Source organism: Python bivittatus, unplaced genomic scaffold, assembly GCF_059951505.1.
Source record: "Python bivittatus isolate LINGU-HERP-01145 unplaced genomic scaffold, Pbiv_v1 ctg000810_np1212, whole genome shotgun sequence".
NCBI classification, from domain to species: domain Eukaryota; kingdom Metazoa; phylum Chordata; class Lepidosauria; order Squamata; family Pythonidae; genus Python; species Python bivittatus.
This window is the reverse complement of record NW_028277111.1, coordinates 2,324,860-2,396,948: the sequence shown is the minus strand read 5'-3', so window position 1 is coordinate 2,396,948 and position 72,089 is coordinate 2,324,860. Positions and strand designations below refer to the sequence as shown.

General features: G+C 42.7%; 1 protein-coding gene across 1 annotated transcript; it reads right to left on the bottom strand.

The window, feature by feature from the left end:
* Positions 1 to 51,782: 51,782 nt before the first annotated feature.
* LOC148213927 (vomeronasal type-2 receptor 26-like) lies at positions 51,783 to 71,282 on the bottom strand. The gene is made up of 4 exons (XM_088129314.1): positions 71,208 to 71,282; positions 57,104 to 57,343; positions 56,177 to 56,456; positions 51,783 to 52,582 (listed from the first exon to the last, which is right to left on the bottom strand). The coding sequence occupies exons 1-4, from the start codon at positions 71,280 to 71,282 to the stop codon at positions 51,783 to 51,785; spliced, it is 1,395 nt and encodes a 464-aa protein (XP_087985440.1).
* Positions 71,283 to 72,089: the final 807 nt, after the last annotated feature.

Below are 72,089 nucleotides of genomic sequence, written 5' to 3'. Positions count from 1 at the left end.
CCTTGCAGTGATCAGGCTGCTTTGCAACTGTCCGGTGGAGCTCTTTGCTCTCAGCTGCATGGGCAGAATGAAGGTTCCCTTTCCTCTCGATCTTCTGAGGAGAGACAGAGAGGCATTGGATGGAGTCTTCCCCCTCTCCTCCCCGATAAAGGGAAGGGGAAGGGAAGGCACCCTTGAACTGAGCTTGGCTTCTGGGCCACCAAGATGAAGGAATGGCGCATCCTTTGCCTCCCTTCGTGGCAGGTTCAGCATTGAGCCCAGGAATTAGCTGACCTGCTGGTTCAAAGACTCCAGATCAGAAATTGTTACTGATCATGCTTCCTGCTCATCACATTATGGGGGATACCTAATGGCTCCATACCTACCCAAGGCAGTGACAGCCTTATTTTCACGTATTACATTGTGATATTTTATGCTGGCAGGAGAGAAGCTGAACGATACTGGAAAATGCTGTCCTTCCTTTTTGCCATTCAAGAGATCAACCAAGATCCTCGTCTTCTACCTAATGTCACGCTGGGTTACAATATCTATGAAAATTATTTCAGTCCAAGGATTACTTCAGATTATTTGCTGGACCTGCTCGCAGCCGGGGAAGCCAATGTTCCCAACTACAGCTGTGGACAGCAGAGAAACACAGTGGCCGTTCTTGAGGGGTCCAACACAGACATTTCCATCCAGATTTCAACCATGCTGAGCACCTACAAAATCCCACAGGTATTTCTTTGCTGGGAGCATAGATTTTGAGTCCTGGACATGTCAGTCAGAAATTCCTCCCTTTAAATCCAAGAAGAGCTTTTTATCATAGAAATGGTAGGCACAGAGGATGCGGAGGGGGCTGTTCTGGTACTCTGTGGTTGGAAATCAAGGCAGTCGATCAATAAGTGGGAAGAAAAGCCATGTATGAGCAGAGAACAAACCCCCCTACCCAAAGGTCTTCATTGTAGGGATGGTACTAGCCCTTCTTTGTGGCTAGAATGTAGAGTTTTGTTGATCACAGAATATAACATTGCCTTCTTTCCTTCCTTTTCAGATCACTTATATTTTTCTTTCCCCGATCATGACTGAGAAAATTCAGTTTCCTTTCTTCTACCCGATGCTCCCCACTGAAGGAGTCCAGTACCCGGGAATCATCAAGCTGCTTCTTCATTTCAGGTGGACCTTGGTTGGTCTGCTTGCTCCAGACACTGACCAGGGCCAGAGGTTCTTGAGGACAATGACGTCTGTGCTGATGAGGAATGGCGTTTGTGCGGTGCTATCATCCAGCTTCTCTGTAACTGTCAGCACCTATGGGGAGGTAGATTTGGCTCCCTACTCCAAGTGGAGACAAGTCAACGTCTTTGTTTACGGTGCAGAGCCTAGTTCATTCCTAAAAGGTTTATCGTTAATAGAATTAATCTTTGCAAACTTGCCAAAATTAAGTGTAGGACAAATCTGTATCACCACAGTCCTCTGGGACCTCACTTTGGAACTGAAGCACGCTGCCCTTCCTTTCCAATATTTCTATGGCATTTTTTCTTTTCCTATTCAGACAAATAAAGTAATGAAATACCATGACTTAGAATTTCTTCATTCTTTCACGGAATATGTACAGAAAAGCTTTACATGTTGGTTCAGAAAGGATGCTGTGTCTGTGAAAGGCTGGAGACGATGTGGGGAGAGGGAGAAGCCGGAGGCTCTTCCCCGGGAGGAGGTGGAAAATATCCTGGCTCTGGACAGCTACTTCATTTACCACACCGTCTGGGCTGTGGCCCGGGCCTTGCATGCAGCCTTACATGGATCCAGATCCAAGAGGATGGTGAGAGAAGGTGGTGAGGCCTTGGAGGCTCCGGGGCTGAAGGCTTGGCAGGTACTTCTTTTCTGTTACATGCATCTCTCCTGCAGATGAGAATCAGTGCTATGACTGTATGTCTCAGGCAACTATTTTGAAGAATCATTCCATGCTGAAGGAAAAGATTAAATTTAATTCCAATTTTCAACTCCTCCCCTTTTGCCAGGATCTTCTGCCTTTGCCTAGAGACAAATCTCCATTCCGTGCTACAACCAGTTTTACTCTTCCATGTCTAATGGTAGACTTGAACCTGGGTCTTCCCACTCTGCGGGGTATTAGAGGTGTTCCAGTCACTTCCTTTTGCTCACACAGATAGGAAAGTTCTACTAGAAAGAAGGTCCAATCCCAAATTTCTCATCCAGCATCCATAAGTTTTGGTGTAACCTCTTGGGCCCTTTTCAGATTTACCAGCCACTCTTCTTCTGCATGGAAACCAACATATTAGTTGTCCAACAGCCGCTAAAGCTTTCCCACCTGAAAGAAAAAGACAAAAAAAAAATGGTTGTAAAAGACAAAGAAGAGATGTGGAAATGAAGGCAATGAGGTAGATGATGACAATGGAGGAGGAGGAGGAACTTGTGACTTGCTCTGGAAACCCTCCTTTTCTCTTCCATTCCAGCTTCATCCCTTCCTTCAAGATGCTCAGTTTCACAATCATTCCATGGATGGGGTGTATTTGAATGAGAAGGGAGACCTGGAGGCTGACCTGGACATTGTGAACTGGGTGCTTCTCCCCAATTACTCCTTCACCAGAGTGAAAATCGGGAGTCTAGAAAGACAGGGATCCCTCAGTTTCAAATGTACAATCAGCCAGGATGGGCTTACACAGACAGAAGCACTGAACAAGGTATGTTAAATTACAACATAAAGCTCTTAACCACAGGATTGCTATCTTCCAGGAAGGAGATAGTCAACTCAGTAGTTCTTCAAGTAACTTATTACTCCCTGGAGTACATGAAAATGTAGTGGTGCCTTATGGGGGGGTGGGGAGGAGCTTGCACTTTCAAAAGAGGTGTGGGTTGCACCAAGTTCCTCCATCGGTCAACTTTCTGATTTTGATCCTCCCCCCACCTTCCTGTAGACACCCCTGTGAGAAGTAGACTGATTAAACACTGTTCCAGGTAAACTGCTTACTTAGCCTGTGCAAAGTAAGGTAGCACTTTGACAAGTGACTTGAGCCATGGAAGGAATTTGAACTGTATCACCGAGAGGCCACGCAAGTGACTTGGGACAATGTGTGGGCTACAGAGGGCTAGGCACAACCTTGGAGGACCAGCAGTGAAAGGGCTAAAATGAATAACAGTTGAAAAGAATAAAGCCTCTTTAACATAAGGGCAGAAAAGAGAATTGTGAGAATAAGGAATAAGTGGAGATCATTTAGAATAGTAGTTAAGGCTGGAAACCAGGAATTAAAAAATAAAATGTTTAGAGCAGTTTCTGGAAAGAAGAAGAAGACACAAAACTCTGTGCTGTATAGAAATCTTTCTGTCACAATGACATTAAAAAAAATCCCACTGAAAGGGGATCTTGTATCTCCCTGCTTCTGACCAGTGCTGACTCACAGACCAGATGTGGGACAAGGTTCATCCCTTTTTTGGATCTTCTTCCTCTCTCTGCTCAGCCCCTGCCACCTTCCAGATGTGTGGAAAGCTGTCCTCCTGGATTGGTGAAGGTGCCCAGGGAAGGAGAGCCCATCTGCTGCTACGATTGTCTTCCTTGCGCAGAAGGAACCATCTCCACCCAGGAAGGTGGGTGAGACCAGGGGAAATGGGCAGACCTTGGGAAAGACCGTTCAGCAGACATTTCCCATGGAAGGGCTTTTGAAAGGCAATTCTAAGCTTGACTCTCATTCCTTTTTTAAAAATAATATCCATTATTATTCCACGGGGTGATGATCTAGAAAGATAAGAAAGAGTTAAACTTGAACAGGACATTAAAAGGGAATGAATCAGCTATGGATGGCCTCTTGCCATCAGGAAGAGGAGATCTCTTGGTGTTCATCTTGTCCATCCATCTTCCAGCTTTTAGAATTTATCACTGTGAGAATGTCCAGGGTTATATTGCGGAACAAATGTGAGTGGGTTTGGAAGAGGATTCACTCAGTCTTAATTTACGGGATCCAAGACTGGATGGAAGAACCATTCTAAGAAAAAGCTAACATTTCATAGCACTTGTCTAGAAGCCAACATCTCCTCTCTTTACTTCTTCCATTTATAATCTTCACAGAATCCACTTGATAGAACCCTTATATTTAATTTGGATCGCTGCACTAATCAAGGTTGATGCAATGACCTAAATAGGATTCTGTAGGATTCTCTCTGAGGGTGGGGAAAGGATGAAGCCATGTTGCAGTTACCTCCAGATACCTGCAGAATCTGCCCCTCATTCTTGGAATCAATTTTTACCTGCCCAGCTTCCTTGTCTCCTGAATCTGCAACAGGTGCCTAATCGCCTGACACCTTTTCATGTTGACATTATCTCTGGTCTGCCGTATCAATCTCTGATAAGAGGAAGCAGGCAAGACCATAGCAACATGTTCCTCTGGCTATTTTCAGATGCAGAAAAATGCAGCAGATGTCCAGAAGATCAGCATCCAAACATCAGTCAAGATGGCTGTATCCCCAAGATTAAAACCTTCCTGTCCTATCAAGAAAATCTGGGGAAGATCCTGGCTTCCATCGCCTTCCTCCTCTCTTTCATTACAAGCTCTGTTTTAGGAATCTTCATTAAATTCCAAGAGACACCAATCGTCAAAGCCAACAACAGGGACCTTTCCTACGTTCTCCTGGTCTCCCTCCTGCTTTCCATATGGACCAATTTCCTGTTTATTGGCCAGCCAAGGAGAGCCACCTGCCTTCTCCGACAAACAGCCTTCAGCTTTATCTTCTCAGCTGCCATTTCTTCTGTCTTGGCCAAAACGATCACAGTGGTGTTGGTCTTCCTGGCCACAAAACCAGGGAATCAAGTACAACGATTGCTGGGGAAGAGCTTAGCTAACTCCATCGTCCTTTCTTGCTCTTGTGTCCAAATGGTGATATGTGGCATCTGGTTGGCAACTTCTCCCCCATTTCCTGATGCTGACCTGCATTCCCAGCCTGGAGAGATCATCCTGCAATGCAATGAAGGCTCTGCTGCCATGTTTTACAGTGCCCTTGGCTACATGGGCTTCTTGGCTGCCGTCTGCTTCACGGTGGCTTTCCTGGCCAGGAACCTCCCTGGGGCCTTCAACGAAGCCAAGCTGATCACCTTCAGCATGCTGATCTTCTGCAGCGTCTGGGTCTCCTTTGTGCCCGCCTATCTGAGCACCAAGGGGAAGTACATGGTGGCCGTGCAGGTCTTCTCCATCTTGGCCTCCAGCGCTGGCCTGCTGGGCTTCATCTTCTTCCCCAAATGCTACATTATTTTCCTAAGACCAGATCTGAATACCAAAGAACATTTGAAGTCCAAATAAAATAGGAAAGTGAGGTTGAAGGCGGTTTGGGGGAATTGTGATAGAACTGGACAAGTGCCATTCCTAATCAACATAGAAATCAATTTCAAAGAATTTTATTAAGTTTCAGTAAAACATATAAGCTACAAAGAAATCAAAAAGAAAAAAGAAAAATGTCAGAAAAAATACAGAAAAGAGAAGGCAACTTCCGACTTTGTTTGGTAAAGGTATAGATATAAAATACATTCGCATCTTACTCTACTATTAAAAACATTGCATATTAGATCTACTTTTTACTCTGATATCTAAGAAAAATTACAAATTACAGATGAGTCTGTATCAACAAAAAGTATTAAAACAATGACTACAAAGTGTTTCTATAGTTATAGAATAATTCAGTCATCAAGTCCCAAGAACAAATTTTCATTTTTTTGAGTCCCAAGTAAAAAGCCAAGAGTGGTTTCCAAACAGAAACCAAGCCTGACCCTTGAAAGCTTTCCTTTAATCAAAGTAGTCAGTTTCACCATCACTGCCGGTTCCATTCGTTTCAATATCCATTCTTCAGGTGTTGGTGTTTGTAAATATTTCAAATTTTGAGCATATAAAAGTCTCACTGCAGCTATCAGATAAAGGAACAAATTTCCATGTTTTCTTTCCACCTGTTTATCCACCATGCCTAAAAGAAAAGTGTCTGGTTTTCAATTGTACCTCCATTTTTAAAAAATTTTTGAACCAAAATACATAACATATTCCAATATTTCTCACAAGTCTACCATAAATGGTAGAAGATACCTTCATGCTGGTTACATTTCAACATACATTTGAAACTCCTTTATACATCTTAGACAATTTAGCTGGTGTCCAACACCAACGGTATGTCATTTTATAGAAATTTTCTTTTAAATTGTAATTAAGAGTAAATTTCAAGCTGTTATTCCACATATTCTCCCATTGATCCAACTTTATGTTGTATCCAAAATTTTCTGCCTACTTAAACATGCAATCTTTAACATATTCATCTTCCATGATAACATGTTTGCCATTAGTACACAAAGTGTATTCAAAGTCAGTTTTTTCAGAGGTAAATTCATAACTTTTCTTATCTAGTTTAAATCTTTCCAACAACTCTGCATAAGTAAACCACTGAGAAATATAACCTTCCAGTTCTAATTCTTCCCTCTTCTTCAAGTTGGGTTCTCCTTCAGAAAACAGTAGTAAATTTGCATACATGAACCACACTTTTTAAAGTATCATTTCTCTTCTGTAAAAAGTTTCTTGGGATGACAACCCCAGAGGAACCTTTGGAAACAATCTTGCTTTATATCTGTTCCAAACTCTCCGTATGGCACATCTAATAAACTGATTTTTCGAATCGCTATTAAGTTTCAGTTTGTCATACCATAAATATCCATGCCATCCAAATCTGAAATCATGTCCTCCTAATTCCAAGAACCTCTTATTTTTTAAAATCACCCACTCTTTCATCCATACCAAAGAACAAGCATCAAAGTATTCAGCATGGAAATCAAGATCCTCATGAACGTCTGTCCCTGCTCAGGGTCAGGAGCAATCAGACCAACCAAGGGCCACCTAAATGCAGGACCACCTTGAGCATCCCTGGATACTGGACTCCTTCAGCAGGGAACACTGGGTAGAGGAAGGGAAAATGAGTTTTCTCACACAGAATCTGAGAAACAAGACTAAAAAGAAAACTGAAAACTGAACAGAAAAGAAAGAAGGTGGGATTTATTTGACACCTATAACATCCAACATTTAAGATGAGAATTCTGTTCCTATTGAAGGGATAGTTCCACTCCTTGCAATGAAGGTTTCCCCCACTCAGCCTTTGTTTCATTCATTGCTTCCCTTCCCATTTACTTCTTGAGTGGAGAATTTTCCAATCACCAGGAAGTAGAATGTCCACCAGTCTGGAGTGGCACCATGGTGGAAGGGGATATGCTTGCTCTAATTCTTCCCTCCCAATGGATAGCCTAGACCTTTATCCTTAACAGTGATTATTTCTCTATTAAACTCTGTTCTTCATTTGCAATGATTGGAAATTGCATGGCTAAACACTATCTCCTCAGAAAACATTCACCTGAGGGATTTTGTAGGTGCCCAACATGGCTGAAATCTGGATGAGATGTCAGTGTCAGCCCCACTGAGAACAGCTACTGTGTTTCTCTACTTTCCATGCCTGTAATTAGGAACATTGGCTTCCCCATCAGAAAGCAGGTCCAGCAAAGCATCTGAAGTCTTTTCTGCACTCAAATAATTTTCATAGATATTGTAATCCAGGGTGATGTTGGGTAAGAGATTGGAATCCTGGTTTATCTCCTCAATGCTAAAAAGGAAGGACAGCATTTTCTGGTATTCTGTCAACTCCATACTGAAAGGAAACATGTATAGGCAGTCCTCACTTAACAACCATTTGTTTAGTGACTGTTTGAAGTTACAATGATGCTGAACAAAGGGACTTCCAACTAGTCCTCGCACTTACAACTGTCGCAGCACCCCTGCGGTCATGTAATCACGATCTGGGCGCTTGGCAACCTGTCTGCATTTACAATGGTTGCAGCTTCCCAGGGTTATGTGGTTGCCATTTGCAACCTTCCCAGCTAGCTCCTGGCAAGCAAAATCAGTGGGAAACCATGTGATTCACTTAACAACCGCATGATTTGCTTAACAGCTACGGTGATTTGTTTAATGATGACCACTGCAAAAAAGGTCATAAAATCAGGTGTGACTTGCTTAACAACCGCCCCACTTAACAACAATTTTTCAGGTCCCTATTGTGGTCATTAAGTGAGGGCTACCTGCATTAAAATATAATAAATGAAAAGAACTTTTTATTTAAATTATTTACACAAGAAATACTTCTAATCCACCCAAACCCAGGAGTTCCTAAAACTTTTAGCAAAAACATAATAAAAACAATAAACTACATAAATAAAAATTATTCAATTCTAATTCTATTTCAAAAGCAGCATCCCAGTTTGTGAGAGAAACCGAACAGCTTCGCAGGTTTTGAGCATTTGATGACATATTTTATTAAGGATCTTGATTACAATAGTAAAAACTTATATAAACTAAAAGAAAAAAGAATAGTAAGAAAGAATAAAATTGCAAGAAAAAAGGAAAAGAAAGAGAAAACAGAAAAGAATGATAAAAAGAGGAAAAAAATATGAAGTAGTGACTCCCAACCTTCATTACAACAAGTATAGACAAATTGACTTTTTACCCCTATAAAGTTACAAATCCCCATCAGAAAGCAGGTCCAGGAAAGCATCTGAAATCTTTTCTGCACTCAAATAACTTCATAGATATTGTAACCCAGGGTGATGTTGGGTAAGAGATTGGAATCCTTCCCAAGGACAGCATTTTCTGGTATTCTGTCAACTCCATACTGAAAGGAAACACGTACAGGCAGTCCTCACTTAATAACCATTTGTTTAGTGACTGTTTAAAGCTGCTAGCCGGCCTGGGGACCCCAAGCTGAAAAGGAGTTGATCAAGTGCCTGTGTTGACGGTGTTTTTTGGCTGCTGCAGGGGGGCAGGTGTTGGTGATTTTTTTGTCTTGGGGATTTTACTTTATAAGCTGCCCAGAGTCACTGTGTGTGAGTTGGGCAGCCATATACATTTGTTAAATAAATAAATAAAAAAAATGGCTAATCCCTTTATCTCCCAGCACTCTAACCCATGGAAAACTGCTGTCCTGCAGTCTTCTCATGAGGAACACCCATCCGGAGCACATGTGGGCAATCTCTATTCCTCTCCTTATCTGGAGAGGTTCTGAAGGATCGGTCTACTCACTGGTTCTTTGGTGTTTGCCACAGTCATCAGCTCCACTTATGCAGAGAGAGACATTTTCAGTTTGCCAAGCCTCCCCGGGAAGTCCCAGCATTTGATGACATATTTGGATGTAATTTTTCATCTCTCCTAAGAAGGGTAGGAGATCTCCCCAGATCTCTCACATATTTCAATGGAACTCTGGGATTCTTTCAATTTATATTTCATTTTAAGATACTGAATTCATCTTATGTCTGAAGGAATTTATTTATTATTAGCTTTGGAGGTTTTTTTGATGTTGTCAGTATAACTGCAGTTGGAGTAAGATTTCAGACTGACTTTAAATATTTTCTCCTTCTCTCTGTCTCTTCCCATAGCTGCCTTCTCCAATGCTTAATACTGGAGTGGGATGTGTGACCTATTCTTCCATATTAAATTAGAATCTATAAATTGTACTGTTTGGAAAGACCATTTGGGTCATCAAGTCCACTCAATTATAAGTTTCTGGACATTGTTGACAAGGTACTAGTTATCACCTGTGAAGTCCTTCCTGCCATAGGGCCTGGTCATCTGAGGGATTTCTTATCTCCAATTGTTTCTGCCTATCTGGTAGGATCAAGAAGATCTCACAGAAAAGAATATATGTAGCTCAGGGTTGAACTGTGAAGTCCTTTGGGGATCTCTGAGCTTAGTTGTTTGGTTTTAAACATTTCATGACCCAACTAGGTAACATCATCAGTGCGTGTAGGGCATTATAGTTGATAATCAGCACCTTGAATTGAATCCAGAAGTCAGGATTGCTTTTATTGTGACCACTCTAGTAACAGAACCTTGCAAGTCCAAATGTTGTTCCCCTCCCTCCCTTTAGCTTTGTGTGAATCAGGGAGGGGCTTGTCTGAGAGATTTTCTCCAGTTATTTTCTTGGCCTGGGCTCAAGCCCCTCTTATCTGACTCTTCCTCCTGTCCTTCAGGGCCACTCCATATGTCCTCTACATGAGTATTTCTCAACCTTAGCAACTTTAAGGTGAGTGAACTTCAACTCCCAGAATTCCCCAGCTGCCATGTTAGCTAGGGAATTCTGGGAATTGAAGTCCACTCATCTTAAAGTTGCCAAGGTTGAGAAACACTGCTCTACATTAATATTTCTATTGTATTGTCCAAAAAAAAAATCCCCCAGGAGTGTATCAGCTCAAATCTCTTTGGCCACCAATTTCTAAGGACTGTCTGGGTTACAAACAAGATGGGAATTAGATGACCCCTCTGTTGAGATGCAGAAAGGGGTGTAAATATGGCATTTATTACCCACAACCTGTGATTGTGAGTGAACTTGGAATCCCCTGGCACAATGACCTAAACTCCAGGGTCCTTGCAGTCACTCATAGATACACACAGAAGCACATGCAGAAACCTATTTTGGATATTCAAGAACAAAGGTAGAGGAGGAAATCATGTTAATTAAAATGTAACTCATTGCTATCATGATTTTGGAAAAAAAGGACTTGGGGGATTTTCTAAGGAATATTAAACTGTCAAATACTGTTACTTGGACATAGATGTGAAGACAGGCAAAACCGGCATGGCCTTCAGGGCCCTCCCCTTTGTGGTCAGGGAAGCAAGCACAAAGGCCACCCAGACGCTGCAGAAGATCAGCCTGCTGAAGGCGATCAGCCTGGCTTCATTCAATGCACCAGGCAGATTCTTGCCCAAGGAAGCTACCTTGAAGCAGATGCCAGCCAAGGGCTCCATCAAAGATGACAATAAGCACTTGCAGTGCAGAAGAATCTCCACAAGCTGACAATGCAAGTGACAGTAGAGAAGGCAGCAGAAGTGCCCCATCAAATGTTGCAGGTGAGAACAAAGCAAGAAAGGTAGTGTGCCAAATTCTTCCCCAGACGTCTTTGCGTGATATTCTCTGGTTTCCTGGCCAAGAAGCCCAACACCTCTGTGATCATTTGTTTGCTGTTTGTTGGAGAAGGTAGTTGACTTTCCTGGCCAGCCCATGAGCAGCAAGAACGGCATGAAGGAAAGCAGGAGATGGACAAGGAGCATGTGGGAGAGGTCCTGGTGGCTGGCTCTTGTTTCCATAATATTTTGACTAGAGTTTATCTAATAGATCAGTAGAAAACATATACAAACAAACAAGAAGAAAGAGAGAGAGAGAGAGAAAGGAAGAGGAAAAGGAAAAAGAAGGATATATAAAAAGTGACTCCCCCCTCCCTCCAGACAAGTATAAGCATTTTCAATAACTTAACACCTTCTCTGATATTACAGAAAAAGAAATTCTTCTTCCCATTTCTCATCACCGAACAATAACCAAATTATTTTTTAAAACTCTATCAATCAGTCTTATACAGCAAAAGCATTAAGAGTATGTCAGGTTCAGCCCAAGAATCACACGAGACAGTCCAGAAATCTGCTCAGCTTCTTTATTAGCTTACACCTAATAGACAGAATCTCGCCAGACTAACACTAATCCCTCAATATAACACCACCTATAACCATCATGTCCTTAGGGAGGGGCCAATCTCTTTCTCTTGACTTTCCCACACTCCGGCTGGGGGCTGAGGATATGCTTTCCTTGGAATGTCTCTCCCCCTTCCCTATAATCTTGAAGCTCCATTCCAGAATCCTCCCTGCTCATGCCTTCCATCCCAGAGTACAAGTAATAATAACCCATATGTTTTAAACTTAAACAATTATATCTAATTTACATTTTGACTTATAACTTTCTCTAATTAGTAAAACATAAAAAAAATATCCCCATAAGCATAAAGAATATCAATAATAATAACATATATATTTTCAACCAGATCTAATAGGTCCCTTTTACATACTAACCCCTAACTTTCTCTACCAAATAGGAAATAAAAGATTTGTCCTTCTATGAAACAATCTTTACATTGTCTTACAGTCCTGGTTAGAAAAAAGATTCCAATAATAATAACCCAACATCAAAACTTATACAATTTAACCCTGGTCAAACTCTCCAACTCACTCTTCTGATTTGTAATATGGATATCCCCTTTGATGATAAAACATCAGCCAGCAAAGTTTGTATATCCATTACAACTTCTTTCTCCATGTCACTCTTGTAATCAAACATCTTTAAATCCATTTTCAGATCCACAACATCTTTTTCCATATCTTCCATATCTCTTTTGTAATCTGGCTTTTCTTTAAAGTCCATTTTAAACTCCTTATTCAGATCTTCCTCAGCTTCTGTGTTTTCCAGAAGAATCTTTTCTTCTTCTATAACCTCTGTTAGATCCAATTTTAAAAATAAGTCCTGAAAACATTGTTCCCAAACAGATTTAAATTCTTCTAGAGTGAGACAATTTTCCTCCATTGTGTTTGGATGTTTCTTTTCCTTTAATTGCTCCCTGGTTCCCTCTAGTTAACATTAATAAGCCTCTCTCTAATATTTTCATCTGGAACCTCTGGAATAGCTCTAACTCTCAAGCAGAATTCTTTTTCTCTCAATTCCAGTAATGCCAAATGGTCCAATTCTCTTTCCAACTCTCTGCCTTGGACTTCTGACTTACTCTCCAAAATTTCTACTCTGTCATTAATTTGTTTTATATCTCCAGATATTTTTTCAACATCTTCTTTCATCTCCTATCTTAACTTTTAACTCTTTCATCCATTCGTTTTTCAAAATCATCCATTTATTTTATCCATCATCCATTTATCCATAATTAACCAGCATTGCCACACTGGGTGATTCTCTTTAACTAGCTTGGTAATAAATTGTATCAAAGCACATTCGTCAAAAACAAAAAAAAAAAGTAAAATATAAATAGCAAGGTAAAGAAATAAAGACTGTCCCCTGTTTAAAAATTTCTTAGACCTTCTCTTAATTAAGCTTTTTGCCAATATGTCTTGAATCTTTAAATCAACGTTTCTCTTGTCTTTTTTCGTATTCTCGAAAGAAAGTTTAACTCACTGCAAGAAATCTTACCTTTGCCGCAGAAGGAAATCTCTCTTCAGCTATAATTGATCACCTCTTAACGTGATTAAGAGATGGGGAGAGCAAGGCTGTAAAGTCCATGCTGGCTCTGCTACAGTCAGGAGCGTAGATGAACGTTCAGGGCTCCCGGCAGCTCAACTCCTGATCTAGCTGCAAAACCTTTTCCATTTCTGCAGTTTAATCAGAAGGAACCTCCGTCTGGAGCACATGTGGTTCATCTCTTGATCTTCCTTTGATCCAGGGAGATAAAAGCTGGCCAGAAATAACCTCCCAGCCAGCTTTCAAAGTTCCAGCAGCTCTCCACGCTTGCTTCGGAGAGCTTCAGAGAGCATCAGACTGCCATTCCCCAATGGTAGCAACGCTGCTTCCCTTTTCCCAAATTCAAATTGACCCTTTTATAAAGGTTCCAGAAGAGATGAGGTGCCAAATCTTATGGTAATTGGCATGAATGGTGTAGTATCTCGAAATGAGGCCCCTTTCAGCATCTCTTGCTAGCAGCGTCCATCACTTACGCCTTCCTATGTTCCCTCAGCCTCTCGTTGACCTTATGTGACCTTCTGCCTGGTGGTTCTTAGCTTGGGGTGTCTGCTCTTGATGGATTATTTTAAGACCTGGTTTTGTGGACTCTTTGTTTTTCATTCTCCTCTGCACTTCTCTTTCAAATTCTATTCATGTAGAGATAAGTAGAACTTGACCCTTGTCAAGGCAACCATCATAGACACCTTCCCAGAACAAATTATGTACACAGCTCCCTTGTATTTCTGTTCAAAAATCATGCATCTCTGTGTTGCTCTTCCCTGGCCTTACTTTTACAGAAAATTGCAAGAAAATATATGCAATGCAAGAAGAAGAAAGGAGGAAGAACAGGACTGCTTTAGAAGGCAAGAGAGGCTCAGATTTGGAAGAGCATGAATAGAGTCTTGAGAAGGGATGAGTCCAACAGAAAGGCAGAGACTTTGAAAAGGCCATTTTTTTCCTCTGCCAAAGCTTTTAGCCTGAGCTAGAGCAGGAGGCAGTGTGGTATAGTAGTGAATGGATTGGACTAGGATCGGGAAGACCCAGCTGACTCTCTCCCAGCCATTAAAAGCTCGTGGGGAATGGATGGATGTGGGTTCAGAGGCTGCGTTTCAGCTCCACCCACCTCTCAGGATGGTTCTTGTGGGGAGAAACTCGAGGAGGGACTGCTGTTAATGCTGCCTTGAGCCCCTGAAGAGAAGGTGAGAAATCAATCCAGAGATTAAATTCAGAGATGGGCTGGAGGAAGCAGCATTACAATTTTTAAAAAATGAAATAACTAAATAATTAAACAAACATAGAAACAAACTCTGGGAAGAGTGAGGACCACAGTTGGATTGACATGGCAGGCTGAAGGGAGCATGCTTTCAGAACAAGGACAAAAACCAGATTAGCCTTCATTATATAAAAACAATTAATTATTCCCTAATACTTGTTTCTTTGGTTAAATTAAAGGCAAAAACTTCTGCTTCTGAGCACAACTCCTGGTCACCTTGTGCACATGGAATTTTCTGGGGAATGCCATGAGATGCCTGGTGGCCTCCCATCTAAATATAACCAGATCTCCCCAGCTTCATTTCTGTAAGGTGGCTGAAACTTTTGGAGAAGCCCCTGGGGTTACCCTAAGTTTTCCAGGAGCAGAGCTTGGGCTCTCCTGGAGGAGAAGCCCCATGAGGCAGACTCTGGAAATGGATGACTCCTTGCTCAAACCTTTAACAGAACGAGGGGACCTCCTTCCTAGAGCTTTCCCATCTTTTTGCTGCTTAGTTCCAAGTTCCCACTATAGTTCTTTCTTTGTTGTCCAGGTTGTCATCTTGCATCTGGCCAGATACAAGTGGTGGACCTAGAGCTGAAGGAGAAGTGTGATTCTAATGAGTGCTTCTTATGTCATAAGCAGCAAAAGAACGCTTTGTCTTCTTCTCGTTCTTCCGGTGTAACCATTCCATGGTTCAGATGTTATCTAGACATCCCTCAGATTGGGAAAAGTTGCCTGCATTTCCTCCTGTCTGAAAGAGACCTAAAACAATGTTGATACATTGGTTTTCCAAGAGGGAGCAGAATGAAGCACTTTTTAATAATTAAATTTTGAATTTAATAACCAAATGGAGTTAGATGATAGATGATAGGTAGAGATAGATTGATAAAGATAGGAGAGAGGGAGAGAGAGAGAGAGAGAGACTGAGACTTCTCAGGGAGTTAAATGTTTGCCAAGTTCACCAACTTCCTGTTGATGTTCATGTTGATGTTTCTATCATGACCTAAGACAGTTTCCTGAGTTACTAAATGGCTTTCTATGAGCTGTGGGTAGTGTGGTCGTGTGGGAAGGTATACCAGATAAACTTTGTGAACTGCAATCCCTATCAACTGCGTGTTTGCAATACGGCATTCATTAGCCTCATAGGTATGCAAGGTCCAGCTGCCGTGCAAGTGGCAAATCTTCATCATACTACCAAGAGCCATGTTCTTCGCTCAAGGAGAAAGACAAGAAACTCATTCAGACTTTTCCTTGTGTTTAGAGAGGATACAAAGTTATAATAACATGAAGGGTAGACAACCATTCCCCTCTCTTTTTTTCCAGTAAGGCTACATTAACAGCTCAGAGCAGGATGGAATCCCGCAACTCCCAGGTGATCTCAAGAGACCACAAAAACATCAGTTTCTGCTGTCTAACCCCCCCCCCAAAAAAAACCAGCTGTCCAGAGTACACATGGATAATCTCCAGATCTGTTCTTGAACTGGAGAGAAATTTCAGCAGTCTGGATCCAATATCCAGCTGCCTTTTCAGTCATAATGTCTCCTGCGATCCGCAGAATGTCAGTTCACCATTTAATGGCCATCCTCCCTGGAAGTGCTATGACAGCCATTCCCCTCCTTAGGCCTGTCCTTTATACTAGGACCATCAATAGAAAACGGTGTCCTTCAAGGTAATTGTGTCCTGGTGTCCAGGTCAAATGTAGCTTTCAGCAAATTCTACACTCATCCAAATGATGCATCAATACCCACATACTTAATTGTACATTCAACAGCAAAGAGTAATGGGGATATCAAATATATTAATTAATTTATAAAAGCAATTTATATGGCCTCCCAACTCACTCACGGTAACTCCGGGCAGCTTACAGAAGTAAAATCCCAAATACAAACCCACCACACCCCCACAGATTAAAAAAAGGATAATCCATTTCTATCATTTGAAGAAATGATAGAAGTAAAATGATATACTTGAAAAAACAGCAGTTCAATTTTTTAAATTTTTTTAAAAGCATTAAAGTGTCAAATACTCTTTGCTAGAATTACTAACTGACATTTCTGAAAACCACCTACTCAAAACTGACTTTACGACTTTATTTTGACATCAAATGTTCTTTTGTATTCAATTCTGGCCGAAGAACAATAATATAGCACTTGGGGATGAAGATGCAGGCCAGCAGACCAGCACTGGAGGCCAAGATGGAGAAGACCTGCACGGCCACCATGTATTTCCCCTTGGTGCTCAGGTAGGTGGGCACAAAGGAGACCCAGACGCTGCAGAAGACCAGCATGCTGAAGGTGATCACCTTGGCTTCGTTGAAGGCCCCAGGCAGATTCCTGGCCAGGAAAGCCACCACGAAGCAGATGGCAGCCAGGAGGCCCATGTAGCCAAGGGCACAGTAAAAGATGGTGACAGAGCCTTCATTGCATTGCAGGACAATCTCTCCAGGCTGAAAGCGCAGGTCAGCATCAGGAAATGGAGGAGAAATGCCCAACCAGATGCTGCAGAGGACAGCTTGGAGACCAGAGCAGGAAAGGATGATGGAGTTGGCCAGGCTCTTTCCCAGCCATCTCTGCATTGTATTCCCTGGCTTTATGGCCAAGAAGGCTAACACCACCATGACTGTTTTGGCCAAGACCGAAGAGACAGCGAGGGAGAAAACAATGCTGAAGGCTGTTTGTCGGAGCAGGCAGGTGGCTCTCCTTGGCCGGCCGATGAAGAGGAAGGAGGTCAAGAAGGAAAGCAGGAGTGAGACTAGGAGGATGTAGGAGAGATCTCGATTGTTGGCTTTGACAATTGGAGTTTCCTGGAATTTAAGGAAGATTCCCAAGACAAGCCCTGCAATTAAAGAGAGGAAGAAGGCAAGGGAAGCCAGGAGGATCCCCAAATGTTCTTGATAGGATAGGAAAGTTTTTATCTTGGGTATACAGTGATCTTGATTGATGTTTGGATGCTGATCGTCTGGACATCTGCTGCATTTTTCTGCATCTGAGATAGAGGAAGAGGAAGATCTCTCATGAGGCATGTGCTTCAATCAAGGGCATAGTTTGGTGTCACTGAATCCTCAGATAAATTCCCAGCTGGGTACCAAATACAAATTTTATATTTGTGCTTTATGTGAATGTAGTGAAATCAAACCTGATACCCCATATTAGATACCCAGAGTGTTCAATGAACATAGACCTATGGAAAACTAATATTCATATTTATGCAGAAAAGGACTGAAAAAGTTGAGAGAGTCCTCAGAAGAGTTAAGATCTGTCATGAGGCATGTACTTCAATCAAGTGCATAGTTTGGGTGAAATTGGAGATGGTGCGAAAGGTTGCATGTGAAGGAAGTCAGGATGCAGTGAGAAGGAGGGCCTGGAGAGATGGGGGTTCCCCTCCATGGCTCAAATGGACCCAGCAGGGCCATTTGTTAAGGTTGCTTTAATTTGGTTCCTTTGGGTCTCCCATGCCTGGAGAGCAAGAAGCAATCCTTTGTTATTATTTTTCGTTCAATGAACAATGGCTTACACATCCTGGCTTAATGTTACATGTGAACATAGTCATGGATTGTGTCACTGAATCCTCAGATAAATTCCCAGATGGGTACCAAATGCAAATAATACATTAGTGTTTTGTATGAATGTAGTGAAATCAAAGATGATGTCCCATATTAGATATCCACAGAGTTCAATGAATATAGACCTATAGAAAACTAATATTCATGTTTATGCAGAAAAAGATGGAAAAAGATGAGACAGTCCTCAGTTACTCGTTAACTTTTGCCTGAGTGGGGGGATGATGATGATGATGATGATGATGATGATGATGATGATGATGATGGATGATCAGCAAGTTCTATTTTTTTCACTGATTGCTGTGAAATGGGGAATCCGCCAGAGAAGAAAATGAAAGAAAATGGTTCTTCCTTTCACTCCAGCTGGAGGGGGAAGAAACTGCCAGAACTGTCCATTTTATGTATTTTAGGAAAGAAGGGAAGGAGGGAGATAGATAATAAGTTTAAGTATTCTTCTTTTTGCTAGCGCCGTAAGGGAAAACTGGCAGGCCTCTTCCCAATTTCACTGAAAAAGAAAAGATAAAGTTTCACCACTTCACCACTTAGGTTATGTGGAGGTGACCTTCAAGGTGAGTTGAGCTGAGGACGTCATCATGAATTCCTGCACTCGACAAACTGTTTCAGGGCCATCTTCCCACCAGGGCAAGAAGGAAGTGTGGCTAAGTCAACACTGATGATTTCTTGCTTCTAACCCCCATTGCAGAGGGAGTCAAGAAGTTGGAAGAGCCAAATAGTCTATTATGTCTACCAGCCCTATTCAATGGAGGGAGCCAATTTTGGGAGTGGTACAATCTGGATTTTGTGAACATAGCAAGGAAGAGCTGAAAATGGAAGTTGCCTGTCTCGTGGCTTCTCAGGAAACCTGAAGCCATGAATTTTGGGTGCCCAAAGAAATGCGGTTCCATCTAGATGTGGTTAAGTGGAGGAAGACCTGATCAATACTCTTCCAAAGACACACCCAATGACATTATAGCCTGGAAGCCTGGAAATTCTCAGGAAGGGGGTGAATCAGAAACTGAAACATGAAAAGTTTATGTTGAGGAGGAAGAGTAATAAATGTCATATTCCTTGTAATGCTAAGACCTCATTGGTCCAGCATCTTCTCTCAGTTTAACCTCTAAGTTAGTTTTTTATTCCTCACTAGGAAATACGTTGTATACATTATAAGGAAGGAATGTTTTAAAAGCCAAGCATTTGTTGGGATATATGATCCTCCCAAAGTCTCCCCCTTACTTCTGATGCCACCCACCTTCCATGGTGGAGATGGCTCCTTCTACACAAGGAAGACAGTCGTAGCAACAGATGGGCCTCCCTTCCTGAGCTACCTTCAGAAACCCAGGAGGACAGCTTTCCACACACCTGGAAGGAGGCAGGGGCTGAATGGAGAGAGGAAGAAGATTCAGAAAATTATTTATGATTCAATTACCAGAAAGGGGCAAAAGAGAAAGAGGTTGGTGATACTCAGTTCAAGGCTTAACTTTGCTAAATTTGAAGCCTATAAAAAGAGTTGAACAAACTGTTTGGTTGCATGATGTTTCCCTTTTCTTCTTTCTTTCTAATTTTTTGTGCACTTCCATTTTTAGTTTAGGTTCTCAATTTACATATGAAACAGCTCAAGGTAAAGTTTAATGTATTTTTCCCCCTTTGGTGAAATGAATGCAAACCTACCCTGGCTCAAACGTACCTCTCTTTGCAGAAGACTAGTGAAGAGTTTCCTTAAACAGTTAAGGACATATTTCTCACAGACAGCTTGATATCTAACCAAAGAATGTGTTGCCTCTCTTGGAGGATGTAGGTGACATTCAGAACCACTCAAGAAAGAAATCCGATTGGTAAGAGATTCACAAAAAATGAAATAAAGATTTTTCCCCACCTTGTTCAACTTATCCAGCACTGCCAAACCCCTTGGGTTGACCATAAACTTGAAATCCAAGGATCCCTGTTTTTCGAGGCTGCCAAACATCACTCTGCTAATTGACTTGTTGTGAAACAGCCAGTTGGCAACGTCCAGGTCCACTGCCAGGTCTCCCTTCTCATCCAGATACACTCCATCTATGGATTGATTGTAAAACTCAGAGTTCTCAAGGAAGGGATGAAGCTGGATTGGAAGAGAAAATGGGAACATTTAGACAGAATAGCAAGACTTCTATAGCAAGACCCTTTCTGACAAGAGAGAAACGAAGGCTTCAGATTCATTTTCTTTTTTCATATAGGATTTTTATTACAACGTTTAAAAGGGAAGATTAAAAACTAATACACCCTAATTTAAGGTAAGGCAGAAAAAAGAAAAAGAAAGAAATCAAAGAGAAAGCTAAAAGTGCAAGAAAAGAAAAAAAGGAAAAGAAAAATAGAAAAGAGAGAAGAAAGATACAAAGAAGTGGCTTCCGGTATTCTTCACAGCAGTTATAAGTATATTGTAACCGCCCCCTCTAAAGTTATATCATGTTTCTCTTTTTTCTATAATCTACCCTGTCTCATCATCAAAGCCATACATCACAAGCTCCGTTTTTACATTTTTACACCAAAAATCCATGAGGAGTTTCCAGTCACCAATAAATGGAGATATTGTCTTTTCTCTAATCAAAGAAGTTAGTTCATCCATCTCAACAAGATCTATCAATTTCACCAACCATTCCTCCATACTGGGCAGTGTTAAATCTTTCCATCTTTGTTCACGCTGTATAATAATCTCAACACAGTAAACATATATTGAAATAATCTTCCATCACTTTTTTCTAACTGTCTATCCATAAGTCCTAAAAGGAAACGTTCTGTCTTCAATTGAATATTAATCTTTAAAATCCTCTGTATCAATGTATGTATGTATTGGAATCCAAAACTTTCTAGCTTTTTTACATGTCCACCAAGCATGATAGAATGTCCCTTCATGGTGTTCACATTTCCAGCATCCCTCTGAAGTGCCTTTATACATTCCAAATAATTTCTCTGGCATCATGTACTAACAATACATCATTTTATAAAAATTCTCTTTGCGATCATAACACAGTATAAATTCCAACCCTTTTAACCACATATTTACCCATTGATCCACCTGTATGTGATAACCGAACTTCTTAGGCCACTTTATCATACATTCTTGTTCTTCTTCTGTTTTAAATTGCAAGACCCAGTGTCCAGGGGTCTCCCCCATCTTTTAGGGGCCGCATCACTGTGTGATAATAAAGAACCTCCCAGGACACCAAAACACCCAGCAATCCAGGAAAAAACAAGAAGACACAAGGGATCCGATATTCTCTTTGAAAGCCAATTTAAAAGGAGAATATGTTGCTAAAGAAGGGAAAGGAGTGAAGGGAATGCAAAAGGGAGAGGAATGGAAAGTTGGAATTCAATTTTTTTTTTTTTTTTTTTTGTAATCAGAATAAATTATTTTTTTCAGAATAGCTGCCCAGTTCTTACAGTTACAAAACTATTTCTTGGTGGCAGGAGAGAGGTGTGCTCCAAAAAAGGAATACCTGCCATGCCTTCAGCCTTGGAGTTTCCGAGATCTTACCACCTTCCATCTTTGTCCTCTTGGACCTGGATTCATAGGCTGCATGCAAGGCCCGGGCCACAGCCCAGATGGTGTTGTAAATGAAGTAGCTGTCTAGACACAGGATCCGATCCATCACCTGTTGGGGCAGAGTCTCCGGTTCTTCTCTCTCTCTGCACCGTCTCCAGACTTTCACAGAGAAGGCATCCTTGGTGTAGGAGCACCTAAAGGATTTCTCTGCAAAGCGTTTAATGAAAAAGTAAAAATGCCTGTACCCACCATACTTTGTCATTTGATTTGTCTTCAACAGGAAGGAAAGCATGCTATGAATGAATTGAAAGGGAAGTCCCTCTTCCATCAAATAAAAGGTTAAGTCCCAGAGCACAGTTATCATCAGGACTTTTCCTGCAACAGGTTCCTTCATGCTTTCATGTACCAGATATAGAATGGCTAGCCCTGCATTGATTGAATCAGCCTCTGCAGCATAAAGAAAGACGTTCACTTGTCTCCAGTTGCGATATCCATCAACATCTATGAACCTTTTTTGAATAGTTGGTGAAAAGATCTGCGATATAACAGCACAAATGCCATTCTTTACCAGCATGGAAGTCAACGTTGTCATGAATTCCTGCCCCTGGTCAGTGTCTGGAGCAAGGAGACCCACCAAGGTCCACCGGAAATGGAGGAGCAGCTTGACCATCCCTGAATACTGGAATCCTTCAGCAGGGAGCATGGGGTGGAAGAAAGGAAACCGAATTTTATCCCTCAGGATCTGGGAAACAAAATTGTAACTAATCTGAAAAGAAATGAAAAATGGTATTTTATCTGAGTCCCATAAGAGCCGAAATGTAAGATACCAATTCTGTCCCTAATGAAGGGAGACTTCCACTCCTTGCCATGAAGGTTTCCTCACTCACCCCTTGCTTCATGCGCTGCTTCTCTCCATGTTTGCTCCTTGAGAGGAGAATTTTTTATCCCCGGAAAAGAGAAAATCCCCAAATCTGGACTGGGACCATGGCAAGAGGGGATATGTTGGTTTTAATCCTTCCCTCCCTTTGGATAACCAGAACCATCATTGTTAATAGCTATCATTTCCATAATAAAACTCTGATCTTCATTTACAAAAAAGGATCTCTGATTGAAAGCTGCGTGATTAAAAATGGTCTTCCCAGCAAACACTCACCTGTGGGATTTTGAAGGTGCCTAACATGGCTGAAATCTGGATGGAGAAGCCAGTTTCGGCCCCTTCAAGAACAGCCACGGTGTTTCTTGGTCTCCCACAGCTGTAGTTGGGGACGTTGGCCTCCCCGTCTGCAAGCAGGTCTAGCAGAGCATCTGAAGTCTTTCCCGCACTGAAATAATTTTCATAGACATTGTAACCCAAGGTGAGGTTGGGTAAGAGACGGGAATCCTGGTTAATATCCTGGATGGCAAAAAGGAAGGACAGCATTTTCCAGTATTCTGTCAATTGTATCCTGCAAGGATAACATATTAGAACATACAGGTGAAACTCGAAAAATTAGAATATCGTGCAAATGTTCATTTATGTCAGTAAGGCAACTCAAAAGGTGAAACCAATATATGAGATAGACGCATTACATACAAAGCGAGATATATCAAGCCTTACTTTGGTATAATTGTGATGATTATGGCGTACAGCTTATGAAAACCCCAAATTCACAATCTCAGAAAATTAGAATAGTGTGAAAAGGTTCAATATTCTAGGCTCAAAGTGTCCCACTCTAATCAGCTAATGAATCCATAACACCTGCAAAGGGTTCCTGAGCCTTTAAATGGTCTCTCAGGCTGGTTCAGTAGGAATCACAAGCATGGGAAAGACTGCTGACCTGACAGTTGTGCAGAAAACCATCATTGACACCCTCCATAAGGAGGGAAAGCCCCAAAAGGTAATTGCAAAAGAAGTTGGCTGTTCCCAAAGTGCTGTATCAAAGCACATCAATAGAAGGTTATGTGGAAGGGAAAAGTGTGGTAGAAAAAGGTGTACAAGCAGCAGGGATGACCACAGCCTGGAGAGGATTGTCAGGAAAAGGCCATTCAAAAGTGTTGGGGACTTTCACAAGGAGTGGACTGAGGCTGGAGTTAGTGCATCAAGAGCCACCACACACAGACGGATCCTGGACATGGGCTTCAAATGTCGTATTCCTCTTGTCAAGCCACTCCTGAACAACAAACAACGTCAGAAGTGTCTTACCTGGACTACAGAAAAAAAGAACTGGTCTGTTGCCCAGTGGTCCAAAGTCCTCTTTTCTGACGAGAGCATCTCATTTGGGAACCAAGGACCCAGAATCTGGAGGAAGAATGGAGAGGCACACAATGCACAATGCTTGAAGTCCAGTGTGAAGTTTCCACAGTCTGTGTTGATTTGGGGAGCCATGTCATCTGCTGGTGTTGGTCCACTGTGCTTCATCAAGTCCAGGGTCAACGTAGCCATCTACCAGGAGATTCTGGAGCACTTCATGCTTCCTTCCACAGACAAGCTTTATGGGGATGCTGACTTCATTTTCCAGCAGGACTTGGCACCTGCCCACATTGCCAAAAGTACCAAAACCTGGTTCAGTGACCATGGGATTACTGTGCTTGATTGGCCAGCAAACTCGCCTGACCTGACCCCATAGAGAATCTATGGGGCCTTGCCAAGAGAAAGATGAGGGACATGAGACCGAACAATGCAGTGGAGCTGAAGGCCGCTATTGAAGCATCCTGGTCTTCCATAACACCTCAACAGTGCCACAGGCTGATAGCATCCATGCCATGCCACATTGCGGCAGTCATTGCTGCAGAAGGGGCCCAAACCAAGTACTGAGTACATATGCATGCTTATACTTTGCAGAGGCCCGATATTGTTCTATTTCCAATCCTTGTGTTATTGATGTCATGTAATATTCTAATTTTCTGAGATTGTGAATTTGGGGTTTTCATAAGCTGTATGCCATAATCATCACAATTATACCAAAGTAAGGCTTGACATATCTCGCTTTGCATGTAATGCGTCTATCTCATATATTGGTTTCACCTTTTGAGTTGCCATGCTGACATAAATGAACATTTGCATGATATTCTAATTTTTCGAGTTTCACCTGTACAGTAATCAATGAAAAGAACATTTTAGTTAATCTCATGTTCCAGAATAACTATGGCAAAATTTGGAATGAAGTGAAAAAAGATTTGGTAAGATGGGAAAAATTACAATTGTCTCTCATGGGGAGAATTTCAGTGATTAAAATGAATGTTTTGCCTAGGATGTTGTTTCTTTTTCAGACTATACCAATTTTGACTCCAGATTTACCATTTAAACAGTGGCAGAGAGATATATAAGTTCATTTGGCAAGGCAAAAAACCAAGAATTAAATATAAATTGTTACAAGATGCCAAGGAACGAGGAGGCTTGGGTCTGCCTAATTGAAAAGTGTATGTTGACGCTTGTTGTATGCTTTGGATGAAGGAGCGGATAACCTTGGAGAATAAAGAATTCTTACTACCTGAAGGTCATGAATTAAGATTCGGGTGGCGTGCCTATTTGTGGTACAATAAAGTTAAAGTTAATAAGGATTTTAAGAACCATTATATTAGGAATGCCTTACTGCGGATCTGGAATAAATATAAGGCAAGATTGTCTCCTAATGTACCTTTGTGGTTGTCACCTCAGGAAGCATTTACTAGAAGAGAAAATGTGGGAGAAATGAAGTGGTTAAACTATAAAGATTTATTGAATCTTGAGGAGGGTGAACCAAGTTTTAAAACAAGAGAAGAGTTAGAATTAGAAGGTTTTACATGTCACTGGCTTACTCATATGCACTTGTTGGAATGTTTTAAGTTGGATAAAAAGAATTATAGATTTGTTAATGAATTATCTTATTTTGAGATTCAACTCTGTATAAATGATGAGCATGTTATTGTATAAGATGTTGTTACAGATGAACTTAGAAGATGAACAAGTCAAGGATTGTATGATTAAATGGGCCAAAATTTTTGGATACAATATCATGTTGGAACAATGGGAAAATATGTGGAACAAAGGTTTGAAATTTACGTTGAATTATAACTTAAAAAAGAATTTATATAAAATGATGTACCACTGGTATTTAACTCCTGATAAGTTATCAAAAATGTATACTGGTGTAACAAATGTTTGTTGGAAATGTTCACAGGGTGCAAGAATCTTTTATTGTCTTTGGTGGACTTGTGAAAAGACTAAAAAAAATTGGGACCAGATATGCAATGTTATTCAAAAAATTCTCAAAGTGTATATCCCAAAAAAATCAGAACTGTTCTTACTGGGTTTGATGGAGAAAGGATTGGAGAAACAATATGGACCTTTGCTTCTATATATGATCACAGCTGCAAGACTGTTATATGCGCAACGATGGAAAGAGTCACAAAAACCTACAATGGGAAAGTGGACTATTAAATTAACGGACTTGGCTCAAATGGCGAAGCTAACAGCATTAATAAGAGATAATACTGTTTCACATGCTAGCAAGGTTATGCTCAAAATCCTACAAGCTAGGCTTCAGCAATACATGAACCGAGAACTACTGGATGTACAAGCTGGGTTTCGAAGAGGCAGAGGAACTAGAGATCAAATCGCCAACATTCGCTGGATCATGGAGAAAGCACGAGAGTTCCAGAAAAATATCTACTTCTGCTTCATTGACTATGCAAAAGCCTTCGATTGTGTGGATCACAACAAACTGTGGCAAATTCTTAAAGAGATGGGAGTACCAGACCACCTTACCTGTCTCCTGAGAAATCTGTATGTGGGCCAAGAAGCAACAGTTAGAACCGGTCATGGAACAACCGATTGGTTCAAAATAGGGAAAGGAGTACGACAAGGCGGTATACTGTCACCCTGCTTATTTAACTTATATGCAGAGTACATCATGAGAAATGCCAGGCTGGAAGAATCACAAGCCAGAATTAAGATTGCAGGGAGAATCATCAACAACCTCAGATATGCAGACGATACCACCCTAATGGCAGAAAGTGAAGAAGAACTAAAGAGCCTCTTGATGAGGGTGAAAGAGGAGAGTGCGAAAGCTGGCTTGAAACTCAACATTAAAAAAACTAAGATCATGGCATCTGGACCCATCAATTCCTGGCAAATAGAAGGGGTAGAAATGGAAGCAGTAACAGACTTCATTTATTTGGGCTCCAAGATCACCGCAGACGGAGACTGCAGCCATGAAATTAAAAGACGCTTGCTCCTTGGGAGGAAAGCTATGTCAAACCTAGATAGCATATTAAAAAGCAGAGACGTCACCTTGCCGACAAAGATCCGCATAGTCAAAGCTATGGTTTTTCCAGTAGTAATGTATGGCTGTGAGAGCTGGACCATAAAGAAGGCTGAGTGCCGAAGAATTGATGCCTTTGAACTGTGGTGCTGGAGAAGACTCTTGAGAGTCCCCTGGACTGCTAGGAGGTCAAACCAGTCAGTCTTAAAGGAAATCAACCCTGATTGCTCATTGGAAGGATCGATAATGAAGCTCAAGCTCAGATATTTTGGCCACCTAATGCGAAGAGAGATCTCTTTGGAGAAGACCCTGATGCTGGGAAAGATTGAAGGCAAAAGAAGAGGATGGCAGAGGATGAGATGGTTAGATAGCATCACTGAAACAATGAGCATGAAACTGAGCAAACTCAGGGAGGCAGTGAAGGACAGGAAGGCCTGGCGCAATATGGTTCATGGGGTCACGAAGAGTCGGACATGACTTAACAACTAAACAACAACAACAACAATACTGTTTCTAAATTTCTCTCCTCATGGCAACCCTTCCTAGATTACGTGCTTGGGTCGGGAAAAAATGAAGCTTTGATTGTGGGATTTAATGATTAGATGGTTTGTCTTGATAGGAATAACATGAGTTAGGAATAAATAGTGGTAAGAGATTAACTTTTTTAAAAAATTTGTACTTATATCTGTATTGGAGATAGTCGGAAGTCACTTTATGTTTCATCTTTCTGTTCGATCCCACTTTTTTAGTTTTTGTCTTTTTCTTTTAGTTCTATCTTCTCTCTTTTCTATATTTTCTGATTTGTATTTTAATTTTACTTTTTATATGCCTTAATAAAAGTTTTGACCACCTAAAAGAACATTTTATGTAATCTCTTTTTACAAAAATACTTCTCATCTGCCTTAGCCCAGGAATTCCTCTGAATGGGTTAGAACAATCCTGAAAAAATGTAGCATGAAGAATAATAATAAAAAAAACATAAACTACATTAATAAAAGATATTTGATTTTATTTCAAAAGCACTAACCAACCAGCAGCTGAGCAGGTTTTGAGCATTTGATGACAAATGTGAATGGATTGCTTCGTCTCTCCGAAGAAGGCTAAGAGATCTCTCCAGATACCTCACATGTTTTAATGAAACTCTGGGATTCTTTCAATCTATATTTCATTTTAAGCAGTGTTGTCCAAACTTGGCCACTTTAAGATGAGTGGACTTCAAGATGACATGGCTGGCTGGGGAATTCTGGGAGTTGAAGTCCACTCATCTTAAAGTGGCCAAGTTTGCACAACACTGATTTTAAGGTACTCAATGCAACTTAGGTCTAAAAGAATCTATTGATTACTAGCTTTGCCTTGTTCTTGACGTCAGTATTCTTGCAGTTGGTCTAAGATTTCAGACTGACTTTAAATATTCTCTCTTTTTCTCTCTTGTTATGTTCTCCAGTATTTAATATTGGAGTTGTTTGACCTATTTTTCCATGTTAAATATTGCAAGGGGAAGCCATCCCATTTTCAGTATAAGGAAAAAATACAGCATTCCTGCATTTTTCTGCCCATGTTGACCTCTTTATCAGGAAGGGAGGGGTACCAGGGAAGAACCACCCTTTCCTCTCTATCCACAGTCTAGCTCTGCTCAGAGGATGTCAAGGAAAGCGGGTATTTGTTCTTCAAAGTCCAGAAAAAGAGATGATCCCAGCTTGATGATTGTACCTGAGAATTTCAAAGGAGGCCCATCAGCGGCAGGGTCTAACATAGGTCCCCCAAGATGAAATGGCACGGTGCCTGGCTGGAACTTTTGAAATAAGTCCGAAACAGAGTTGCTCAAATGCAGTGCAGGAAGATTGACTTACGAGAATAATTGAGTCGTAGGAGATTTTTTGAAACTTAATCCTTGAAACAAAGCCTGGGTTGCAGAGATTATGCCACCAATGAGAAGCTCTCCTGGCCTGTAATGGTTCTATGGGTCCACCTCCTCCCTCTGCAGAGTCAGGAGGCATCTGGCCTTGAGCTTCATACAGACTCCCTGGGGCCACAGAAGCAGCAGGAGCAGCAGCATGACTTGTGCTCCTGATGACGCCTCCAGCCTTGTGTGCGGTTTGAGCAAAGAGTGAGAAGAAGGGAGGGAAGAAAGCGTTCCTATTTCAGACAGAATCCAGCCAAAGCTTTGTCTGAAGCAGAGAGGAGAAAAAACCTCCCCACCTGCCCTAAAAGCCTCCCCAGACCCTCTCTCTCTCCAGACCCATTGATGCACCCACGGTTTTCCAGTGCCCTGGCATCAGCCCACAAGGCTTTTGGGTAAAATCAAGGTGAAAACATATTATTGACATGTTTGTGCCAAATCTTCTGAAAGGTTGCAGAAAAGTCTCTAGAGAATTAGCACCAAGACAACAGGTAAATCACTGTGATTTGGATAATGGCAATGAGGAGAGAAGTCAGAGAGGAGGTCCAAACTTTGAAGATGAGCCACTCAGTGAGACAAGAGAACTTGGCTCCAAACTTCTCTGTCAGCGTTACCAGGTAGACCAGACAGAAAACAGAACCAGTCAGCTAATTCCACTTTATTGTAAGGTTACCTTAACAGAATCAGATCTCAAAGTACAAGTCTCCCCCATCTCTTATACAGCCCAAGAAACTGGGGAGGGTCCCTTCTGAGCCTCTTGCCCCACCCACTATCCAGCTGCGGGCTATGCCCTCTCTTATCTGACTGTTCCCTAGGCAGCGTCTCTGCGCCCAGCCTCCCAAGGTCATTCCCATACGCCATTACATTCTCTAAGAAAATATCACACAAACCAGTGTGAAGAGAGAGTGCTAGCAAGTGTGTAAATAGTCACACATTGATCTGGATATGTAGTTGGTCTTTCTTTGTGGTGGACTTTAGCTATATTTGTCAAGACGGCCAAGGATCCATTGAGGTTTGTGGTTGTTCCTCTTTTGAATAAAGACAATAAATGAAGTGTGGGAACCATGTTCCTTTTTTTTTTTTTTTACTTCTTTTATATAGTCAGTCTTAAAGGAAATCAACCCTGATTGCTCATTGTCATCATGCCCTGGAAGCCCGGAAATTCTCAGGAAGGGGGTGAATCAGAAATTGAAACATGAGAGGTTTCTCTTGAGGATGAAGAGTAATAAGGTTGCTGGACTTGCCTAGACGCAATCAGCGGAAGACACAACATGATCAATGGAAGACCGGTGGAAGAAGAAAGCCCAGATGATCCAACTGCCCTGCGACGACTGTTGGCCAGGTTTAGTTAATGTAATTGTCAATATGTAATTGTTAGTATATGAATAACGTTGTAAGCCGCCCAGAGTCGCGTGTAAAAGGAAGATGAGCAGCCAGATAAATATGATGTACAAATAAATAAATAAATAAATAAATAAATAAATACCATCTTGTAATGCTAAGCTCTCATTGGTCTAGGATTTTCCCTCAGTTTAACTTATACAGTAAGTTCATTTGTTATCCCACACTAGGGAATATATTGTATGCATTATAAGGAAGGAATGTTTTAAAAGCCAGGCTTTTCTTGGGGGATGTGGTCCACCCAGAGTCTGTCCCTTTCTTCTGGTGTCACCCACCTTCCTGGGGGGAAATGGTTCCTTCTGCGCAAGGAAGACAGTCATAGCAGCAGATGGGCTTCCCTTCCTGAGCCACCTTCACTGACCCAGGAGGACAGCTTTCCACACACCTGGAAGGAGGCAGGGGCTGAATGGAGAGAGGAAGAAGATCCAGGAAATGAATTTCTTTCCAGAAAGGAGACAAAGGAGGAAGAAGTTGGTGATTTCCACTTCAAGGCTTAGTTTCACTCAGTTTGAAGCCTATCAAGTCCTAAAGTTCAGTAACTTGAACTGGTTGCATGTTGCTTCCCTGTTTCTCTTCAAACTTTTCATGCACTATGATTTTTAGACTTAGATTCTAACTTTATACACTAAAGACCTCAAGAGAAGCTTGGATGGTTTCTTTGCTTTACCAAAGGAAATCACCTTGCTCCCATGGCTCAAATCTTTCTCCCTTTCCAGAAAAGTAATGAATATATTTTTTTAAACAGTTAAATATGTATTTCACATCTGGACATCTGACTAAATAATGTGGTTCCTTTCTGGGAGAGCTTAGATGATATTGAAAGGCACTCCCTGCCCCAAGAGTGCATTCCTCTAGGCAAGAACTTCAGAAAAAAGAAAATGAAGATTTAATCCCACCTTCTTCAGCACTTCCATCTCTGCAATAGCATTCTGGTTGATCATCAACTTCACATCCAGGGATCCCTGTCTTTCTAGACTCCCAAAGCTCACTGTCTTAAGGGATTTATTGTTGATAACCCCCCACATTAAGGCATCCAGGGCTGCCACCAGGTCTCCATTCTCATCCAAATACACTCCATTTATGGAATTATTGTAAAACTGAGGGGTTTGAAGAAAGGAATGAAGCTGGAATGGAAGAGAAAACAGATATGTTTAGACAGGATATCCAACATTCACTGGGAAGAACCCTTCCTTTCTGCTAGGGGTGAACTGAACATTTCTGTCTCTATACACAAAATTGAAATTTCAGATTTATTTTCCAACTTCTTCAGGAGAGGATCTGGAAAGATTTGGATCATATTAAGAACAATAGTCATTTATTATACTTGCATGCCACCCAACTCTCAGTGACTCTAGGTGGCTCGGAACAATCCAAGAAATTACAATGAAATCAATAAAAAATAAAGAAATAAAGATAAAAGATGTCAAGCGTAAGGTAGAGAGGGGTCTCCACAGCTCTTCTAAGCAATGGCAGAGTGGGAGCCATCCAGATCTTGGGGGAAACCACATTCCAGAGGGCAGGCACTTCTGGGATTATGATTGATGGCATTGTTTAATCGAAGGAACCTGGAACGTGCCCACCTGCTGGTTCAGATTGGCCAGGAGATGTTATGGGAGACAAAAGCTCCCCAAAGAACCAGGCCCTATGCCATGCAGGGCCTTACAGGTAACAACCAGCACCTTGAATTGCACCCGGAAGCAAAGTGGCAACCAGTGCAGCTCATGAAGCAGAGGTGTTTTATGGGCATACCAAGGCCTTAATAAATATTAATAAGTAAAATCAATTTAAAAAAATTATTAAAGAGGTTTAATATTACCTATCCTCATTGTTTAAACACATACTATCTGGACAAACACTGCAAGATGTGACAGAGAGAAAATTGGATTGTCTTACTATATCCTACAATAATAAAGCGGCATTTCTGGAACCCTGTCGTATCTATTTCTTGACCTGGTCCAACTGGAAGGGCTGGGATCAGTCTTAAAAGTCTGTCCAAGTATTTCCCATCTCTTAGACCAATGTTTCTCAACCTCAGCAACTTGTGAATGTGTGGATTTCAATTCCCAGAATTCCCCAGCCAGCCACACTTCTTAAAGTTGCTGAGGTTGAGAAACACTGACTTATACGAAACAAAATTAAGGTTTCAAGTACTTTCTCATTCTTCCTTCTATATCTGGACTATGTAATCTCTTCTCCAAGTCTCACCGTTATGGGTTCCTCTGTCCCACCATCTCTTCCTTCCTTAAGAGTGAAAGTTAGAATTCAATTCATTCATTCCTTAATTCCTTAATTCCTTCAATTCAGAATAAATCAAGTTTTCAAAATATCTGCCCAGTTTTTACAATGAGAAACTGATTCTGAGCTGCAGGAGAGAGACAGAAGAAAAATACCTGCCACCCTTCCAATCTTGCAGTTGCCATATTTTTACCACCTTTCATCTTTGTCCTCTTGGATCTGGATTCATAGGCTGCATGTAAGGCCCGGGCCACAGCCCAGATGGTGTTGTAATTGAAATAGCTGTCCTGAGACAGGATCTGATCCATCTCTTCCTGGGATAGAGTCTCCGCTTCTTCTCTCTCTCTGCACCGTCTCCAGACTTTCACGGAAAAGGCATCCTTGGTGTAGGAACAGTTGAAGGATACAGTTGCCAAGTCTTTGATGGAATTGTAAATATCTAGTGTCATCGCAGACTTTGCCATTTGATTTCCCTTGATAATAAAGGACAAAAGGCCATGAAAGAATTGAAACAAAATGGCCTGATTTGTGACATATTTGGTTATATCCCAGCAGACTGTTGTGATCATGACTTTTCCTCCAACAGGTTGCTCGAAGGAGTGAGATACTACATCTAGAATGAATATTCCCACAGGGATGAAATCACTCTCTGCACCATAAAGAAAGACATTCACTTGGCTCCATTTGTGATATGGACCCACATCTAGGAACCCTGGAAGAATTGTAGTAGAAATGGTTTCTGATATAACCGGACAAATGCCATTCCTTTCCAGCATGGAAGTCAGTGTCCTCAGGAATTTCTGGCCCTGGTCAGTGTCTTGAGCCATCAGACCAACCAAGGTCCACCTGAAATGGAGGAGCAGCTTGACCATCCCCAGGTACTGGAACCCTTCAGCAGGAAGCATTGGATAGAAGAAAGGAAACCGAGTTTTGTCACTCATAATCTGGGAAACAAAACTGTAGCTGGTCTGAAAAGATTGAAAGAAGATGGAATTTTAAATTTAACATCCAAAATTTAAAGCCTATCATTTCTATAAGAAAACTGTGACCTTCATTTACAACTCAGGGCCCCTGGTTGAAAGTTGCTGAATAAAAACAGTCTCCCCAGCAAAGACACACCTGAGGGATTTTGTAGGTGCCCAACATGTTCGAAATCTGGATGGAGATGTCAGTGTCAGCCCCTTCAAGAACGGCCACTGTGTTTCTCGGCCTTCCACAGCCGTAGTTGGGGACATTGGCCTCCCCGTCTGCAAGCAGGTCCAGCAGAGCATCTGAAGTCTTTCCTGCATGGTAATAATTTTCATAAATGTTGTAACCCAGAGTGACATTGGGCAAGAGATGAGAATCCTGATTGATCTCCTGGATGGCAAAAAGGAAGGATAGGATTTTCCAGTCTTCTCTAAATGTGTTGCTGTCACTATAAATGCATTAAAAAATAATCAATTGAATTGAATCATAGTTTCTGACATAAATATGACTTTTTTGGGGGGAGGGTTCATCCCCTATTTGAATGGATAGCTTCATCTTTCCTAAGAACTGTGGGAGGTCACTCCAGAGATATCACATATTTCAAAGGAATCTTTCTACTTATATCACATATCAAGCCCTGAACGCATTCTTGAAGTTCTCAGTCTTTTGCAGTTCAACTGAAATTCCAGACTGACTTTAAATATTCTGTCTGTCTCTCTTCCTAGTGAGCTTCTCAAATACTTCACAGTAGTTTGCCCTGTTATCCAAATTAAATATAGGGTTAACTGGAAGCTAAAGTTGGAAAGGAACATTTAGACCACACTCACTCTCTCACACAACACGCTCAAAATGAACTGCTGTGACTATTAACAAACCCAATAAGTTATCAATTTCTGGACAGGTTTAGATTTTCAAATCCTTTCTCCACAATCATTTCCTAATTGGTGATTTAACTTATCCCTTTTGCAACAAATGGGAAAAAATATACCATTCCTGCATTTTTCTGTCCCTGATGAGCCATTGGTGAGCCAAGGGAGTGGTAGGAGGGAGGAACTACCATCTCTTCTCTATCCAAACCCTACATCTGCTCAGAAGGGGTCAAGGAAAGTGGGTGTTTACTGTCTCCTTACTGTCTGTACAGGACAAGTATACAGTAATTGAGAATTTCAAGGGAGGCTCAACAGCTGCAGGGTGTGAAATGGATACCCAAGTTTGAAATTGGAGAGAAGCTGAGAAAAACTAGCAGATCATGGAGCTAAGATCCTGGAAATAGAGGAGGGCTGGAACTTTAGAAATCAGTCAGAAATGGAGTGGCTGAAAAGAAGCGAGAAGGACTTACTCATTTACTTCAGATGAAGGAGTTGTGTTGAAGCTTGGTGGTTCAAAAAAGTACTTGGTTGCAGAGACTACGCCACCAATGAGAAGCTCTCCTGGCCTGTAATAATTCTGTGGGTCAAACTCATCCCTCTTCAGACTCAGGAGGCATTTGGCTTTGAGCATCCCACAGACTCCCTGGGGCCACCGAAGCAGCACAAGCAGCAACATGATGAAGCCTCCAGCCCTGCGTCTGCTTCGAACCAAGAGGGAAAAGAAGAGGTGGAAGAAACCAAAGCCCTCTTGCAAGACAGAAGCATCAAGGGCTTTCCTGGGGAGGCGGAGCTGGCGTCGCGGCGGTACGGTGTGCGATCTGGAGCTCCCAAGATCGCAGCTGATATCTCCGATGCTGGACGGTCCCGAAGGACCTAAGCCGTCCCGTAGAGACGGCGACTAGATAGGGCACGTCCTGTTGATCCCAGGGATATCGCAAAATCTCTGGTTGATCCGGGAGAAGTCCCTGAAACCAGCGACGGAGCGGCAGCCATTGAGACTGCAAAAGCCGGGACAGCTCCAAACGGAAGAAGAAAGTGTGTCAACCGGGTGAGATGGACCTTTATTATTCAATTTTGCTTAGAGAACACCCTAAGTAATCCAAAGTGAATTTTTAAAAGTGAAGAAAAGTGGGACTAAGCGGTGAGATTAAGCCTTTGGGAAAAATTTTTTTAGTTATTTAACTTTCCCTTTTTATGGACTTGAATCTGGCAGAGTGTGGTTTATTTCATTTTTAAACTCAACTGGACTGGCTTTTCTGTTTGATACTCAATAATTTCTGATTTCAAGCATTAGGACTAAGATTTTTTTTTAGTGTTTTAAGAAGCATATTTCTTTTTCTCTTCTTTTCTCATTCTTTTTCTCTCCTCTCTCCCCGGCTGGGAAAGAGGAAAAGCGAAGCGAAAGCTAATGAAAGAAAGTAGCACTGCCACCTAGAGGCTTGGATATATATATATATATTGTTTTTTCTACTGTGACTTGTTTTACTCATACTCAAGGACTCTTAAAAAGATAGCGAAGTGCATGACAAACTGTTTATATAGGTGCCACCTGAATAACTATAAACAAGACAGCAGAGAGTGGATTCTGAAAATGTTTAAGGTGGAAAGCCTGATTTAGTCACAAGAGCCTTGGACATTTAGTGGCAGTAGCGTACTTCTTGCTAGAGCCTTGGTTTTTTTTTTTTTTGCTCCTTTTTTTTTCTTCCTCTCTACCTTCTCTTCAGCTGGTTTTCTTTTTTTTAAAAAAAAAAGAAATTTAGCTTTCTTTTCCTCTTCCTTTAATTTTTTTTAATTGCATACTATTGGATTAAGGCAGACAAGTGCCTGAAGATTTTTCCTTTTCCATTCCCTTTTATTTCCAGTTTTTTTTTTTATCTCCTTTCTATTGTTTTTCATTCTCATTTTGTGGAATAGTATCTGTGGTTCTTGCCTTGTTCTCTCCCTCTTTTCTTTTTTCTGCAGCTTTAAGCATCAAGATGAGCAAGAAAATAACAGCCCCAATCCCATCAACGTCAGTAGCTTCCTCTTCACCTCCTGGGAGACAACGTTCAATTCAGACAATGATACAATATGAAAAAGAGAAGGAAGTGACATTACAGGCAATTATGCAAGAAATTCAGAAGATTGGAAAGAGGACGGAGAATATTGAGCATAGAATTGAAAAGACAGATGAAAGTATACAACAGATGATGACAAAATATGAGGAGAGATTTAAGAAAATTGAAGATGAAGACATACAAAGAGATAAGAAAATTGGAGATATCGATACTCGACTGAGTGAAGTCGAAAAAGCCAGGAGTGACTTGCTAGGATGGGAAATTGATAAATCAGAATACTATTTGAGATTTCAAAACATAGAGGAAGGAAAAGGTGAAAACCTTGCGGAAATAATGACAGAAATACTGGCAGAAGCATTGGAGATAACCACAGAGAAGATGTCAGATGGGATGGATGAAATCTTTCGTGTCTATACGAGATATGCAATGAGAAATAAACTACCAAGAGAAGTACACATAAGATTTACTAAAAAAACTATTAAGGCACAGATACTCCAGGTGGCAAGAGAGAAAACACTAAAGTACAAAGATAAAGAAATCGTAGTCCTGAAGCAGGTGCCAAGAAAACTAAGAGACATAAGAAGGCAATATTCATTCCTGACTAAAGAGCTACTTAGAAGAGGAGTAAACTACAGATGGTTGATTCCAGAAGGTCTTCAGTTCACTTGGCAGGAACAAAGACAAAGAGTTGATACAGTCCAAAAAGCAGAGCTATTCTATTCAGAATTCTTTAAAGGAAAAGAAGAAGACACACAAAAGGAAGAATCGTTAATTGAGTTTCAAGAAGAAGGTGCAGCAGCAACTGGAAAAGAAAAAGAAGAAAGTGGGGGAGATGGTGTTCCCAGAGAACAACGAGAAGTAAGATCTACTAGAGCAATTAAACCCTCGTATAAAGCCTAACATGGAGGAAAGAAAATTGATTACGATCAATATAAATGGACTTAATCTGGCTACTAAAAGAAGGAAAGTATTTCATAAATTAGAGAAGTTAAAGTTTGATATAATTTGTCTGCAAGAAGTACACATCAAAAAACAACATGAATATTTGTTGCAGCAAAAAAAACTGGGTAAATTATTTACTTCCTTGACACAATGTAAAAAAAGAGGAGTGGTCCTATATATTAGAGATACAATGCCAGCAGAACAAATCTATGCGGATGATGATGGAAGGATCTTGATGGTTGAAATAATAGATAATAATGTTAAAATTCTTTTAATTGCAATTTATGCTCCCAATGACAATCAAGAAGAATTTTATAGGAAATTACATATGAAAATAGCTGAATTGGACTATGTTAACATCTGTATGATGGGAGATTTTAATGGAATAATGAATGATCAATTGGACTATAAAACACAGAAATTGACAAAGAGAACTAGGAAGACATTGCCAAAATCCTTCCTTCGAATGATAGAAGAAATAGACTTGAAAGATGCATGGAGAGAAAGAAATCCGGCAAATAAACAATATACTTTTTATTCAGACAGACATACATCTTGGTCTAGAATTGACATGATATGGATGTCAGCGGACTTATTTGCTAACATTCGAGAAATTGAAATACAAACAAGTATTTGGGCCGACCACAACCCAATGGTAGTTATCTGGAAAGGACAACGGAAGAGATTTGGATGGACTTTAAATAATAGGATACTAAAAGAAAAAGATTTCAAACAAAAAATAGAGAAAGAACTTACCTTCTTTTTTAATGAAAATAAAAAAGAGGATACATCATTACAGAACCTTTGGGATACAATGAAGGCTTATACAAGAGGTTTAATAATAGATTATACAAGGAAAAGAAACATAACGCAGAAAAAGACTTTTAAACTACTGGAGGATGATCATAAAAAATTGGAAGAAGAGTTACAGAAATCCCCGCAAAAAAAAGATATTAAAGCTAAAATGGATCTAATTAAACATAAAATGGGATTAATGGAAAAGGAGGAACTGGCACAAAAAATTAGAAGTGCTAAACAGAATTACTTTGAAGATGCAAATAAACCAGGTAGATGGCTAGCTTATAAACTGAGAAAAGAGAGAGAATCAAAAAGGATTAATCAATTAATAAATGAAGAAGGACAGATCTGCTTTGGTAATGAGGACAAGAAAAAAATTATACAAGACTACTATGGAAAATTGTATTATCAAGAGAATGTACAAGAAGAAGAAGTAAGACAATATTTACAGAAAGCGAAATTGCCTCAGATACCTAAAGACATTGAAATAATGTTAGAGGGGAATATAACTATGATGGAATTAACAGAAGCTCTAAAAAAGCAGAATGTCGGGAAAGCCCCGGGTCCAGATAGACTGCCAGTGGAATTTTACAAAACCTTCCAGGACATATTGAGCCTTCAACTATTGGAAGTTATGAATGAGGTTATGACAAAGAAGAGGATACCCCAAACATGGACTGAAGCATACATTACACTTATACCAAAGGAGGACACTGACCCACAACAGGTAAAAAATTATAGACCAATATCCTTATTAAATTCAGATTATAAAATTTTTGCTTCAATATTGGCAGAAAGACTAAAAAGATATTTAAATAATTTTATCCATGCTGATCAAAACGGATTTTTGCCAAAGAGACAAATTAAAGACAACATGAGAGTAATTCTCGACACATTGGAATACTATGAGGCACACCCTGAAAAGCAAATGGCCTTGATATTCTTAGACGCACAAAAAGCCTTTGACAACGTGAATTGGCGATTTATGCTACTGCAATTGGAACAAATGGGCTTTGGTAGAAAATTTACCCAAGCCATTGAAACAATATATCATAAGCAGACTGCAAAAATCATGATAAATGGAGATTTAACAGAACAGATAGACATAACAAAAGGGACGAGACAAGGTTGTCCACTATCGCCCTTGTTGTTTGTCTTAACATTAGAAGTGTTGAACAGGAATATAAGAGAAGAGAAAGAAATAAAAGGAATGAAGATCAAAAAGGAAGAGTACAAATTGCAAGCCTTCGCAGATGACCTAGTATTTATACTAGAGGACCCATTGGAAACAGCACCTAAATTAATTGAAAAGATAGAAGAATATGGAAAAGTAGCAGGATTAAAAATAAACAAAGATAAAACAAAGATATTAACAAAGAATATGCTAGCAAGGCAAAAGAAAGAATTGGAAGAAGTCTTGGAAATACAGGTCACAAACAGGGTTAAATACCTAGGGATATATATTACACCAAGATGTAGTACATTGAAGGAGGATAATTATGTTAAACTTAAACAACAGATTGCAATAGATCTGACAAAATGGGAGAATTTACAATTATCAATGATTGGGAGAATATCCACTATTAAGATGAATATATTGCCTAGGATCTTATATCTATTCCAGACAATTCCAATTCATTTAGGGAAAGAGTTTTTTGATGATTTAAATAAAATTGTATTGAAATACATCTGGCAGGGTAAAAAGGCAAGAATAAAGCTTAAATTACTACAAGATGCAAGAGTAAGAGGTGGGTTTGCCTTGCCTAACTGGGAATTATACTACCAGGCGACAAATCTGATGTGGGTAAAGGACTGGATAACTTTAAGAAATAATAGACTATTGACCTTAGAGGGACATGACCTGTTGTTGGGCTGGCATGCTTTCTTATGGTATAAGGGAACGAAAACACAGGGCTACTTTAGAAGGCACTATATTCGAGAGGCATTGTTTTTAAACTGGGAGAAGACAAGAAGACAATATTATTTAAAAGTTCCACGATGGATATCCACTATTGAAGCCTTTTCTTATTCAATAACATATAAAAAGGAACAAACAGTTAGATATACTGAGATATTGAATGAAAAGGGTGAACTTAAAACTATGCAAGCGTTGGAAGAACAAGGTATAAAAATGAATTGGTTCTCATATTTGCAAATACAATCTAGATTCGATAAAGATTTTAAAGCAGAAGGTATTTATGATGAGCTGACTGTTTTAGACAAAATTTTGATGGGTACTGATGAAAAGGTGATTAAAAAACTTTATGGACATTTACTAGAATTTAAGATGGAGGAAGAACAGGTTAAAGATACAATGATCGCATGGGGGAAAAATTTTGGATACGGAATTGATTTAGAGAAGTGGCAAAAATTATGGTCTCAAAACTATAAAATGACAATGTCAACTGCATATAAAGAAAACTTGTATAAGATGTTTTACAGGTGGCATTTACCTCCAGCAAGGATTGCGAGAATGTACAAGAACAAGTCTGATAAATGTTGGAAGTGTCATCAGAAGCCCGGTACATACTACCATATGTGGTGGACATGCCCAGAAGCTAAAAGATATTGGATTAAAATCCACACATGGTTGGAAAAAATGATAAAACAACATATAGACTTTAAACCAGAGACATTCCTATTAGGAATTATACCTGAAACATATAGCAAAGAACTGAAATATTTGATTGTAAATGTTCTGACAGCGGCTAGAATTGTATTTGCTAAAAACTGGAAAAATGAAAAAGTACCTATGCAGGAGGAAGTCATTAAGAAAATTATGGAATGTGCAGAGATGAGTAAATTAACATTTGAAATTAGAGAGCAAGAAGATAAACAATTCTATATGATATGGGATTTGTTTTATCAATGGTTGGATGAAAAGATATAGTAATGTAATAGATCAGCAAATTATATAATAGAAACTTGACAAACTGATATAAATTATTATATATATATATATAAATAAAATCAATGGATAAAAATGATATAAATCCTATTATGAAAGCTGGTGTTATAGACTAGTAACAAATGAATAATAATTGATAATTGATAAATATATAAATATGTGTTGGATAGATGACATGAGATTCTATATAAATGATGAGTGAAGATTATGAAAGGATGGCACAAATGATTGGTAACTGGCTGACACACGGTTTAAAATGGAAGATGGGTTTTTTTATGCTTTTTATGTTATTGTTTGTTTGTGTTTGTTGTAAAAAATAAAAAAATTATTAAAAAAAAAAAAAGGGGGCTTTCCTGATTTGTACAGAGACCAGCCAAGGCTTCATACCTGAAAGATAGGGAGTAAACGCAGCCCCTGCCTGCCCTAAAAGCTTCCCCAGGCTCTCTCTTTCTCCAGAGCCATTTATGCACCCAAGATTTTCCAATGCCATGACATCGGCCCACAAGACTTTAGGGTCATATCAAGGTGAAAGCATGTAATTGATATGTTTGCGCCAAACTTTCTGAAAGTTTGCAGAAAGCCTCTAGAGATTTAGCACCAAGACTACAAATAAATGACTGTGATTTGGATAATGGTAAGGAGGAGAGACACCCCCGCTCTGAACTCTGAATGAGTCAACAGGCAGATACCCAAAGGGGAAAGTTGCAGATGGGCTACAAAGTTTCAGGATGAGCCAATTGGCCCCAAAGTTCTTGAAAAGCATCTTTCTAAAGTCCACTATCAATGCAGTTTTTTTAGCATGGGTGTGAACAGCCACAAATCAGTATGGATTTGGTTGGTCTTAATTTGTGATGGATATTGTAAGGTTTGCCCCGTTCGACAGAGAAACTCTCGTGACACGTGTGGTTCACGAAAGAGGTTTACTCATGCGTAACGTAGCAGTCACAAGCAAAGCCAGGACTGGCTTGGTACAATTGCATCACTCGTTATATTCCCCCCTTCCCACGCTTTTTTCCGCCCCGCGATCGCGTTACCGCTGCGGATTATCGGCCCCCCAATAATCCCTCTTGATTGTCCATGATGGCAGGTTCGGTCAGGGTCCATTGTCCTTGATTGGCAGTCCCCTCCGGCTTGGGTTGGTCCCTCCCCGTTACGTGCAAGCCCGAGGGTTCTGTGCTGCGCGGCGATCTTGTTTCGCTGCCTGCGGCCCCGTTCATTGTTGGCTCGCGCCGTTATCAGTGTATAGTTAAAGCTTCCGCTGTGGTTTTCCTGTGTGGCTGGGCGCAGGTGGCCCATTAATTAGCGGCGCTTTCAGTTCCTCTTTTCCTCGCTAGCTACCACCGGTGGAGTTCGCGTGGTCTGGCTGCGAGCTTCCCCAAAGCCCCATGCTGACCGAACCTGACATACCGCCCCCCTGAAGACAACTCCCCCCCCGACTTTATTTCGGTTTCCCAGGGTATTTATTGTAAAAGTCCCGCACTAGGTCCGGCGCTCTTATGTGGGTTTTGCTTACCCATTCACTGTGGGACTTGGGAAAATGTTTCCATTGCACTAGGAGCTGGACCTGCCCCTTGTGCCTCCTGGCGTCCAGTATCTGGTTGATCTCGAAATGCTGCTCCCCACCGACCATGATGGGTGGTGGCACCCCCTCTGCCTTGTGCCAGGCGTTCCCTGGCTGGTGCAGCTTTAGCAGGCTGCAATGGAACACCGGGTGGATCTTCCCGAGGCTTTTCGGGAGCGTCAGCCTGACGGTTACTGGATTGATGACCTCTGCAATGGGGAACGGCCCCACAAACCTCGGGCTGAGTTTTTTCGATGTCTGGTGCGTCTTTAGGTTTTTGGTTGACAATACATCTGGTCCCCCACTTTCCACTGCCCCTCGGGGAGTCTCTTGCGGTCCGCGTGTTTTTTGTAATCGGCTTTGGCTCTTTGCAATGCCGCGTGCGCCACTCGCCGGGTGGTGTCGATTTGGGCGAACCAGGCGTCCAGGGAGTTGATTTGGGATTCTGGCTGAGGCAACTCCGGCATGGGGATGAAGTCTCTCCCGGTGGCTACTTTGAATGGAGAAAAGCCGGTACTCTTGTGGATGGCGTTATTGTATGCTACTTCCACAAATGGCAGTAGCTCCGCCCAATCGTCCTGTGGGTGCCCCACGTAGCAGCGCAGGTACTGTTCGAGCCCCCCGTTCAGGCGTTCCGTGGCTCTGTCCGTCTGCGGATGCACCGCGGAGGAAAGGGCTTGCTTCGTCCCCACCCACTTCAGGAACTCCCTCCAGAACCGCGCGATGAAGTTGCCACCCTGATCGCTGATGACCCGTCGGGGCGCGCCGTGCAGCCGGTAAATATGTTGCACGAACAGCCTCGCCAACCTCTCTGCCGTGGGGACTCGCTGGCATGCTACAAAGTGCGCTTGTTTGGAGAATAAGTCCGTAACCACCCAAATGGCGGTCTTCCCCTTACTCTCCGGGAGCTCTACTATGAAGTCCATGGCGATCTCTTGCCATGGGCTGTTGGGCTCCGCTACCGACTGCAGTAACCCCCTGGGCTTGCCTTTGGCCCCTTTCGCCATCGCGCACACCGGGCAACCCCCCAAGTATGCCTCCACATCCTTACGGAGCGTTGGCCACCAGAACTGCCGCCGAATTAAGTGGAGCGTCTTCACAAAGCCGTAATGCCCCGCGTTCCGGCTGTCGTGGGCTCTTTCCATGACCTCCCGTCGGCACCCCTCGGGCACGTACAACTTCCCTTCGTGCCACCACAAACCCTCTTGGCTGGTTAGCGCTTCTCGGTTTTGCTTGAGCCAAGCGTCCCGCTTTGCCGCCTCCGCGAACCCTTGCTTTACCTCAGGCACCGCGTCCCGTCGCTCCCCCTTGGTCTGGCTCCGGGTCACCGCCTTTGCAGCCAGCCTGCTGGCAGGGATGATGGAGTCCACAATCTCCTCTCGTAGGCTGGCGTGCTGGGGCATGCGAGACAACCCGTCTGCTAGGAAGTTGCGCTTCCCGGGGATGTGTTTTAGGGTGAACCTGAACCTCCCGAAGTATTGGGCCCACCGCGCCTGTTTGGGGGATAGCTTACGCGGGGCCTTCAGGGCCTCGAGGTTCTTGTGGTCCGTCCACACCTCGAATGGTTCAGCTGCCCCCTCCAATAGATGCCTCCACGTGGCTAGTGCCCACTTGACGGCATATGCCTCTTTCTCCCACACCATCCACCTTCTCTCTGTCTCTGTGAATTTGCGGGAGGCGTAGGCGCATGGGTGGATGGCCCCCTCCGGACTGGGCTGGAGCAGGACCGCCCCCGTTGCTATGTCTGACACATCTACTTGGATGATAAACCACCAATCTGGGTCGGGATGGCGCAGGATCGGCTCCGCTGTGAACCGCCATTTTAGCTCCTCAAATGCCCCCTGGCATTCTGCAGTCCACGCAAGTGTCATGCTGGGCTTGGGGGGTTTTCCAGTGCCCTTGGTTTTTAGCAAGTCTGTTAGGGGAAGGGCGATTTGGGCGAAGTTCGGGATAAACTGTCTGTAGAAGTTCGCAAACCCCAAGAAGCTTTGAAGTTGCCTCCGGGTTCGCGGCGCTTCCCAGCCCAGAACATCCTTTACTTTCGCCGGGTCCATCTCAATTCCCCGACTGGATATCCGGTAGCCGAGGTAGTCCAGCTGCTCCCGATGAAACTCGCATTTTGATAGCTTCGCGTACAGCTGCGCCTTCAGCAGTCTCTGGAGCACCGTGCGCACCAGGCTCATGTGCTCCGCCAGGGTTTCGGTGTAGATGAGGATGTCATCCAGGTAGACCAGGACGCCCCGGTAGAGTAGGTCGTGCAGCACCTCGTTTATTAGCTGCATAAACACCCCCGGGGCCCCTTTTAATCCGAACGGCATCACGGAAAACTGGTAGCTTCCGAGCGGTGTGTTGAATGCCGTTTTCCACTCATCTTTAGCGTGGATCCTGACCCTAAAGTAAGCTTCGCGCAAGTCCAGTTTTGTGAACACCCTCCCCTTAGATAGGTGCGACATTAAGTCCTTCATCAGGGGGAGGGGGTATTTGTACTCGGTGCTGATTGCGTTCAGCCCCCGGTAGTCCACGCACATCCGGAGCGAGCCATCCTTCTTCTCCTGGAATAGTACCGGGGCCGCTAATGGTGACTTTGCGGGTTGGATGAATCCCCGCACTAGGTTCTTGTCTATGAACTCCCGCAGAGCCCCCATCTCCCTCATTGACAGGGAGTACATTTTCGGTTTGGGCAGCGTTGCCCCTGGCTCTAACTCAATGGGGCAATCACTGGGTCGGTGTGGAGGGAGCTGGTCGGACTCCTTCTCCCTGAACGCCGCCGCCAGGTCTCGATATTGCCTCGGGATTCCGCCGCTCGTCGTGGGTTCCCCGGACTCTGTCTCTCATTTTGCAGTTGTTCCGCCAGTCGCCGCTCCCTCCCCACACCTCGGGATCGTTGCGAGTCTCCGGGGTTCCGGCACTGCTGTTGCTGCTGTTGCCTCCCGGGTCTCGGGCTCCGTCTGCTCTCGCCCTGCCTCCCTGTGCCTCGGATCCTCCACTTGCCCGTCTGTGGTTGCGGTCGCGCCCATTGCCACGGCCCGGTCCCCTCTGCTCTCGCACTCCGCCGACCTGCCGACCCCGAATCGCACTGCCTCTGCCGTCCAGTCGACCCGTGGGTTCCGTCGCCGCAGCCACGCCAAGCCGAGCACCACCGCGTAGTCGGCCACCGGGACCACCACAAATCTTAGTTCTTCCCGGTGGCTCCCGATCGTCATCTGGACCGGCTCGGTGTAATTCTGAGCTGGCCCCCCCCCCGCCAGCATGCCGTCTAGCTGGCTGAATGCAATGGGCTCCCGGAGGCGCCTCAGCTGTAGTCCGAGTCCCGAGACCACAGCTGGGTGCATCCTCGTGCTGACCGAACCTGACAGATATTAGCTTTCTTTATTATATTAGCCAAGGTGGTCACTCCTTTTTCAATGTAGATGAATATGAGAAGCAGAAAAAGTGTTCCTTTTCATGGACTTATTTCTTAGACCTTATCAAACCACAGAAGTTATCCTGAGGAAAAAGGACTTTGATTCATCGTTTCCATCAAGAGTTGGATTTCAGGTTCTACACTTGGGCAATTCCCATTAAAAGAATTGTTTTTTATTGGAGAAAATAGCTGTTCTTAATGAAGGTGGAATGAAACCATATAGCAGGTATTTAGTATCTAAATATGGAATTAGCGGCAATTTTAGAGCACGAATGAACCTGGAGGACTCCTAACCCAATGCCTTCACTGTAAGGATCTATACAGATCCTCAAACTCTACAGAGATACCAGCAGTCATTCTATAGAGTCCACAGCGAAGAGAAAGGGGGAAATTGTGGTTATTAAAAAGTGGTCATCCAGTTTTAATATCACTTGAAGGAAATAGGACATTTTTTATTTGTCTAGCATGTTTCTTTCCCAGAAAAAAGCTGTTAGAAGTTTAATTGCTTTGAAGAAAAGAGACAATGTAAAACCCAAATTCTATCATTTGATGCACCAAAAAAAACACAACCCTTTCATAAAACTAATGATATATGTTACCTTAGCCAAAAGGGGATGTCCCAAAAGCTGGATAAAATGGGTTAGGATTTCCTATACATACTCCCAATTGAAGATGAAGGTCAATGGTCATTTCTCATCTACTTTCTCTCTCTCTACGAAAATGCTAGACAAGGATGTCAACTTTCTCCCTTGATTTTAGATACTTGCCTAGAACCATTAGACCAGTTTATACCAGCCATGGTTCCTGGCCGAACTCATGAGAATATCAAGTGGTCATATATAGATGATATTTCGATCATAGCTCTGATGCACTTGATTAACACAGGTGGAGGATACTCTGTTAATGTAGGCCAGTACACAAAGATTTGTCTCATCATACATAACCATTTTACATAAGAGCTGAATTTATTACCAATATAGCTATTCTCATCCTAGGAGACCTTTCTCAGATAATCACGTTAAAGATGAATATGAAGAAGTTTCCTTCGATATTGATGGACTCTTTACGCCTCGCCCTTTGTGATACACACTCTCAACAAGAAAGGAATTCCCAGAATACTGGTTACCTAACATGGAATTCATAGATACAATGCAGTCAAGAGTTTCAGAACTTCAGTCTTCCATTCCATAATGTTTCTGAGGTTCTTCAATTCCAAAAAGAGCTTTGACAAAGGTGCATTTTTCATGTAAAGATGAGATGTGGGTGGCAAATCATGGGCTGTCCCACCAGGGAAATTGCATCCTATGGATTCTGATCTGGGGGGATTTACCTTTTTTGCTAAACAGGTAGCGGAATCTGAAGGCAGTTCAGATAAACCTGGACTCTGACTGTTCCAGCATGTTAATCAGGTTCAGGATAAGGAATGAGCCTGATCTAATAATTGCAAATGTTTATATCCTGCCTACAAGTGTCAACCCTCAAACCCAGGACAGGAGGACAATCTTGGAAAATGCTATCAATATATTGGAAGATAAGGGCTCGAGGTTCGAGTGTGTAAAGAACATCTGGAGAATTATTGGAGAATTAGTAATCATTTGTTCCCCACTACACTCCATCCAATTTCCCTCTCAATTTTGAAATAAGGGACACTGCCCTCTGGCCTCCTGTCTCAGCACAAGAGGTTGACTCTTGGATTCTCACCTTTGCTTCAGACAAAGCCCCGTGGAATTTCTTAAAGGGGTCATGTGGTGGGTGGGTGGAAGCCACTTGCCCCACTAGAACTCTAGTGAGTTCAAGCTTCCTGCTGCCCCCACCAGGTAGACCAGACCAGAAAATCAACTCCATGGGAAGACTAGAACTCTCCTTTATGGGGATCGGCTAAGAGCAGAATCCTACATGCCTCACTTTGCTTTATCTCCCGTCCCTCTTACACCCCAGTGAATCAGGAGGAATCTGCCTGCCTCACTTCAGAATATTATCTGGCTTTCCAGGACTTCAAGACTGTTTCAGTCCTCTTTGCTTCTGTAAGAGTTCTTGCATATTTCTCTCAAGGTCATCTCCTTTACTCTCTATTCTACCAGAATAGAAATTGGTGGGGGTCTGTTAATGATATTTCCCAGGGCTGTAGCAGCTCAAATGTCTTTGGCCACCTCTTGGTGGGGACCACCTGGGTGAGAGTTGAGACGGGGGACTAGATGGCCCTCTGTGGTGAGAGGCAGACTAGTGGGTGAAGGCCATCTGAGCAGACATTACTGGGATGGTGTCTGGTCGGCTGAGGCTCTAGTGCTGTGACCGAGGAAGGGTTTCTACATTGGGGCGTGTGAGGTTATGCAAGGTTGGATGTCAGAGGTCTAGGTGAGTGGTCTTCCAATAGTGGGCCTAGATGCTGGGATTGGTTGAGGACATGAAGGCTCCATGCTGGCTGAAAAGCAGAGGGAGTTGATCAACCCAGGCAGGAGTGGGCAGCTACATCCCTTTAGTGTTGGGCCAAGGGAGGTAACGTGGGGAGTATCAGGTTGTCTGTTACATGACAAGGTACCCCTCTAATTAGGTGATCCTGACTTCCACCCAATGGCTCCTCCTGTGGTCCAGATGGCTGAATTGCTGAACATCTTAATGCCAGATCTGTTTGCAGAAAGATTGTTTTGCTCTACATCTTGGTAGTGGATGATGCAACCAACCTAGCTTGTATTACTGAAACCTGGTTGGGCAAAGACAGTCATGTTGCCATGTCTGAAAACTGGCTAGAGTTTTCTGCTGGGGACCTTCAGCCTTCATGCCCTGGGGGCCAGCTCTGATAAGGAGTTGGTGGCCTCCTTGGCAACCATGGGCTTCTCTCAGGGAATCTCAGTCCAGACACGTGGAGGCACTCCTATATATTAGATCTCTGTCTCAGAGCCGATGTTGTGATCTGCAGACAGAGGGGATTTCCACCACCACATTGCTATGTGGACCAGAATGTTGCTGCTTACTCATGAGGCGCTTCCTTTGACAGGACTCTCAGGCTGGGGGCTCGTTCCTCCTTCTTGGCACCTGTGTTGGCCAAAGAGGGATCAGTGCTGGCCAAGGAGGGACCTGAAAGGGCATCAGGGTTTGATTCACTGTCTGCTGAATCTCCAGTCCACCTATGTCTTGGAGTGTGGCTCTGAGGCCATTGCAAGCCTTCATACTAATGCATCCACTTTTCTATATTCTGGAGAGCAAAGAGAAAAATGGAATTCATATTTATTTATGAAAAAGTGATAGTCCTTTTGTACCATGACTTGAAAGAACTGGACTAGTTGGGTGTTTTTTTGTGGTGGGATGGTCTCTCCTTTTAAATACATATTTAAAAAAAATTAAAATAGTGCAGAAAGGAACCAAAACAACAAAATAAAAAAATAAAAAAATACAGAAGACGAAATTTCTTCCTTCATTCCCAGCAAGCACAGTCAACTAACAACTTATCATTGTCTCTTAAAATACAACTAAAGATTTCTTCATTCTACATCTCCATTTCCATTTCAGCAAATTCCCCCTAATCCCCCTCTTCAACTAATCAAAGCCAAATCCCAATTAACAATTAAATATTACCAAGAATAACCATTCTCATCCAGTCCGTATCAAAAAAGCCATTAAACATTACCAGAAATAGTAACCCATCATTTATATATCAAACATAACAATGCAAGTATTACAAACTAATCCAGGAAACCTCAAAGATTTCCTTTTCAGTAGCCATGTGGGACCCTCGACTGTCCAACCTTTAAAGTCTTGTTATCAGCTCAAAATATAAACAAATGAACTTTTCCCATAAGAGAAGATCCTTTTAACTAACGCCAAAATCTTTGTTCAATTCAAATTGATCTGTACCCTTAATCTATTTCAAAACTTTCTGAAATCTGCACTGTAATTACCATTTTGCTTTATATTGTGAAATAGAGAGTTCTTTTGTTGTTGTTCAGTCGTTAAGTCGTGTCCGACTCTTCGTGACCCCATGAACCATATTGCGCCAGGCCTTCCTGTCCTTCACTGCCTCCCTGAGTTTGCTCAGTTTCATGCTCATTGCTTCAGTGATGCAATCTAACCATCTCATCCTCTGCCGTCCTCTTCTCCTTTTGCCTTCAATCTTTCCCAACATCAGGGTCTTTTCCAAAGAGTCCTCTCTTCGCATTAGGTGGCCAAAGTATCTGAGCTTCAGCTTCATTATCAGTCCTTCCAATGAGCAGTCAGGGTTGATTTCCTTTAAGATTGACTGGTTTGACCTCCTAGCAGTCCAGGGGACTCTTAAAAGTCTTCTCCAGCACCACAGTTCAAAGGCATCAATTCTTCGGCACTCAGCCTTCTTTGTGGTCCAGCTCTCACAGCCATACATTATTACTGGAAAAACCATACTTTGACTATGCGGATCTTTGTCAGCAAGGTGATGTCTCTGCTTTTTAATATGCTATCTAGGTTTGACATAGCTTTCCTCCCAAGGAGCAAGCGTCTTTTAATTTCATAGCTGCAGTCTCCGTCTGTGGTGATCTTGGAACCCAAATAAATGAAGTCTGTTACTGCTTCCATTTCTACCCCTTCTATTTGCCAGGAATTGATGGGTTCAGATGCCATGATCTTAGTTTTTGTAATGTTTTACAAAAGCTTTTGCACTCTCCTCTTTCACCCTCATCAAGAGGCTCTTTAGTTCTTCTTCACTTTCTGCCGTTAGGGTGGTATCATCTGCATATCTGAGGTTGTTGATGATTCTCCCTGCAATCTTAATTCCGGCTTGTGATTCTTCCAGCCTGGCATTTCTCATGATGTACTCTGCATATAGGTTAAATAAGCAGGGAGACAATATACAGCCTTGTCGTACTCCTTTCCCTATTGTGAACCAATCGGTTGTTCCATGACCGGTTCTAACTGTTGCTTCTTGGCCCGCATACAGATTTCTCAGGAGACAGGTAAGATGGTCTGATACCCCATCTATTTAAGAATTTGCCACAGTTTGTTGTGTTCCACACAATCAAAGGCTTTTTCATAGTCAATGAAGCAGAAGTAGATATTTTTCTGGAACTCTCATGCTTTCTCCATGATCCAGCGAATGTTGGCAATTTGATCTCTAGTTCCTCTGCCTCTTCGAAACCCAGCTTGTACATCCGGTAGTTCTCGGTTCACGTCCTGTTGAAGCCTAGCTTGTAGGACTTTCAGCATAACCTTCCTAGCATGTGAAATGAGTGCAATTGTGCAATAGTTCGAGCATTCTTTGGCATTGCCCTTCTTTGGAATTGGAACGTAAACTGACCTTTTCCCATTAAACACGTATTCTTTCTTTCTAAACCGACTGAAGAGAAACTCACCCAGCAAATACCGGACTGGCATTTCTGAAGGCTTTTCAACCTTAACAAATAATAAGAAAAAACAAACTCCAAAGTGATTAAAAAGATGAGATTTGGTCGAACTTGGTCGAATCCTGCAACTCCCAGCTGATCTCAAGAGACCACAAAAACATCTGTTTCTGCCATCTCCTCCCCCCTCCAAAAATAACTTCACTGTCCAGAGTATACATGGACAATCTCCAGATCTCTTCTTGATCTGGGGAGAAATTTCAGCAGTCTGGATCCAATACCCAACTGCCTTTTCGGCCGTAATTGCTCCTGTTATCTGCGGAACGTCAGTTTGCCATTCCACCCTGGAAGTGACTATGACATCCGTTCCCTTCCTTAGGCCAGTCCTTTTCACCACAACCATCAATAGAAAACTTTGTGCTTCAAGGTAATGGTGTCCTGGTCTCCAGGTCAAATGTACCTTTCAGCAAATTCTATATTCATCCAAAGGATACATGAACACCCACATACTTTACTATACACTCAAAAGCAAAGAGAAATGGGGATATCAAATATATTAATTAATTTATTAAAGCAATGTATATGGCCGCCCAACTTGCTCATGGTAACTCCAGGCAGCTTACAGAAATAAAAACCAAATACAAACCAACTACACCCTCACAGATTAAACAACGGATAATCCATTTCTATCATTTGAAGAAATGATAGAATTAAAATGATACACTTGAAAAAACTGCAGTTCGTGGTTTTTTAAACTTTTTTTAAGAGCATTAAAGTGTCAAATACTCTTTGCTAGAATTACTAACTGACATTTCTGGGAACCACCTACCAAAACTGACTTAATGACTTTATTTTGACATCAACTGTTCTTTTGTATTCAATTCTGGCCTAAGAACAATTATATAGCACTTGGGGATGAAGACGCAGGCCAGCAGACCAGCACTGGAGGCCAAGATGGAGAAGACCTGCACGGCCACCATGTATTTCCCCTTGGTGCTCAGGTAGGTGGGCACAAAGGAGACCCAGACACTGCAGAAGACCAGCATGCTGAAGGTGATCAGCTTGGCTTCGTTGAAGGCCCCAGGCAGATTCCTGGCCAGGAAAGCCACCACGAAGCAGATGGCAGCCAGGAGGCCCATGTAGCCAAGGGCGCAGTAAAAGATGGTGACAGAGCCCTCATTGCATTGCAGGATGATCTCTCTAGGATGAGAGTGCAGGTCAGCATCAGGAAATGGGGGAGAAATGCCCAACCAGATGCTGCAGAGCACAGCTTGGAGACCAGAGCAGGAAAGGATGATGGAGTTGGCCAGGCTCTTTCCCAGCCACCTCTGCACTGCATTCCCTGGCTTTGTGGCCAAGAAGGCTAACACCACCATGACCGTTTTGGCCAGGACCGAAGAGACAGCGAGGGAGAAAACGATGCTGAAGGCTGTTTGTCGGAGCAGGCAGGTGGCTCTCCTTGGCCGGCCAATGAAGAGGAAGGAGGTCAAGAAGGAAAGCAGGAGCGAGACTAGGAGGATGTAGGAGAGATCCCGATTGTTGGCTTTGACAATTGGAGTTTCCTGGAATTTAAGGAAGATTCCCAAGACAAGCCCTGCAATTAAAGAGAGGAAGAAGGCAAGGGAAGCCAGGAGGATCCCCAAATGTTCTTGATAGGATAGGAAGGTTTTTATCTTGGGTATACAGCGATCTTGATTGATGTTTGGATGCTGATCTTCTGGACATCTGGTGCATTTTTCTGCATCTGAAAAAGAGGAAGAGGAAGATCACTCATGAGGCATGCGCTTCAATCAAGTCCATAGTTTGGGTGAAATTGGAGATGGTGAGAAAGGTTGCATGTGAAGGATGTCAGGATGCAGTGAGAATGAGGACCTGGAGAGATGGGGGTTCCCCTCCAGCAGTGCCATTTCTTAAGGTTGCTTTAATTTGGTTCCTTTGGGTCTCCCGTGCCTGGAGAACAAGAACCAGTCCTTTGTTATGATTTTTTGTTCACTGAACAATGGCTTACACATCCTGGCTTAATATTAGGTGTGAACATTGTCATTGATTGTGTCACTGATAAATTCCCAGATGGGTACCAAATACAAAGAATACTTTTGTGGTTTATATGATGTCCCATATTTGATACCCACAGAGTTGTATAGAAAACTAATATTCATATTTATGCAGGAAAAGACAAAAAAAGATGAGAGAGTCCTCAATTACTTGTTAACTTTTGCCTGAGTGGGATGATGATGATGATGATGATGATGATGATGATGATGATGATGAGTGAGTTCTATTTTTTTCACTGATTGCTGTGAAATAGGGAATCCGCCAGAGAAGAAAATGAAAGAAAATGCTTCTTCCTTTCACTCCAGCTAGAGGGGGAAGAAACTGACAGAACTGTCCCTTTTACATATTCCAGGAAAGAAGGGAGGGAGGGAGGGAGGGAGGGAGGGAGATGATAATTTAAGTCTTCTCTTTGCTTGCGTTGTAAGGGAAAACTGGCAGGCCTTTTTCCAATTTCAAGGAAGGAAGGAAGGAAGGAAGGAAGGAAGGAAGGAAGGAAGGAAGGAAGGAAGGAAGGAAGGAAGGAAGGAAGGAAGGAAGGAAGGAAGGAAGGAAGGAAGGAAGGAAGGAAGGAAGGAAGTAAATTCCACCACTTCACCACTGAGATTATGTGGAGGTGACCTTCAAGATGAGTTGAGCTGAGGACATCATCATGAATTCCTGCTTTTGACAAACTGCTTGACGGCCATCTTCCCACCAGGGCAAGAAGTATGGGTAAGTCCTCAGTGATGATTCCCCACCCCTACCCCACATTACAGAGAGATTTGAGAAGTTGGAAGAGCCATGTAGACTGTTAGGTCTACCATCTTTATTCAAATCAATGAACTTTGGCTGCCCACAGAAATGGGGTTCCATCTAGATATGGTGAAGTGGAGGAAGTCCTGGTAAATACTTTTCCAAAGGCACCTCCAATGTCATCTTGCCCTGGTAGCCTGGAAATTCTCAAGAAGAGGGTGAATCACAAACCGAAACATGAACGGTTTAGGTTGAGAATGAAGAGTAAGAAATGCCATATTCTTTGTATTGCTGAGATCTCATTGGTCCAGTATCTTCCCTCACTTTAACCTCTAGTTTGTTTCTTATCCCTCACTAGGAAATATATTGTATATATTATAAGGAAGGAATGTTTTAAAAGCCAAACTTTTGTTGGGGTATACTGACTTCCCAAAGTCAGCCCCTTTCTTCTGGTGTCACCCACCTTCCTGGGTGGAGAAGGTTCCTTCTGCGCAAGGAAGACAGTCGTAGCAGCACGTGGGCCTCCCTTCCTGAGCCACCTTCACTGACCCAGGAGGACAGCTTTCCACACACCTGGAAGGAGGCAGGGGCTGAATGGAGAGAGGAAGAAGATCCAGGAAATGAATTTCTTTCCAGAAAGGAGACAAAGGAGGAAGAGGTTGATGACCTCCACTTCAAGGCTTAGATTTACTCAGTTTGAAGCTTATGAAGTCCTACAGTTCATTACCTTGAACTGGTTGGAAGTTGCTTCCCATGTTGACGTTCTCTTCTAACTTTTCACACATTGCCATTTTTTAGACTTCGAGTCTGAGTTTACATACTAAATACCTGAAGAGAAGCTTGGATGGTTTCTTTGCTTTGGCCACAGGAAATCATCTTGCTCCCATGGCTCAAATCTTTCTCCCTTTGCAGAGGAGTAATGAATACTTTTCTTCAGCAGTGAAATATGTATTTCTGATATCTGGACATTGAACTAAATAATGTGGTTCCTTTCTGGGAGAACTTAGATGATACTGAAAGGCACCCCCTCCCCCAAGAGTGCAATCCTCTGGGCAAGAACTTCAGAAAAAAGGAAATGAAGATTTAATCCCACCTTGTTTGACACTTCCATTTCTGCAGTAGCATTCTGGCTGATCACGAACGTGACATCCAGGGATCCCTGTCTTTCTAGTCTCCCAAACCTCACTTTCTCGAAGGATGTATTGTCGATAATCTCCCACATATATACATCCAGGTCTGCCGACAGGTCTCCATTCTCATCCAAATACACCCCATTTATGGAATTATTGTAAAACTGAGGGTTTTGAAGAAAGGAATGAAGCTGAAATGGAAGAGAAAATGGATATGTTTAGATAGGACCCAACATTCAATGGGAAGAACCCTTCCTTTGTACTAGGAGTGAACTGAACATTTCTCTCTCTACACACAAAACTGAAATTTCAGATACATTTTCCAACTTCTTCAGGGGAGAATCTGTAAAGATTTGAATCATATTAATAGCAGAGTGAGGGCCATCTTTATTTGAATCATATTAATAATAATAATAATTTATTAAACTTGAATGCCATCCAACTCTCAATGACTCCGGGGCGAATCACAGCAATCAAAGAAACTACCAATAAAATCAATCAAAAACAAAGATAACAGATGGCAAAAGATGCAATGTAGTGAGGGGTCTCACTCTCCGTCGCCAAAGGCCTGGGTGAAGAGCCAGGTCTTCACAGCTCTTCTGAACTACAGCAGAGTGGGGGCCATCTGGATCTCGGGGGGGACCTCATTCCAGGTGCTGGGACAGAGAAGGTGCACTTCTGGGGTCCTGACAGATGACCAGGCCCTATGCCATGCAGGACTTTGCAGGTAACAACCAACACCTTGAATTGCACCAGGAAGCAAGGTGGCAATTTGCTACCAATTTCTTGACTTGGCCAAAATGGAAGGACTGGAATCAGCCTTAAAAGCCTGTCCAAGTTTCCCCAACACTTATACCAGTGTTGCTGAACCTCAGCTACTTTCAGACACTGGCTGGGGAATTCTGGGAGTTGAATTCCACACATCTCAAAGTTGCTGAGGTTGAGAAACTCTCCCTTATACTGAATCAAGGCTGTGTAATTTTGAATTTGTTTCCCACTCTTCCTTCTATCTCTGGACTGTGTAACCTCTTCTCCAAGTCTCTCCTTTATGCCTCCCACCCTCCCTCCGAACAGAGATTGCAACAGACAGGAAAGGTGTGAAGGGAGAGACTGGAAAGTTGGAAATCAATCAATCAATCTATCTATCTATCTATCTATCTATCTATCTATCTATCTATCTATCTATCATCTATCTATCTATTGTATTCAGAATAATTTAATTTTTCCAAATATCTGCCCAGTTTTTACAATGCCAAATGGATTCTCAGCTGACAGAAAAAAAAATACCTGCCATCCTTTCAATCTTGCAGTTTCCATCTTTTTACCACCTTTCATCTTTATCCTCTTGGATCTGGACTCATAGGCTGCATGTAAGGCCCAGGCCACAGCCCAGATGGTGTGGTAACTGAAATAGCTGTCCTGAGACAGGATCTGATCCATCTCCTCCTGGGGCAGAGTCTCCGCTTCTTCTCTCTCTCTGCACCGTCTCCAGACTTTCACGGAGAAGGCATCCTTGGTGTAGGAACAGTTGAAGGATACATACGCTAAGTCTCTGATGGAATTGTAGAAATCCATCGTGATAGGAGACATTGCCATTTGGTTTCCCTTCATGAGAAAGGTAAAAATGTTGTGAATGAATCGAAAGGGAACGTCTGCATTTACCACGTAGTTGGTTACGTCCCACCAGAATGATGTGATCACAACTTTTCCTCTAAGAGGCTGCTCAAATGATTTAAGTACAAAATAGAGCATATATATTCCCCCAGGGATTAAATCTTTCTCTGCACCATAAAGAAAGACATTCACTTCTCTCCAGTTCTGATATGGCCTGGCATCTGTGCTCTCTGGATACATAGTTGTGGAAATGGTTTCTGATAAAACTGGACAAATGCCATTCCTTTCCAGCATGGAAGTCAACATCCTCAGGAATTTCTGGCCCTGGTCAGAGTCTTCAGCCATCAGACCAATCAAGGTCCACCTGAAATGGAGGAGCAGCTTGACCATCCCCGGGTACTGGAATCCTTCAGCAGGAAGCATTGGGTAGAAGAAAGGAAACCGAGTTTTGTCATTCAGAATCTGGGAAACAAAACTGTAGCTGATCTGAAAAGATTGAAAAAAGATCGAATTTTGAATTTAACATCCAAACTTCAATGCCTATCATTTCTATAAGAAAACTGTGACCTTCATTTACAACTCAGGGCCTCTGGTTGAAGGTTACATGAATGAAAACTGTCTCCCCAGCGCAGACACACCTGAGGGATTTTGTAGGTGCCCAACATGTTCGAAATCTGGATGGAGAAGTCAGCGTCATCCCCTTCGAGAATGGCTACTGTGTTTCTCGGCCTTCCACAGTTGTAGTTGGGGACATTGGCCTCCCCGTCTGCAAGCAGGTCCAGCAGAGCATCTGAAGTCTTTCCTGCATGGTAATAGTTTTCATAAATGTTGTAACCCAGAGAGATGTTGGGCAAGAGACGGGAATCCTGGTTGATCTCCTGGGTGGCAAAAAGGAAGGATAACATTTTCCAATCTTCAGTCAATAATTTGCTGCAAGTATAAATTTATTACAACATCATTAATAAAGGAAGATTTTGTTCCTTTTTCACAAAAACACTTCTAACACATTCAAGCACCAGACTTTCTTTGAATGGATGACAGCACCTCTAGAAGTATGAAGATGGAAATAAATTTTAAACCCTCCCCAAAACTGTATCAATAAAATTATGAGGTTATACTTCAAAGGCACTATCACAGTTTGTGACATAAAAATAATATTTCGGGGACCCATTTAATCCCCTGTTCGGATGGATTGTTTCATCTCTCCTAAGAACGGTGGGAGGGATCCCCAGAGATCTTACATATTTCAGAGGAATCTTTCTACTTATATCGCATATCAAGTCCTCAATGCGTTCCTGAGGTTGTCAGTCTGTTTGCAGTTCAAATGAAATTTCAGGCTGGCTTTAAATATTCTGTCTGCCTCTCTTCCTAGTGAGTTTCTCAAATACTTCGCAGTAGTTTGCCCTGTTATCCAAATTAAATATGGGGTTAACTTGAAGTTAATGTTGGAAAGGAACATTTAGACCACACTCACTCTCTCCCACAACACGCTCAAAATGAACTGCTGTGACTATTAACAAAGCCAATAAGTTATCAATTTCTGGACAGGTTTAGATTTTCAAATCCTTTCTCCACAATCATTTCCGGATTGGAGATTTAACTTATCCCACTGATAATGAAGGGGGGGAAATATAGCATTCCTGGGTTTTGGTTTTTTTGTATGTGCATCCCTGACAAGCCCTTGGTGGGCCAAGGGAGGGGTGGAAGGGAGGAACCACATCTCTTCTCCATCCAGCACCTACATCTGCCCAGAGGAGGTCAAGGAAAGTGGGTGTTTCCTGCCTCCTTCAAAGGCAAGCAGGAGACTTCATCCTTCCTGTCTGAACAGGGCAGGAATTCAGTACTTGAGAATTTCAAGGGTGGCTCCACAGCTGCGGGGTGTGAAATGGATACCCAAGGCTGAAACTGGACAGAAATGGAGAAGAACTAGCAGATCAAGGGGATAATTCCTGGAAAAAGAAGAGGGCTGGAACTCTACAAATCAGTCAGAAATGGAGTGCCTGAAATGCAGTGCAGGAAGGTGGACTTGCCTGTGTACTGGGCTCAAAGGAGTTGTGTTGAAGCTTAGTGGTTCAAAAAAAATCTTGGTTGCAGAGATTATGCCACCAATGAGAAGCTCTCCTGGCCTGTAATAATTCTGTGGGTCAAACTCATCCCTCTTCTGAGTGAGGAGGCATTTGGCTTTGAGCATCCCACAGACTCCCTGGGGCCACCGAAGCAGCACAAGGAGCAACATGATGGAGCCTCCAGCCCTGCGTCTGCTTCGAAAAAAGAGCGAGAAGAAGAGATGGAAGAAACCAAAGCCCTCTTCCAAGACAGAAGCATCAAGGGCTTTCCTGATCTGTACAGAGATCAGCCAAGGTTTCATATCTGAAAGACAGGCGGTAAACGCAGCCCCTGCCTGCCCTAAAAGCCTCCCCAGGCTCTCTTTCTCCAGAGCCATTTATGCACCCAGGATTTTCCAGTGCCACGACATCAGCCCACAAGGCTTTAGGGTCATATCAAGATGAACGCATGTAACTGATATGTTTGCGCCAAACTTTCTGAAAGTTTGCAGAAAGCCTCTAGAGATTTAGCACCAAGACTACAAATAAATGACTGTGATTTGGATAATGGTAAGGAGGAGAGACACCCCTGCTCTGAACTCTGAATGAGTCAACAGGCAGATACCCAAAGGGGAAAGTCGCAGATGGGCTACAAAGTTTCAGGATGAGCCAATTGGCCCTAAAGTTCTTGGAAAGCATCTTTCTAAAGTCCACTATCAATGCAGTTTTTTTAGCATGGGTGTGAACAGTAACACATCAATATGGATTTGGTTGGTCTTGATTTGTGATGGATATTAGCTTTCTTTATTATATCCGCCAAGGACCTGCTGAGATGGGTGGTTGCTCCTTTTTTCCATGTAGGTCAATATGAGAAGCAGAAAAAGTGTTCCTCTTTATTGACTTCTTATTTCTTATACCTTAGCCAAAGGGGGATGTCCCAAAAGCTGGATAAATTGAGTCCAGATTTCCTATGCCACCCCCAGACTGAAGGTGAAAGTCAGTGGTCTTTTCTCATCTACTTTTTCTCTCCCTGCGAAAGTGCTAGACAGGGATCTCAGCTTTCTCCCTTGATTGTAGATGCTTCCCTGGAACCATTAGACCAGTTTATACTAGCCACGGTTCCTGGCAGAATTCATGAGAATATGAAGTGGTCTTATGTACAGTGGATATTTCAATCATAGCTCTGATGTACTTGATTAACACAGGTGGAGGATAATCTGTCAATTTAGGCCAGTAGGCAAAGATTTGTCTCATCATACATAACCATTTTACATAGGAGCTGAATTTATTAGCTACTTAGTTATTCTCATCCCAGGGGACCTTTCTCAGATAATCATGTTCAAGATGAATATGAAGAAGTTTCCTTCAATATTATGAAGTCTTTAAGCCTCGCCCTTTGTTATACACACTCTGAACATGGAAGGAATTCCCAGAATACTGGATACCTAACATGGAATTCCTAGATACAATGCAGTCAAGAGTTTCAGAACTTCAGTCTTCCATTCCATAATTGTTTCTGAGAAATGATAGAATTAAAATGAGAGACTTGAAAAAACAGCAGTTTGTTGTTTTTTTATTTTTTTTTAAGAGCATTAAGGTGTCAAATACTCTTTGCTAGAATTACTAACTGACATTTCTGGGAACCACCTACCAAGACTGACTTTATGACTTTATTTTGACATTAACTGTTCTTTTGTATTCAATTCTGGCCTAAGAACAATTATATAGCACTTGGGGATGAAGATGCAGGCCAGCAGAACAGCACTGGAGGCCAAGATGGAGAAGACCTGCACGGCCACCATGTATTTCCCCTTAGTGCTCAGGTAGGTGGGCACAAAGGAGACCCAGACACTGCAGAAGACCAGCATGCTGAAGGTGATCAGCTTGGCTTCGTTGAAGGCCCCAGGCAGATTCCTGGCCAGGAAAGCCACCACAAAGCAGATGGCAGCCAGGAAGCCCATGTAGCCAAGGGCGCAGTAAAAGATGGTGACAGAGCCCTCATTGCATTGCAGGATGATCTCTCCAGCCTGAGATTGCAGGTCAGAATCAGGAAATGGGGGAGAAATGCCCACCCAGACGCTGCAGAGGATAGCTTGGAGACCAGAGCAAGAAAGGATGATGGAGTTGGCCAGGCTCTTTCCCAGCCACCTCTGCACTGCATTCCCTGGCTTTGTGGCCAAGAAGGCTAACACCACCATGACTGTTTTGGCCAAGACTGAAGAGACAGCAAGGGAGAAAAGGATGCTGAAGGCTGTTTGCGACTTTCCCCTTTGGGTATCTGCCTGTTGACTCATTCAGAGTTCAGAGAGGTGGTGTCTCTCCTCCTTACCATTATCCAAATCACAGTCATTTATTTGTAGTCTTGGTGCTAAATCTCTAGAGGCTTTCTGCAAACTTTCAGAAAGTTCGGCGCAAACATATCAATTATGTGCTTTCACCTTGATATGACCCTAAAGCCTTGTGGGCTGATGTCATGGCACTGGAAAATCTTGGGTGCATAAATGGCTCTGGAGAAAGAGAGAGCCTGGGGAGCTTTTAGGGCAGACAGGAGCTGCGTTTACCCCCCGATCGTTCAGATATGAAGCCTTGGCTGGACTCTGTACAAATCCGGAAAGCCCTTCAAGCTTCTGTCTTGGAAGAGGGCTTTGCTTTCTTCCACCTCTTCTTCTCCCTCTTTGTTCGAAGCAGATGCAGGGCTGGAGGCTCCATCATGTTGCTCCTTGTGCTGCTTCGGTGGCCCCAAGGAGTCTGTGGGATGCTCAAAGCCAAATGCCTCCTCACTCTGAAGGGGGATGAGTTTGCCCCACAGAACCATTACAGGCCAGGAGACCTTCTCATTGGTGGCATAGTCTCTGCAACCAAGGTTTTTTTTGAACCACTAAGCTTCAACACAACTCCTTTGACCCCAGGATACAGGTAAGTCCATCTTCCTGCACTGCATTTCAGGCACTCCATTTCTGAATGATTTCTCAAGTTGCAACCCTCCTCTATTTCCAGGAATTATCCCCTTGATCTGCTAGTTCTTCTCCATTTCTCTCCAAATTCAAACTTGGGTTTCCATTTCATGCTCCGCAACTGTGGAGCCTCCCTTCAAATTCTCAAGTACTGGATATCTGTCCTGTACAGACAATAAGGATTAAGTCTCCTGTTTGTCTTTGAAGGAGACAGGAAACACCCACTTTTTTTACCTTCTCTGGGCAGATGTAGGTGCTGGAGAGAGAAGAGATTCTGGTTCTTCCCTTCTACCCCTCCCTTGGCCCACCAAGGGCTCATCGGGGACACAAAAAATGCAGGAATGCTGTATTTTTTCGCCTTCATTATCAGTGGGATAAGTTAAATCTCCAATCCAGAAATGATTGTGGAGAATGGACTTGAAAATCTAAACCTGTCCAGAAGTTGATAACTTATTGGCTTTGTTAATAGTCACAGCAGTTCATTTTGTGTATGTTGTGTGAGAGAGTGAGTGTGGTCTAAATGTTCCTTTCCAACATTAGCTTCAAGGTAACCCTATATTTAGTTTGGATAACAGGGCAAACTACTGTGAAGTATTTTAGAAGCTCACTAGGAAGAGAGGCAGACAGAATATTTAAAGTCAGCCTGAAATTTCAGTTGAACTGCAAACAGACTGACAACCTCAAGAATGCATTCAAAACTTGATGTGCAATATAAGTAAAAAGATCCCTTTGAAATACATGAGATCTCTGGGGTTACCTCACACTGTTCTTACAAGAGATGAAACTATCGATCCAAACGGGATGAAATGCCCCCTCCCAAATGTTATTTTCATCTCACAAACCATGATAGTACCTTTGAAATGCAATCTGATATATTTTATTGATGTAGGTTTTTTTGGGGGGGGGGTTCTTAACATTTATTTATTTATTCATTTATTTTACATTTCAAATGTGTCACTGCCAATCTCACTGTGGGCTGACTATGGGCGGTTTAAGTAAAAATAAAATAAATATTGACTAAAATATATAAATATTAATTAATGAATTAAAATATGTTAAAAACACACTTTCTTTATAATACTTCCAAAAGGCAGATGTTAATTAGGTGTTAATAAACTCGGGGCGCATCATCAAGGTGCCAGCCATCCCCAGGGTCGATTGTATCTTCCCTCGCCGTAGGCAAGCTGGCAGAGCCAAGTCTTCAATTCCCTCCGAAAAATTGGGAGGTCACAAACCATGATAGTACCTTTGAAATGCAAGCTGATATATTTTACTGATGTCATTTTTGGGGGGTTCTTAAGATTTAGCTTCATCTTAATGCTTTTAGAGATGCTGACATCCATTCAAAGAAACTCTGGTGCTTGAATGTATTAGAACTGTTTTTGCAAAAAAACAAAGAATGAACAAAATCTTCCTTTAATTAATGATGTTGTTGTAATAAATTTATACTTGCAGCAAATTATTGACTGAAGACTGGAAAATCCTATCCTTCCTTTTTGCCATCCAGGAGATCAACCAGGATTTCCATCTCTTGCCCAACATCTCTCTGGGTTACAATATTTATGAAAACTATTACCATGCAGGAAAGACTTCAGATGCCCTGCTGGACCTGCTTGCAGAAGGGGAGGCCAATGTCCCCAACTACAGCTGTGGAAGGCTGAGAAACACAGTGGCCGTTCTCGAAGGGGCTGACGCTGACATCTCCATCCAGATTTCAACCATGTTGGGCACCTACAAAATCCCTCAGGTGTGTCTCACCTGGGGAGACAGTTTTCACTCATGCAACCTTCAACCAGAGCCCCTGAGTTCTAAATGAAGATCATTGTTTTCTTATAGAAATGATAGGCATTAAAGTTTGGATGTTAAATTTAAAATTCCATCTTCTTTCAATCTTTTCAGATCAGCTACAGTTTTGTTTCCCAGATTCTGAATGACAAAACTCAGTTTCCTTTCTTCTACCCAATGCTTCCTGCTGAAGGATTCCAGTACCTGGGGATGGTCAAGCTGCTCCTTCATTTCAGGTGGACCTTGGTTGGTCTGATGGCTCACGACACTGACCAAGGCCAGAAATTCATGAGGACGTTGACTTCCATGCTGGAAAGGAATGGCATTTGTCCGGTTTTATCAGAAACCATTTCCACAACTATATATCCAGAGAGCACAGATGTGAGTCCATATCACAACTGGAGACAAGTGAATGTCTTTCTTTATGGTGCAGAGAGTGATTTAATCCCTGTTGGAATATTAGTTCTATATTTAGTACTTGAATCCTTTCAGCAACCTGTTAGAGGAAAAGTTGCGATCACAACACTCTGCTGGGACGTAACCAACTATGTGATAAATTCAGACATTCCCTTTCGATTCATTCATAGCATTTTTACCTTTCTTATGAAGGGAAACCAAAGGCAGAGTCTGCTTATACAATGGATTTTTACAATTCTATCAAAGACTTAGCATATGTATCCTTCACATGTTCCGACACCAAGGATGACTTCTCTGTGAAAGTCTGGAGAAGGTGCAGAGACAGAGAAGAACTGGAGACTCTGCCCCAGGAGGAGATGGATCGGATCCTGTCTCAGAATAGCTATTTCATTTACAACACCATCTGGGCTGTGGCCTGGGCCTTACATGCAGCCTATGAATCCAGGTCCAAGAGGACAAAGATGAAAGGTAGTAAAAAGATGGAAACTGGAAGATTGAAAGGATGGCAGGTATTTTTTTTTTCTTCCTCTCTCCTGCAGCTGAGAATCAATTGGGCATTGTAAAACCTGGGAACATATTTGGAAAAATTAATTTATTCTGAATACAAATAGATAAATAAATAGAATTTGAATTTTCCTGTCCTCTCCCTTTTGCATTCCCTTCACTCCTTTCCTGTCTGTTGCAATCTGTGTTGAGAGGGAGGGAGGGAGGAAGTAATAAAGGAGAGACTTGAAGAAGAGATTACGTAGTCCAGTGGTAGAAGGAAGAACGAGAAAGGAACTCGAATAACCCAGACTTTATTTTGTTCAGTATAAGGGATGGGGGAAACTTGGACAGGCTTTTAAGACTGATCCCGGCCCTTCCAGCTGGGACAGGTCAAGAAATGGATACCATAGGGGTTCCAGAAATGCTACTTTATTTCTGTAGGATGTGGTAACAACAATCTTGAAAGCCTGTCCAATGTTCTCTCTGTCATATCTCGCAGTGTTTGTCCAGATACTATGTGTTCAAACAATGAGTTAATAGGCAACATTATTACCTCTTCAATAATTTTGAAAAAAAATATTTTACTTACTAATATTTATTAACACCTCGGTATGCCCATGTAATATCTCTGCTTCATGAGTTGAACTGATTGCTAGCTGGCTTCCCAATGGAATTCACAGTGCTGGTTGTCACCTGTAAGGCCCTGCATGGCATAGGGCCTGGTTCTTTGGGGGAGCTTTTGTCTCCCATAACATCTGCCTGGCCCATTTGGTCCTGCAGGGTTGGCGCATTCTAGGTTCCTTCAATTAAACAATGTCATGTATCAGGACCCCAGAAGTGCCCCTTCTCTGTAGCAGTGCCTGCCCTCTGGTATGAGATTCCACCAAGATCCAGATGGCCCCCACTCTGCTGTTAATGAGAGGGGGGACGCAGTGGCACAGGGCTTAATGACGCTGGAGTTTGCCGGTCAGAAATGGTCAGCATGCCAGCGGTTCGGGCCCAGCTCCACATGACGGGGTGAGCTCCCATCACTCGTCCCTAGCTTCTGCCAACCTAGCAGTTCGAAAGCGTTTCCATCTGCGAGGAGATAAATAGGTACTCCCATTTCAGTGGGAGGAACCGGCAGCCCTGCGCGGGGAGCAGAATCCGGTGCTGGACCCAACGCTGGACACAACCAGCGCGATCGGTGGGAAAAGACCCACAGAGAAGGAAAAAGCCTGGATGTGCTGTGACTCCCTAGCGACTGCTGCTGGCCATATAGCATAGAGGTTAATGTTAGATAGAGATAAATTAATTATATATGTATGTGTTGTTAAAGTTGTACTTTGTGAGCTGCCCAGAGTTCCCCATTGGGGGGAGATGGGGGGAGAATAAATTTAATGTATTATTATTATTAATGTGATTCAAATCTTTATAGATTCTCTCCTGAAGAAGCTGGAAAATAAATCTGGAATTTCAATTTTGTGTGTAGAGAGAGAAATGTTCAGTTCACTCCGAGCACAAAGGGAGGGTTCTTCCCATTGAATGTTGGGTCCTATCTAAACATATCCATTTTCTCTTCCATTTCAGCTTCATTCCTTTCTTCAGAACTCTCAGTTTTACAATAATTCCATAAATGGGGTGTATTTGGATGAGAATGGAGACCTGTCGGCAGACCTGGACGTACATAAGTGGGAGGTTATCGACAATACATCCTTTGAGAAAGTGAAGGTTGGGAGACTAGAAAGACAGGGGTCTCTGGATGTCAAGTTCATGATCAACCAGAATGCTACTGCAGAGATGGAAGTGCTGAACAAGGTGGGATTAAATCTTCATTTCCTTATTTCTGAAGTTCTTGCCTAGAGGATTGCGCTCTTGGGGCAGGGAGTGCCTTTCGATGTCATCTAAGTTCTCTCAGAAAAGAAGCACATTTAATTTACTTATTTATGTATTTATTCATTTATTTATTTATTTATCATATTTATATAGTCGCCCATCTCACACAAGGTGACTCTGGGCGGCATGCAACACTTACATAATAAACACATAAAAACAATTACACATAAACAACTGTAAAAACACACAAAACAGGAGGAGATAAAATCAGTGAGGGAGCCATCGTAAAATCTCCCTGGTCCCCTGGGAGCCCCAGGCCTGTTCACAGAGCCAGGTCTTGAGGGACTTCCAGAATGTTAAGAGGGATGGAGCTAATCACACTTCTGGGGGGAGGAGATTCCACAAGGCGGGTGCCACGGCAGAGAAGACCCTCCTGGGACCCCCCAAATGCAATTCTCTAGCAGATGGGATCCGCAGCAAGCCTTCTCTGCCAGATCTGATGGGAGGGGCAGATGTAATCAGAGAGAAGCAGTCCCTCAGGTAACTGGCCCCATGCCATGAAGGGCTTTAAAGGTCAAAAGCAGCAACTTGAATTGGACCCGGAAGCAAACTGGTACCCAATGCAATTCATGGAGCAGAGGTCTAACATGTCCTGTTCTAGAAGCACACATAACTGCCTGTGCCGCTGCATTTTGCACCAGCTGAAGCTTCCAGATACTCTTCAAGGGCAGCCCCATGTAGAGTGCATTACAGAAATCCAAACAGGAGGCGACCAGGGCATGAGTGACAGTGATTAGGTCCCTCTGATCTAGGAATGGGTGCAAGTGGCGCACAACACGAAGCTGTGCAAAGGCCCTCCTAGGCACGACTGCCACCTGCTCTTTAAGCAGGAGTTATGAGTCCAGGAGGACCCCCAACTCCACACAGGGTCTGTCTGGGGCAGTGCAACCCCATTCAGTACCAAAGATGGCATAGCTCTAGCACCAGAAGGCCCCAGAACCCACAGCCACTCAGTCTTGCCAGGGTTCGGTTGAAGCCTGTTTTTCCCCACCCAGCCCCTCACAGCCTCCAGGCACCGGGATAAGACATTCACAGCATCGTTTAATTCGCCAGGGGCAGAGAATATAATTGGGTATCATCAGCATACTGATGATGCCTCACCCCATGGCGACGGATGAGCTCACCCAGCGGCCTCATGTAGATGTTAAATAAGAGAGAAGATCAACACATTCAAACCCACTCCCACTCCCACGCAGACCACTCAGCCTCCAGGACCTCCTTCCTCCCCCACTGCTCCCACCAGCTGGCAGAGGCTGCAGCCATTCACCCTCCCACCAAGCCCACCTCTGCCTCTCACCCAGAGAAAGGCAAAGAGGGGGAATAACATTCAGTTTCCAGCGGGAAGCCCACAGTCCAACTCCTAGGCACCTCACCATTAAATGGGAGTAGTGGTGTTTCCTTCTTCTTCTTCTCGAGGCTACCGGAGGGAAGCAGAAGGGCCGCTGCAGGGGAGGGGGGTCTACAGCTGTCAGCCACTCCACTGCAACCCCCCACACTATCTAGCCCCCACCCACACCGCCAGAGGCCAGCGTCCAGATGGCAAGCCACTGATAGACTGTAGAAGGCTACAGCACCCCAGAGCTCCAAGACACAGTTGGGGAGCTCCTCAGCGCTCCCCAGGGAAACAGCTGGGGCAGTTCTCCAAAGCAGTGCGAGGAAGGCCCTCAGCAGCAGCAGACTCCTCCAGCCAAGCCAGCTAAACCAGTCCAAAAACGCTGCTTCCAAGTTCAAAAAAGCCACCAAGATCACAAATGCGGCAAACGCTGCAAACACAGCAACTCCAGCAGCAGCTGAGCTAGTCCCAAAAAACGCCGCTACCAAATTCAAAGGAGCCGCCAAGTTTACAAACGCAGCAAACACAGTCAGGGCAGGAGGCTTGGCAAGAGCTGCAAAACGATAAGCGCTGCCGTTGTTCACACTCCTCCAGCCGAAGAAGTCCAAACGACCCCGAGCAGTCCACCTTCTATAGGGGTGAGTGGCAGTCCAGAGCATCCTCCACACTACAAACACGCACACAGCAGACACATACAAAAACATAAAAGTAAAAGGGCAGAGGCTCCACAGCTCTCATTCTCCCCACCATCTTAACTGGAAGCTCCCTGCCATCTTAACCAGTTACCTTCCTAACTGATTTTTTCTTCATCCAAGTTGCAAGAATATCTTGCGCTTTATCATTATGGCTCTCCACCTGCAAAGTACTCTGAGATAAAGGCCACACCATGACTCGAAGGAAGCACAACTTCTTACAGTAATCTTCACAGGGTTTCTTCTGCTTGCAGATCTTCTTTTCAACTTCTCCCCATACTATCCATATGGTTGTATTCAGGACCTGCTGTTTGGAAGACAACTCAGCAGACCTTGCTTGGGCTCCAAAGCAAAGTTGAGACCGATTCGCTCATGAACAGGAGGCCACCAGAAAGACGTCAGGCTATAGACTAGAGTGTAAGATCAGAAACCGCCTCTAAGGAAGACACTACAAGCATATTCTGTCCAGTTGCCAAGAAAACTCTATGAATGTATCCTTAAGTCACTTAGAGTCAAGTAGATCCACCTCTTTCTAATCTAACATTATTTAGTTCAGATGCCTATCAGAAATACATATTTCACTATTCAAGAAATGTATTTATTACTCTTCTGCAAAGGGAGAAAGATTTGAGCCAGGGGAGCAAGATGATTTCCTGTGGCCAAAGCAAAGAAACCAACCAAGCTTCTCTTGAGGTATTTAGTATGTAAACTTAGAATCGAAGTCTAGAAATGGTAATGTGTGAAAAGTTAGAAGAAAAGGTCAACATGGGAAGCAACTTGCAACCAGTTCAAGTTGATGAACTGTAGGACTTCATAGGCTTCAAACTGAGTAAATCTAAGCCTTGAAGTGGAGGTCATCATCCTCTTCCTCCTTTGTCTCCTTTCTGGAAAGAACTTCATTTTCTGGATCTTCTTCCTCTCTCCATTCAGCCCCTGCCTCCTTCCAGGTGTGTGGAAAGCTGTCCTCCTGGGTCAGTGAAGGTGGCTCAGGAAGGGAAGACCATCTGCTGCTACGACTGTCTTCCTTGCGCAGAAGGAACCATGTCCACCCAGGAAGGTGGGTGACACCAGAAGAAAGGGGCGGACTTTGGGAAGACCATATATCCCAAAAAAACTTGGCTATTAAAACATTCATTTCTTATAATGTATATAATATTTCCTAGTGAGGGATAAGAAACGAACTTAGAGGTTCAAGTGAGGGAAGATACTGGACCAATGAGATCTCAGCAATACAAGGAATATGGCATTTATTACTCTTCATTCTCAACTTAAATCTTTTTATGTTTCAGTTTGTGATTCACCCCCTTCCTGAGAATTGCCAGGCTTCCAGGCAAGATGACATTGGATGTGTTTTTGGAAAAGTATTGATCAGGACTTCCTCCAGTTAACCATATCTAGATGGAACCCCATTTCTATGGGCAGCCAAAGTTCATGGCTTTGAATAGGGATGGTAGACCTAACAGCCTACATGGCTCTCCCAACTTCTGGATTCTCTCTGTAAGGGGGGTGAGAAGAAAGAAATCATCAGTGAGGACTTAGCCGCACTTCCTTCTTGCCCTGGTGGGAAGATGGTGCTCAAACAGCTTGTCAAGAGCAGGAATTCATGATGATGTCCTCAGCTCGACTCACCCTGAAGGTCATCTCCACCTAACCTCAGTGGTGAAGTGGTGAAACTTCCTTCCTTCCTTCCTTCCTTCCTTCCTTCCTTCCTTCCTTCCTTCCTTCCTTCCTTCCTTCCTTTCTTTCTTTTTCAATGAAATTGGAAAGAGACCTGCCAGTTTTCCCTTACAAGGCAAGCAAAAAGAATACTTAAGCTATTATCTATCTCCCTCCTTCCCTTCTTTCCTAAAATATATCTAAAATGGAGAGTTCTGCCAGTTTCTTCCCCCTCTAACTGGAGTTAAAGGAAGGCACACTTTCTTTCATTTTCTTCTCTGATAGATTCCCTATTTCACAGCAATTAGTGAACAATATAGAACTTGATCAGCAGCAGCAGCAGCAGCATCCCACTCAGGCAAAAGTTAACAATAATTGGGGACTCTCTCATCTTATTTCCCACAATGAAATAAATCTCTCATTTCTTCCTGTCTTTTTTTGCACAGGTATGAATATTAGTTTTCTATAGAACTCGGTGGGTAACACATATGGGACATCATGTTTGATTTCACTACATTCATATAAACCACAAATATATTCTTTGTATTTGGTACCCATCTGGGAATTTATCAGTGACACAATCAATGATGATGTTTACACATAACATTAAGCCAGGATGTGTAAGCCATTGTTCAGTGAACAAAAAATCATAACAAAGGACTGGTTCTTGTTCTCCAGGCACGGGAGACCCAAAGGAACCAATTTGTTGTTGTTGTTTAGTCGTTAAGTCGTGTCCGACTCTTCGTGACCCCATGAACCATATTGCGCCAGGCCTTCCTGTCCTTCACTGCCTCCCTGAGTTTGCTCAGTTTCATGCTCATTGCTTCAGTGATGCTATCTAACCATCTCATCCTCTGCCGTCCTCTTCTCCTTTTGCCTTCAATCTTTCCCAGCATCAGGGTCTTCTCCAAAGAGTCATCTCTTCGCATTAGGTGACCAAAGTATCTGAGCTTGAGCTTCACTATCAATCCTTCCAATGAGCAGTCAGGGTTGAAAAGGAACCAAATTAAAGCCACCTTAAGAAATGGCACTGCTGGAGCCATGTGAGCCATGGAGGGGAACCCCCATCTCTCCAGGTCCTCATTCTCACTGCATCCTGACTTCCTCCACATGCAATCATTCTCACCAACTCCAATTTCACCCAAACTATGCACTTGATTGAAGCTCATGCCTCATGAGAGATCTTCCTCTTCCTCTTTTTCAGATGCAGAAAAATGCACCAGATGCCCAGAAGATCAGCACCCAAACATCAATCAAGATCACTGTATAACCAAGATAAAAACCTTCCTATCCTATCAAGAACATTTGGGGATCCTCCTGGCTTCCCTTGCCTTCTTCCTCTCTTTAATTGCAGGGCTTGTCTTGGGAATCTTCATTAAATTCCAGGAAACTCCAATTGTCAAAGCCAACAATCGGGATCTCTCCTACATCCTCCTAGTCTCACTCCTGCTTTCCTTCTTGACCTCCTTCCTCTTTATTGGCTGGCCAATGACACCCACCTGCCTGCTCCGACAAACAGCCTTCAGCATCCTTTTCTCCCTCGCTGTCTCTTCGGTCCTGGCCAAAACGGTCATGGTGGTGTTAGCCTTCTTGGCCACAAAGCCAGGGAATACAGTGCAGAGATGGCTGGGAAAGAGCCTGGCCAACTCCATCATCCTTTCCTGCTCTGGTCTCCAAGCTGTCCTCTGCAGCATCTGGCTGGGCATTTCTCCCCCATTTCCTGATGCTGACCTGCACTCTCAGCCTGGAGAGATCATCCTGCAATGCAATGAGGGCTCTGTCACCATCTTTTACTGCGCCCTTGGCTACATGGGCCTCCTGGCTGCCATCTGCTTCCTGGTGGCTTTCCTGGCCAGGAATCTGCCTGGGGCCTTCAATGAAGCCAAGCTGATCACCTTCAGCATGCTGGTCTTCTGCAGTGTCTGGGTGTCCTTTGTGCCCACCTACCTGAGCACCAAGGGGAAATACATGGTGGCCGTGCAGGTCTTCTCCATCTTGGCCTCCAGTGCTGGTCTGCTGGCCTGCATCTTCATCCCCAAGTTCTATATAATTGTTCTTAGACCAGAACTGAATACAAAAGAACAGCTGATGTCAAAATAAAGTCATAAAGTGCGTTTTCTTAGGTGGGTCCCAGAAATGTCAGCTAATAATTCTAGCAAACAGTATTTAACACTATCATGCTCTTAAAAAAAAAAAAGGAAACACCAACTGCTTTTTTTTCAACTTCATCATTCTAATTCTATCATTTCTTCAAATTATTGTAATGGATTATCCCTTTTTAATATATTTGATGTCCCTGTTTAACCTGGAGACCAGGACACAATTACCTTGAAGTACAAATTTATCTATTGATGGTCCCGGTGAAAAGGACAGGCCTAAGG

Coding starts and splice junctions, on each gene's coding strand:
- LOC148213927 (XM_088129314.1), bottom strand. CDS start 71,282: ATGACCGTTTTGGCCAGGACCGAAGAGACAGCGAGGGAGAAAAGGATG. Junction 57,344..71,207: donor CTGTTTGTCGGAGCAGGCAG/GTGGGTGTCATT, acceptor TTTGCCACCCAG/GAGATCAACCAGGATTCCCG. Junction 52,583..56,176: donor GAGGATAAAGATGAAAGGTG/GTAAAAAGATGG, acceptor TATCCTATCAAG/AACATTTGGGGATCCTCCTG.